Below are 51,722 nucleotides of genomic sequence, written 5' to 3'. Positions count from 1 at the left end.
GTCATTTTCTCGTGAAAAATATATATACAACATCAAATGCACACATTAATTATTGATTTTTTTTAAGACTTGACATGCATGTGCATCCATAAGTCCACAACATCATGTTTTCACTTTTTTTTTTATTTGTTTATTTAATGATTTACATTTATTATAGATGGGTGTGGTTGGATTGGGATACCATGGGCGTTGTTTGTTTTACTTTTTGGTTTGTCACATATCAAATATGATTGATATGAGTGTATGTATGATAATGATATATGATACAATAATACGCCAATACGGTTCTTCTGTTTTTGAATGAATCAAAAATTGAAAATAATTTAAAAAAAAATGAAAATTTGAAAATAGCTTCTCATATAAATATAAATAGGACTGGCAATGTATACCTTACCCGCAGATATCCAATTCAGACCAACTCGTTCGAATAGAGTTATTTACCTGACCCATTACGGGTAGAGTAGGGGGCGGTGCAGATTTATTTGCGGGTAGTACAAATTCAAGGTATACCCTACCTTACTCTATCCGCACTCCTAATATATTATATAATATATATGTAAAAGTTATGTATGTAGTAAAGAAAGTGAATGTTGAAGTCGCAATCTTCCTTTTATAAAAACTTGAAATAACCACTAAATTAGTTGATGATTATATTATTTGTAATTTTATGTTAGATTTCTTTAAGATATATTGTTTTTAATTTGAAATTAGTTTTTTATTTTTTACTTTATTAATATGTATAAAATTTGAAATGGTTGAATTTATATTTGTTTAAAATTTTTTTATTTTTCTGTGGATAGATTCAAGTATGGTAGGATTTAGAACTTTAGGATATGAGTAGGATTAGAGTTGAAAAATTCTCAATCCGCAAATAAAATAAAATAAAATTAAAAAAAATTAATTCACAAGTAGAATTAAGATAGAATCCAAACCCTACTCTACTCTATCCTATCCGTTGTCAGTCCTATCTATAAGGACGCTAGCTATCACAAATTCGCAATACAATAATTAAGAACTGAAATTCAATTTCAAACCCACTACTAGTAGTTATTGTGAGCACTTCATTTTAAATTCACTCTAAGATAAGATTAGATATCTATTTTCTTTCTATTTTGATTTTTTAAAAAAAAGGAAAACTTAAATTTGTTTTCCAATTATTAAAGTATATATCTATTTTCTTTTTATTTTGATTTTGAAAAAAAAAACTTAAATTATTCGTCTTTAATTATTCATGAAAACAAATTAATGACACAAGAAAAATGAAATTCATGAAATATTTAAACGCGTAACGTGGTATTCATTTAATTTTAAAGCAAATAAATATAGTATCCAAATAGATTTAGTTAGATTAGAATCTAATCTTTTGTTAAGATTTAAATTTAAATAACAAAAATGTTATTTTTTCATTAATTATTTAAATTTAAACACTTTTTCGATAATATATCATCTATCTAATCTTAATCAGAATCAGATTCAGATTCAGATTCAAATTCAGATTCAGGTTGCTTTAAAAAGAGTTCGAAAGTAATATTCATGACTGTCTTTTTACTTAAACAATTTCTTATTTTGTTCCATTCTTTTCTAGTTGTTGTTTGATTTTCTTTTCGGTCACATTTGAAGCAAACAATTTTTATCAATCATGGAGGAAGAAAGCAAATTAGCATTAGAGAAGCCAAAGGAAGAACAAAAAATGCTAGTTGCACAAATTTACAGAGAGATTGAAGAATTACAAGATGAACTTGAGATGAATTTTTGGAAGATAAAGAATTTCGACAAGGTACAATCTTCTCCGACTGATCATCGGTTTTTTAGTCACGACAACTTCCTTAAGTATCACATTAGTGAAAAAATTTCTCTAAATTTCATAATTAGGAGAGAATGGGAAGTATTAGATTTAAATCTAATTAACTCTTCCATTTATGTTAGGGTTTATGAGTCAAGACCTTATCTTATGAGAGCTATAATTAAAGGTCCTCCTAATACCATTTATTATAACGCATTATTTTGCTTCGACATATGTTTTACTTGTGATTACCCTAATCAACCTCCTAAACTTTTCTACCATTCTTATGACTATGATTTGAATCCAAATTTGAAAAAGAATGGAAAAGTCAACCTACCACACTCTAAGAGAAAATGTTCTTCTTCAAATCCATTTAGAATATTAGATATACTTGTCACTATTCAAGGGTTTCTCAATGATGAGTTTTCAAGGAATAAAAAAAATGTTCTAATTATTAGAACATGGGAGGCCATGCTTGTGATGTTAGAGTCACCATTGGAGGGTTTTGAAATCTTGGTTAAGGGACATTTTAGAACTCAAGCCCATGAAATTCTTAGAAACTTTAAGAATTATATGGATTCTAAGGATGAAATTATGAACAAGCTCTTCTTGAAGCTCATCAAGGCGTTTGAAGCTAATGGAACTTATTGTAAGCATCATTATAATAATCAAGTTCTTAATCATGATTATGAGGAAGCAAAGTGCAACAACGTCACGAAGAAAAATGGATACTCCAAATTGCCATTGTGTATTATGTAAATAATAGAGATTTTAATTTGTTGCTTTATGTTATTGTTAATGTGCAAATTGGAATTGAGATTAGTTAAAGTTACGATTTTTTCTTTTCTAATATCATAGTGAATGTTTTTGGGTTTATAAAATTTGATAATGAAAAGGAAAAAAATCCATTTTTTTTACTATTTTTAAAGAAAGACCAAAATATGAAGATAGGTTAATGAGAAAATATATCTGTGAATTGCGTAGTTTATAATAAGCAAAAATATTATATAAATACGCGATTAAATGAAAATACTACTTTATATAGAACTATCAAAACCTTGGCTATGGCTTTTCTCTAATATTAACGCAATATTTTCTCAATTCAATTTTTATCTATTTTTATCAACAATCACCTGATTTTAAAAATACAGCTTCTAATTATTCTTGTTGATATTTTTATCAACAATCACCTGATTTTTAGTATTTTTTTTACTAAGTTTTAATTTTTTTTTATCAAATTTTCATTTATTTTATTATAATATAAATATTTTTGTTTGAAACTTTTTCTTTGATGTTCTCTATTAATAGTTATTGGACACTGGACATTCATCTTAACTTGCTATCTAGAATAAAATTACATATCCATTTTCTTTCTATTTTAATTTAAAAAAGATTTCTTTCAAATTTAAGTGCAATTCGAAACAAAATTTATGAATATTCAGATGTGTGATGTGGTAATTATTTAATTTTAAAACAAAGATAGTATACAAATAGATTTGGTTGGATTAGAATCTAATAATTTGTTAACATTTAAATTTAAATAACCTTGTTGTATTTTTATTAATTTTATATTAATTATTTAAACGTTTTTTCGCTAATGTATAATATAACAATTTATCTAATCTTATCGATGTTCATATTCAAGTTTCAACTAGTATTTTATTCCAAAATTACTCATATTTAAAGCAAATGAGTAATAGCTCAAATGACATAAACTTTTCATACTCATTTAAGAGGTTGCGGGTTTGAGTCTTCATAATTTTGGTAAAAAAAAAAAAACAAACGATTTTTATCAACTATGGATGAAGAAAGCAAATTACTATTGAGATTATAGTTTTTATTTAAAATTTGTACTAAAAAGAGGACCGACAAATTACGACAAAAAAAATACTAAATTTCAACACATAAATTTAAGTTTTTTATAAAAAAAATTATAGTCAAAGAATGTTAAAAAATATATGGTTTTAAATGATACAAAATTATAAATTGGTGTCTTTTTTTTTAATAATTTTTATTTAAATATAATTTTAAATAATATAATCCAAACAACATTCATTTTACTATAATTTATCTTAATACAAAATTATCACATATAAATCACGTTAATATTAACTCATTTTTTATTATAATTTAATAAATATTAAAATAATATTTTGTGAAAACCAAAATAAAATTGAACTAAAATTGATAGTTAAAACTGAAAGTATATGCTCTCAACTCTCAAGAATGTCCTTTTCCAAAATGAACATAATAAATTAGATATTTTACCAATATTTTTTATATATTACTTATGTGTATATAGTATATACTTTTGTATTTTTTTATATTAAAACTAAATGATAGAAAGTAAAAAAAATAAGTTTTATTTCCAAAGTGATATAAATATAATTTCTATTGATATTTACATATTTAGTTTTTTTTTTTTAATAAAAATGAGAATTTTCTTTGTTAATTGAGCATGAACAATAAAGTGAAGAACAGAAGAAGTGAAGATAGAAAGGACAAAATAGAGTAGGGGATGATAAGAACCTCAACTTTTCTTCTTCTTCTTCTTCTTCTTCTTCTTCATTGATTCATTCATTTCTGAAGAACTTTGCAGTTTTCAGTGTTAATAATAATAATAATGGGAGCTGTTTCTCTTCCCATAAACATTGTTAGCCTTACAAATTCCAATTCCAACTTCACTTCTCTCTCTTCAACTTCTCACTATGCTTCTCTCTCTTCCTTACAACTCACTCCTTCTCTCACTGCCACCACAACACTCTCTTTGGTATTATTCATTCTTAATCTCCCTCTTTTCTTATTCAAGTTTTGTTTTTTAATTGATGGGTTTGTGGATTTTTCCTTGTTTATGTATGATGTGCCCTTTTTTGTTTGCAGAAGAGTGTTGTTAGAGTTCAAGCTGATAGTGAGGACTATGAATTGAAGCAAATGAGGGACATGGCTGCTGCTAGAAAGAGACGGGAAGCTCTGGTAATAATAATAATTTTATTCAATTTTATGCTTGTAACTATAATTCATAGAGTTGAATTTTCAGTTGTAAATTGTGTTTGTTGTTTGTAATTATCTCAAAGGCCTGAACTTGTGTAGTATTATGATAAAGGTTTTGTTTTTGAAAGGTGCCTTCTTGTCTATGATTGGTTTCTTCTTGAATTTAGAGTTTAGATCATGATGCTGATCATATTGGATCTCTCATTTTGATTTAAGTTAACCCTTTTTCTTTTGTAGATAAGAGATGGAAAGGTTAAAGTTCTTACCCCAAGGGAAGCTGGTTATGCAGTTCAGCTTTCGAACAAGCCCTTTCTTGATGTTCGACCGTCGAACGAGCACAACAAGGTTTCTCTTTTGATGTATTACTTGTTCCTTATGTTTGTCTATATTAGCAAATATATTGAACATGTTGGTTAGCCATTTACTTGAAGTAGGAGTTTAGGAGGTCAAAAGAAAAATAATTCGACTGCGTAAACATGGTGCCGTATGTGTCAAGACATGATGATTATTATTATCATGATGGTCATTGACATTGGTAGCTGTCATTTGTTAAAAAGCATAATTTGCACATCTTTATTCAGTTCTTTTTGCGAATACGTAATCTAAAACTTAGTGTTCATTCTTATGGTCTTTTCCTTATCATTATAATGTTCATTGTCTTTTCCTTTTGCATAATTTTTAGGCATGGGTGAGAGGTTCAACCTGGATTCCGATATTTGATGTTGACAAAAGACTAGATGCTGGAAGCATTCCAAGAAAAGTCACGAATTTCGTTATGGGTATTGAAATGAAAGATCCATGCTGGCTCTTCCATTATTAATTTTTCATTCTAGACTTTCAGAAGTTATGCAGCAATTTTCAACATTTCGGCACAAATCTACTGCATTTGAATTGATGTTGTGTTAAACAGGAGGTTGGTGGAGTGGCTTGCCTACACTGTCTTATGATAGGTATCATGAACCATCATTACTTTTTTTGTATAAATTACACTGAACTCCTCTAAGGTCATGTGAGGTCACATTCGGCACCTTACTGTTATGTTTATACTTTATAGGGAAGGTCAATGTCATATTTTACAAAAATTTCAAGTTATTGAGTTCGGTATCATTCAAAACCTTAGATGAGGTTAGTGTATGGTTTTACAAATCAAGGCCATGTATGTAATATCGACTAGTACGAAGCAAAGACAGTACAATTTCCCCTTTACTTTCATAATTCATGATCTGTGTACAAGAATTTCCGCATTCATTCTTTTCCCTTTTTCCAACAGCCAGTTCTTAGCCAAAGTCGAGGAGAAGTTCCCGAAAGATACAGAATTGATAGTTGCATGCCAGAAGGGACTGAGGTGAGCTTTTGTACGCATAATCGAGTTGTTAGCAGGCTAAATTGCTATTCGTTATTTGTACTAATTTTCCATTCCCTTGCAACACATTCAGTACTAATTTTCTAGCTGTTGCACCAGTTGAATTAGTTTGCATGCATAAAAGAAAATTCTCAGATCATTTCACTGTTGCCGAACACAGTCCTTGAGTAGTTCTGAACCTTATTTTCTGCTCAGATCATTAGCTGCCTGTGAACTGTTGTACAACGCCGGCTATCAAAACCTGTTCTGGGTTCAAGGAGGATTAGAGGCTGCTGATGACGAGGCATGTTTTCCAATTTTACATTTTTTTTGGTATTCTATTGTACTTTGGAAATGAAAATTAGCTTATCTGACGAGTGTTATGCATTCTCGGCTCTCGTTATTACTGCGGAGCAGGATCTCATCGTAGAGGGTCCTATGCCTCTTAAGTTTGCCGGAATTGGTGGCGTTTCAGAATTCCTTGGGTGACTATCTAATCTCAACTATATCTCTCTTAGTGCATGTAATATGATGTGGTTTGCCTTGTCAATTTAAAGCTTTTTCAATTTTATAAAGTATGAATTATTGTATACTGTGTGCATTTTTTTTAATCAAAAGAAGTTCTTGCTATGCTTGACTTTTTTGCTTCTTTTAACAGTTATGAACTTATTAATTGGCTGGAAAAACATGCAAAACTTTTATTGTGGTAATTTTATTGTGATTTTCCTTTTTTAAGATGAAATCAAATAACATTTTGAAAATATTCAAATTGTCATTATAAGCATGTGAGTACATAAATTGCAAAGACAAAGAAGTTTGGAAGATTTCAGCATGAGATACAAATCTTAATAATGTCCTGTCTTTGCTTGTTGATAATACAAAACTGTGTAGCTAGATTTTATGGCTGCATTGCATGATAGAAAAATGATTGGAATATAAAAAGGGGATTTATATATAAAATTGAAACAACATAATCATTATGTGCACCATTTAAATATAGTTTCATTATATTACTACTGGAAATGCAAAATTTATGTTTTCATGATTATCCAGTTGGACTGATCAGCAAAGAGCGGCTGCAGCGAAGGAAGGTTGGGGTTATAGATTAGTGTTCTCGGCACGGCTGGTAATTTGCGAAATCTATATTTCTTTCTGTTAGTCGCAACTCTTGTTTTCTCAATCATGATGTTTTGTATGTTTGATCATTTCCTCACAGCTTGGAGTCTTTCTTGCGGTAGATGCGTTATATCTCGGTGCGCAGCAAATTGGTCGCTATATCCAGGATATCAGGAGTCATTAGGGTTACTATGGTTTGCTTGAACATGAAGTGACTAACCCTTTTTGTTAAACAGTGTTGCTAGTCATGGATGAGCATATAGAGGAAACAGTAGGCTAAGGAAACCAATTTTGTGTTCTGATGACCAACCATTGCAAGAGCCTTATAGCATATCTCTCTTTTAGTGGTTTTCAACTTTTCATAGATCGAGTTTTTCTCATCTTAATTCTAGTATTTTGGTGGCTTGTAAATGCAAGTTTGATTGGGAACTCCTTTTAGTTTTGGGTCTCTTATATGACAAAATGTTGTCATATTAATTTCAGAATCTAATTCAATATGTTATCTCTTAAATCGAGCACAAATTTGCAACAAATTAATCTTTAACTTGCACAAGATACCGTAAAAAAGAGAATACAATACATGCCTCTCAAACTGCACCAAAAGAGGCGATTTAGTACATTGCTCATAAGAAAAGGAAGAACTAAATCTAATTGTTACCAATTTCCATTTTTTTTAAAAATATTAAAGGTCGATTTCCAAGTATTCTCTTTTCCTTTTGTTGAAATTAAGCACAAATACATTGAGTCATGAATTTAAACAGGTAAGAATGATTCAGCTTATAACAATCAGTGTGTTCCTAAGCTCAGCTAAGATCTTTACAAGACCATGTATTTGTTATTTGTTAATACACAAAGGGGGTAGTGCTAAAACAACTAACCAACCTAACCTAAAATCTATATATACAAGTTCATCAAAGTTACATAAATAGTAGGTAGCTCTTGCCTCAACTTTGTTCCTTGTAAGGGGTCCAGATCAATTTGCTAACATCAACCTCAAGACCCCCTCTACCAGCAGCTTTAAGATGGCGATCAAGAACCTTAGGATCTGCACAAATAACATGCTGTCCTTTCCTGTATTGGATCAATTCTAGGCTCTGAAGAGTTGTCAATATATCTTCGGCTTTAATGGCAGTCATATCACTTAGCTCCTGCAGAAACACAACTTTCTTAGTAACAAGATAACACGCGTTCTATGAAATAAAATTATTATACAGATGCTTACCTTGATGGAAATGTTACCCTTGTGCTTTTTCAGAATGTCCAAGAGAACCCTGGTCCAATATCCTCTGTAGCTTAGCAGTCCAAGATCTGAAAGGGGTCTTTCTGGCGTGCCAACTTTGCCCTCCTTCTTGGAAAGTTCATATGCTGTTCAATATTTGAAATTAGAATGGATGAAATCTACAAAAATGTGTGTGTGCATCCGTGTGAGAAGGATAGAGGAGGAGAGAGAGCTTACAGAAGGCTATTAGAAATTTGCCATAACCTTTCCTTTGGTAAGGTGGAAGCGTGAGGATACATGCCAAATTGTAGGATTCCTCGGAATGTTTTTCCTTTATTATAAAAGGTAGTCAATATCAACACCGGTATCATTCATGTAAAGTAAATACGAAGAAATAAGTGCAACAAAACCACAAGGCATAAGTATGGAGGAGAAATAAGATATTTAAATTAAAACAATGTCCAATGTCAAGTTTCACCAATTACAAAGCATCACAGGCTTCTAAGAAGAGATGAAAGAATTGGGCTAGCAAATTAAAAAATATAAATACTGAAATATCTCATGCCAACCTGAAATGATTAGAGCCAAGTGTTATTTACCTTAGAGAAATAGCCAACCATGTGGCATCCTCGATCATCACATTCACACAAAACATAGAACAGAAATAGGTCTACATCATAATAGAGGGTCTTGTGATCAAGAAACAACTTTGCCAAATAACACAGATTCTGGCCATAAACCTTGTTCTTCTTCCCGTCAACCTGTTTAGACATAGAACAATAATTAAAAGTAATCACAATGTTGCAAGAAATAAAGAATTGAGTTTGGATATAAAAAATATCAATCATAGTGGCATAGGATAAAACTTACCATAGGAGGAGAAAAATGAATAGATGATGAACTTATATTAATAATAACAAAAACATTACCGTAAATATACCTCAAACATTGACAGGGTACCACTTCTGTATATTTCATCACCAGGGGGATGCTTAAGATCACATTTTCTCTGCACGAACAGGAACCGATGTTGTTACATGGGCTCAAAAAGGCATTTAAATAATTTGCATTGATTATATAAAACTGTCACCTTTCTTCTATTTTTTGGCTACTCAGAAGATAGAGAAAGAAATACCACAAGCGAATTTCACTAGCTATTTCATAGGATTTGATGATCATTTTTTCCCCCCACAAAAAATGGCATTTTAACCAAGGGGTCATTTCAAATATGTAGCTAGTAAATGAGAAGAATAGTACAAAGAAAATATGATAGATTCTTATCACAAAAGGTAAAATACACATGATTATACATATAAAATTATCGTATGTTGTATCATTATGCAATATATTTGCGAGGAAAAAACCACATATTAGAACTGCACATGGGGAAACAAATATCGCACATATCCACATTAGAACTGCACATGGGGAAACAAATATCGCACATAGGTATACAATTAACTTCTCCAACTGCAAAAAGAGCTAAAATAACACAAGTTACAAAAACACCATTTGTTGCAATCTACAAAATAGTAGAATAAACTGCAAGTAAACATATTAATCTTATGTACAGCGATCTTCCAACAAGAATATACACCAAAAATAGCCAAAACAAAGAGAAGTACGGGGAAAAAGGAACATTTCAAGCACCCCTTACCATATGCCTCTGAAGCTGTTCTTTCCGTTTCATGAAATTGAGGCAAAACTCACAAAAGTACAGCTTCAAACAGTCGTTGTATTCTGGTGGGAAGGGGGAGAAGTACCATGTCTCAATCTCATATCTTCCAAGTTCAATAGTAGCTATATTTTTCACTTTGGTAAATTCTTCGTGTTCTCGCAAACTGGCAGCATCAAGCTCCTCGTGGCCCTATGATGTATCAAGAGAAATGTAGAATATAAGGAACAAAGCTTCAGCTTCAAGCAGGATAGGAATTACAGCAAGAAGCAACCACCAGCTTCACGTTTCAACAGAATAATAATAAAATTACACGTTTTATGTCGCTTCAATTTCATTGAAAATAGTCATTAGCAGCAATAATTTCCAGCAAGATAACATTAATATTAAATTTTCCCTGACAATATCAGAACCGGAGTTACTGCTACTCAAATGTGTGTACTGTTTCCATAGCTAGTTGGCATCACATGTCTCTTATATGTCATTTAAAAGTAGAACTCAAATACTGACTGGAAGTTATTCAATCGGAACATTGTGTGTAGGTATCTGTGCCAGAGTAAAAAATTGTCATTTTATACGATTCTGTGTGTTTTCAGCTCAAGATGCTGGTTAGCAATGGCTGAAGTAGAAACTAAAAAGGTTTAGTCTAGCAGGTTTTACTTTGTCAGACGCGCGCGCGCGTGTGTGTGTATACTCAGCCTATTTCAACATTGTAAATGAAAAGTAACCATTCAATACCTCTACATGTGTCTCATCAATCTTCCTCTTCTGGTGGCGTGTCATCTTCAAGCCTGTTGCCCCCTGAGAAACCAAATGTGTAATTTTCAAAATGTTTAATCATAAAGCACCACTCATTGCATTAAAATCAAGATTAGCAGGAGCAAGTGACTACAGATATAAAATTAATTTTAGGCAACCACTGAAAGGCTGCCAAGAACTTTGAAGATGATATAATCATTACCTTCTCCTCCACTTTCTCATCAACAACAGCCTCTACTGACTCGAGATCAAGCTGCTCGAGCTTCACCCACTCATCAAGCCTTCTATTAACTGCCGAGAGAGAGAACCATAATCATAACTAAAAAGTAGAAAGACTAAAAGAAACAATAAAAACAAGAGACTAAGCGGTTGGCATCTGTGCTCACAATCACAAATTGCAAAAAATTTGACGTCAGCTGATAAACTAGAGGGAACTAAAAAAGTTCAGATACATAAACAGCAATACAAGGGAAACATGGTGACTTGTGAGTAATAAAAACACCAAATGCAAATTTATTTGAAAATATTGCCCTGTTAACTTTATAATACATGAAAGTGTCACTAATTAAGCCATTATATTACTCTTATTTTAACTTCTTTTTTCTTAATAAAACATCATATTACTCATTTTTCCAGGTGGAAAAGCATAGTAATCTATCTCTGTTTCTTCCTCTCCTCCTCAACCAACAACCACCTCATCCCCACAGAAACAAAAAAGAAAACAAAGAAGCTCAACAACTGTTGAAAGCATGATGATGATACATTAAATATCACATTTTCCAAACACCCCCAACAAATAACAAAGAAAAAGCCAAACCTTTTCCAACTAGGTAACCTCTGCTACATGGATAACACTGAAATTAAATCCATCCTATAACAAAATCTGTGGAATTCTAATACATCCGTCAATTGGTACCGATTCTTAACATTCAAAAATCGAAACCCTAAACCCTAATATTCCAGCTAAAAGTTCAATTAATCACAGTTAACTCCAACAAAAAGACGAAGTCAAGTTATTATCAAAGAGAATTGCACACTCCAACTACATTTCCACCTCACAATCAAAACCCTAACTCTTCCAAGATGAGCAATAGCAAGAATTAAAAGAAAAAGAAAGAGAAAGTGAAAGTAATTACACTCTGTGTAATGAACGTAATACTCGTAATCGTTGGGGTCACTGGAAGAAACCTTGCGGCGTTCGATGACCTTGACAGGGTGGTATTTGCCGTCCCTCCACCGGCACATAACCCTCGTCCCGACCTCCAGGGGAAGCACCGACGATCTCCGGCGCTTCGATGAGTCCGAATCCGGCGGCTTCTCCGACGTCATCTCCGGAGGAGGAACGCGTGCAGTGCCGTCCGTGGCCAGAGATTTGCCGTTTCCGGCGGGAGTGGCGGTGGAACCGTTTTCGGTAGTGGTTGGTGCTTCGAGCGAACCCATTGGATGATCTGTGATGTGGAGAATAATTTTGTCTGAATTTTTTTGCTTATATATACTTATCGTAAAACATTAAATAATTTTTTAATTTAAATAAAAACAAAAATATTTATCCACCATAAATCACACTTAAGAATTAAAAAAACCTAGAAAAGTGAATTTTATTTTTTTTAACATTTGGTGAATTTAATTTTATTTCATTATTATTAGTATAAATATTTTTTACATTATTTAATCATGTATATATTATGATATTATTTAAATAATTTGGATTAAAATCATGCCAATTCCAAAATAATAACCTTTGTTATTTTTTATATATTTAATTTGATTTAAACTAGACATTTTTTTGTTGCCCACATTATCCCCTAACCCGATATATATTCATATATATATATATATATAATTTGATTTAAACTAGACATTTTTTTGTTGCCCACATTATCCCCTAATCCGATATATATTCATATATATATATATATATATATATATATGAGGAATGTTAGGGGGCAACAACTTTTGTATTTTCTAATTATCAATTGGTCATCAATAGTGTTTTTAATGGTGTGAGATTACATTCAATAGTAGAAAATTACTCATTTTTTTATGGTTAAATGCTGGCCACAAAACACAAAAATTACTGACCCCTAAACTTTATATATATATATATATATATATATATTGAATGCCTTCCAAGACATACAAAATCAATTTGAGCAAAACCAAAAATATCAACGCTTGAGATAATGGAAAATTCATTGAATTACAAGTTCATTCAATTCCAAACTATAATATTTACAAAAAATCACTTTCTATTTTATATTTCAATGTATGTCTTAATATAAATTTAATTTTAATATATTATTTTTTATATTAATTACGTGAATAATCATCTAAAATAACATATACGAATCAGTTATTCCAATTTAAATTCTTCTTACATATCATACTAATCCCATTAAGCTTTTTAGTTCTTACATAGTAACACTTCTTTTCTAATTGACTTTGCTACCTGACTAGGGAGTCATTGACTTACAAATCACCTTAAGAACTCCTTAACACTAACTAATTACTAATTAACATACTAATTAAACTCTTAAGTGTTATGGAAAATATGGCTTAGCAACAACATGAAGATTTTCTCTCCTATGCATGGAAATTCCAAAGACATCCGTGAGGTCCAAATCTTGAGCTTTAACACCATGAGGAAGCTCCCAATCAAAACTATGTAGCAGCCGAGCCAGACCAAGTTCAATAACTGCGGCCGCGAACGCAATCGCCGGACACCCTCGTCTCCCTGCTCCAAATGGAATCAACTCAAAATCATTCCCTTTATAATCAACATCACTCCCTAAGAACCTCTCTGGTTTAAACTCATTAGGATCTTCCCAACTCTCAGGATCCCTTCCTATAGCCCAAGCATTGACAAAGAATCTTGTTCTTGCCGGGATCTCGAATCCTTCTAGGACTATGTCTTCCATGGATTCTCTCGGGACTAAAACCGGCACCGGAGGGTGTAGCCGGAACACTTCTTTGATTATGGCTTTCATGTAGTGAAATTGGTGAAGATCACTCTCTAGGATAACTTTTCTTTCTCCCATGATGTCTCTTATTTCTTTTTGTGCCCTTTTCATAATTTGTGGGTTCATTACAAGTTCTGTCATTCCCCAATCAAGGGTAATGAATGTTGTATCAGTTCCTGCAGCAAACATGTCCTGCAATCATTGAAAGTAAAAATGTTATCACTTATTTCATCGGTTTTTGCTCTGTTTTATATGTTACTGTCATTTTTTGGTAAATTTTTAAATCAACATATCTTTTTTTGGTTGCCCACGGTATCCTCCAGCCTGACAGGCCAAGGATTAATCCGTCGCGGATCGGAGCTCCATTTAAGGGTCTGCCGCTGGCTAATAGGTTGCTGCATGCACAAGGCGGGATTCGAACCCCCGACACTTGCTTAAGCGGACGAGTGAGCTCGACCAACCCAAGATGGTTTTAAATCAATATATCTAAACATGATTATATAAGGCTTTATCACTAACCAAAATAATTGCTTTGATATTATCAGTGGTGAGAGGCATTTCATGTGAGCCATTCTTCTGAACTTCAAGCAAAACATCAACAAGGTCCTTTTCTTCATCCACCTTATTATTATTACATCCTTTATGTTCATCCAATATCTGATCAAAGAGCTGATCAAATCTTCTAGAAGTTTCTTTAAGCCTCGATTTCGCACCTGTTAAGCCATGTATGAACTCCAATGAAGGAAAGAAGTCACCAACACTGAACCCTCCAAGTAGTTCTTGGTACTCATCAAGCATCTTCTGGAATCCATGTCTTTGGTACTCTCCTTCTACCGAAAAATCTCTTCCAAATGCGACGCGACAGAGAATATCGTTTGCGTACAGTCCAAGCATCCTAGAAAGATTACAAGCTCTTGGATAAGTCTCTGCAACCTATGATGCACAGACACTCTAAAATTAGTAGGATCCTTAATATGTTGGAAACTCAGGTGCAGTCGACTTCAGGTGAAGTTGATAACTGAGAGCCGTAAGATGATTTGACTGATTTGATTAAATTTTCATCTAACGGCTGCTCTCAACTATCAACTTTACGTGAAATCGATTGTACCTGAGTTTTCAGATATATCTCTAATTTTTTAAAATAAATATTTATATTATATTAAAACTTCTAATGTTCAAAGAATTACTCAAAATTAGAAAATTAATTATTTTTTATTATAAATTATAAATCCTAAATTTCTCTCAAAAATTCTAAATTTTATTTTCAAAAAATAAAGATTAAAAAAAATAATTTTATATTAAAAAAATAACTAATATTAACTAATTAAAAGTTAATTCCATATTCTTATTCATGTGAAAATGATTCAAATACCTATCTTACCCTTTGAACTAAACGAGCAACTTCTTGTTCCCTAGCAGAACTATATGATTGTACCCTTTTGGAACTTAGAATCTCAAGTATGCAAATCTTTCTAATATGCCTCCAATAAGCACCATAGGGAGAGAACACAACATTAGTGCAATTGTAGAAAAGGTACTTAGCTGAATATAGTTGTGGACGGCTTGCAAGTGCAAGATCATGTGTTCTAAGCACTTCTTTTGCAACCTTAGATGATGAAACAACCACTGTTGGGACTTCACCTAGTTGAAGGTGAATTATTGGCCCATATTTTTGTGAAAGTGTTTGAAGAGAAATGTGGGGGTTTTTGCCTAGTTGGTGGAGGTTTCCAATTATGGGAAGTTTTGGTGGACTTGGAGGAAGATTTTTTATATTGTTTTTGGATTTTCTTTTTTTCTTGTTTCTTGAATTGTTTGTGAAGAGGAACTTTGTTAATAGAATGAGGAAAATTAGTGTGGAGATGAAGAAAAATGGTGTAGTAAGTCTTTCTTCCTTAAGCCATGTGAGAAGAGACATTTTGTAGAAACAAAGAGGGGAAGAAGAAGTGTGTTCTTTGTATGCAAAGTGCAAGAATGAGCTTAATTATGATCTTGAAGTTTGAGAATTATTAGGGTAAAAAAGTAAAAACAAAAAAAAATTAAAGTGATAATTAAAACAGTTAAAATTAATTTGATTTTTCTATTTTTAGAATTGTTGGCAAGAATGAGATGATAAGGGTGAAGGAAAAAAATAAGAAAAAAATATAATAAAACCGAAAACAGCTCCTGATAATTACTTCGAAAGATAACGAGACCCTTAATAAAAAAAGTCTCAACCCGACCATTAATAATTATCTCAAAAGGACAACAAAGTCTCTGTGTAAAAAAAAAAAGTTAATGTTATTTTTTCTGGCACAGTGACTAATCAATAAAAAAAAGATCAATGATCGGATTGAAATTTTTTTTTCTTGAAAGTCTCGTCGTCCTTTTGAAATAACAGGGGTCGGATGGGATATTCACTTAAAAAAAACTAAAGTGATCACTAAAAAAAATTAAAATTAATTTGGAATTTTATTTATCTTTTTAATTGTTGGCAAAGCTTATTAGGGAATAATAAATATATATTAATAGCTTGAAATCTATTTATAAATAATTAAAAATAATATAAGTAGCATATGTTTATCACACACACCTAATATAAGACAATATAGTTAATGTTCATTACAAGGAGATAAATATATTTTAATAGATCAATAATTTACCATCTTTTCCCTCTTTGATTTGTTAATGAAGTACCTCAAATAAAGAATTTATACTAGTGGCTGTTACTCATTTGTCTTATTGAGAAAAACGTGAATGCCTTATCCCTTAATTTAACTACTGGGATTCACCAAAAACGGGACAACTATATTTTATTTTATAGAAGGGAAATCACATTTGAACTCTACAAAAATAGAAATGGTATCTATCACATATCTACACACTTGTTAACAGGTTGGGCCGGTTTTTTCAATTTTTAAGTTTTGATATTATTTAGTAAATTATTAAATTAAAATATTAAAATTATTATTAATATAAATTATTTTTTGTTATTTAGTCTTTAGTGAAATTAGTAACATGAATTGGTTTATTATATGTAAAGCAATTATTAAAAAAAAATTGACATGTGAAGAGAAAAATGATTCTAAGAATATTATTTTTCTTTTTTTTTTGGTGACTAAGAATATTATTATTTTTTTTTTTCTTTGGTAAAATTATAGTAATTTACATATTTATTTATTGAAGGTTATTGCATTCCTCTTAGGAAAAAAAAATCTTTTATATTGGTTGTAATTAATGCAAGCAAAACACTTATTTTAGTTTTTACTTTTCTTCTTCTTTTCCATTTTTTTTCTAAAAGACAAATCACTATCATCATCACTCCAAATAGTTAAAATATTTAATTAACATAATCACAAAACTTCTAATTGCAAGAAACATGATTCAAAAACTTTAATTTCTAAATCAAAACAAGCAACAACTAGTACGTCAACTACTATCATTAGGTTTCTTCATCACTCTAGCTCTAGGCACTTAGTACTAATGACAAAAAGGATTAATAAGGACACAAAATAAAGAAAAAAACCATATAAAACAAACTAATTAAACATGATTCATCATGACCAAGTGATTAATCATCCATGAGAAGCTTGTGACCAATCTTATAAGAAGCATGGGCATCAATGCATGCATACTCAACTTGCTCAATGCTCAAAACCCTAGCTTCCCAATTACTCATACTCACATGCTTAGGCTTCTTCATACTCAAACCAACCACATCCTTAGCCAGATCCTTCAACCCCAGCCGGCGAAACCGGCCGGGCCATTTTTCCATTGCAAGCTCTCTAATATCGGCATGTACACCACAATTGAGATCATACTCATTTCTAATCTTAGAAATATCATCACCAACGTCAACTCCCACAAAAATGAAATTAGGGTTCATGAGGAAGTTCTTGAGAGAAAGTGTCAAATTGTCAAATTGTTGTTGTCCATGTAACGAGAATAATTTGGCCTCCATTCAACATCTAAACCAACTACTACGGTTGATTTTCCAGCATAAAGAACATTGATTTCTTCAATCCATTGATCTACAATGATGGCTTTGTTTGTAACTGTTGTTTCAATTGCTTTTCCACCAAAGTTGATTGTGTATTTGGAAGCACCACTATTACTATTACTACTACTATTGCCAAATCTATGGATCCTTGATGATGTTCTATACATTTTTCTTAGGTAAAAAGAAAATGATGAGACAAACTTTGGTGGATCAAACTAGGTAGGATGAATGTGAAGAGATTTGGTAAAAATGTGATGTATTTATGGACCGATCAAATAAGAATTTAACGTTTTTCCTTCTTGTTTTGTTCTAATTAATAGTGAGCATATCAATGGTCAGTCAATAAGTGATGATGCTTTTTTTTAGGATGGACTTTTAGTGTTCCCAATTTCGTTGTTATGCCCAATGAAAGTGCATTTGTTGCTTAAGTAATGAGATGATATGGAGTACTATCTATCCTTTTTTTTTTATTACAAGTAAATGGTTAAATTCGTCTTTAGGTCGTGTTTGTTTACATGACACTAAGACAAAAACACATATAAATTAAAAGATATAAAATTGTGTTTGATAGATAAGACATAAATAAAAATATTGTGTTTAGAAATATTGAATTAGTGTATTTTGTGTCTATTCTAACAGGAAGGACACAAAGATACTAATAAATAACATAATTTATTTTTAAAATTTTTTTATTATTTTTGTTAATTTTTTATAATTATATTTTTTGTTATTATATTTTTTTCTCAAATGTTATGAACGAAAAAAATGAGAATAAATTAAATTTTTATAATTTATTTTATTTTATCACAAAACAAAATACAAGAATACTAAATTTTGTGTCTTTGGCCTTTGTTTATTGTTCTCAGTGTCTTATCTTATCCTATTCTTAGAAATAAATGCAGCCTAAAAAATTACTCGTTTTTCAAGTTAGTTCTTGAAAGTTTTTTTAATTAAATTTGTTTTTCAAATATTTTAAATTAATCATATTAGTCTTTTTGCCACTTTTATTGTTGACAGTATCAAAATTTATTGTTGCAACATATTAAGTAACAGCATAATATACATCTAATAGTTTTAATTGACTACTAATATAATAAATTTATGAAATTAGATTAATTTTAAATTAATGTAATTTAATTTCATAAAATTACTATATTAGCAGTTAATTAGAACCGTCAAATATGTATTGTGGTCAGTATGATATGACTTAATATGACATATTAATAAATTCTGATGCCATTAGTAATTAAAGTGATGAAAATATTAATATGATCAACTTGAAATTCCGTTGATTCAGACTCTGATGCCTAGAACATTTCATCTCGTCTATACATTTGATTTTTTTTTTTTAACTCTTTTTGTTTTATTTGGATGACTGTAACCCATAACTACCTTACTGCTTGATAACTTTTTGGATCGCCACTAACAAAATTTTTTGCAGGATCTTTTTCCACCTTGATGACAAAAGGGGGAGAAAAGAAAGATGGTATGTTAGCATTGGCTTAGTTTAAGGACAATGATGCTTGATTCTTATTACTATGCTTAACTTTAATTTGCCCTGTGCTGTTTGTCATGGTTGGTGTTAATTGCTTTGTGATTAGAAGTCATTGTTACTGTAATATATTACTTGAAAAAGTTGGTCTTGGCTGTTTTAAGCTTTATCCATTTGAAGATGTAAGCCATGATTAAGGGGGAGAGAACTGCTAACATTGAGGGGGAGTACTACACATTTCAAATGGTCAGCAAAGAGAAGTGTTCTCAACTCATTTAAATTACTGTTTAATTTCAATTATCCTCTTTTATCATATTTGTCATCAAGGGAGAGATTGTTGAGTTTAGTTTGATTTTGGGCAAACAAATGATGACAAACATTGGTTGGGTTAAAATCTCAATATTGTTTAATGTGTGTTTTATTGTTGCAGGCCTATTACTCATTTCACAGCCAAACAATGTAGCTGGTTTATTCCAATTCCCTTGGTGCTTCAAGCTAATGCACAAGTCCAAAGCATTTTAAAATAGCACCGTTCAGTAAAATAAAAGGCTATACATTTGATAAGAGAAAAAGGACAGCTGTCTACATCATGAGCAAAGCAGGATAGCTGAAAGAAAAAGAAATAAACAACACAACAAGGACAGCTGGGACACTCCCAATACTCCAAGGACATCAGTAAAGCAAAAATTCAGAATATGGGAGAACAAAACACAAACTTGCAAGAATGCAGAAGTAGTGGAGCAGCTCCTCGTATAGCAGAAAAAATGGAGCAAAAGAAAATGGTAATGCATGCCAAGAAAGAAAGCAAAGCCAAGGACAACAAAGATGGTGGACGGGTTCCTCAACTAGCAGAGAAAGTGGAGCAGAATGGAGCAAGGACTGCATGTCAGCTGAGACAGCTCCAACGGGTACTGGGACAAGGAAATGGAAGAGGCAAATTAGAGAGCAAACTAAAGATATATATCCAACCTCATTCCAACGTTTGAAGACAAGAAAAAGAGAGCAAATTCAGAGCATCATCTATTCACACTTGAGCTGAATTCTTTTTCTTCTACTAGTGCTTAATTTCTGATTTTTTGTTATGGCTATCTTGTGTCATCTTGTGTATTGAGAAAAGGCTGAAGATGTGAGTGAAAAAGCCAAGAGAAAAAAGGTAAGAGTGATGCATGTAAAAGCCACTGAAGTTTTGTGTATTTGGGTTGATGAAATAGGATTAGTTTCCCTTGCCAAGTTGGTTAGCACTTGGTGAGTTTGAATCTGTGTAGATTTCCCTTCCAAGTTGGGACAGCACTTTGGGTTGCTAAGCTTTGGTAAAGAAAGCTTAGGGGTAGATACTAGTTGAATTAGGGAGTAATTCAATAGTATTGGTGAATGTAATCAGTGGATTATAGTGAAAATTCCACCATGGTTTGTGGTAGAGACTAGACATAGGATTCATTGCACTTAGAATCCGAACCAGGATACATGCTGGTCTCTTTCTCTTCTTCCCTTCTCTTTTTCTGTTCTGCACATGAGACAAGACGAAAAAATCTTTTCTCAAATTTATTTTTATTTTTATTATTTTTTAAATTTACAATTTATTTTTTAAAATTTTTATTATTTTTATTAATTTTTTATAATTATATTTTTTGTTATTATATTCTCTTCTCAAATTTTATGAATGAAAAAAATGAGAATAAATTAGATTTTTATAATTTATTTTATTTTATCACCAAACAAAATATAAGAATACTAAATTTTATGTCTCTGGCCTTTGTTTATTGTTTTTAGTGTCTTATCATGTTCTCAAAAATAAATGCAGCCTAAAAAGTCACTCGTTTTTCAAGTTAGTTCTTGAAAGCTTTTTTAATTAAATTCGCTTTTCAAATATTTTAAATTAATTATATTAGTCTTTTTGTCACTTTTATTGTTGACAATATCGAAATTTATTGTTGCATCATATTAAGTAACAGCACAATATACATCTAATAGTTTTAATTGACTGCTAATATAATAAATTTATGAAATTAGATTTGTCACTTTTATTGTTGATAATATCGAAATTTATTGTTGCATCATATTAAGTAACAGCACAATATACATCTAATAGTTTTAATTGACTGCTAATATAATAAATTTATGAAATTAGATTAATTTTAAATTAATGTAATTTAATTTCATAAAATTATTATATTAGTAGTCAATTAGAACTGTCAAATATATATTGTGGTCAATATAATATGACTTAATATGAATATCAATAAATTCTGATGCCATTAATAATTAAAATGATAAAAATATTAATGTGATTAACTTAAAATTTTTTAAAGACGAATTTAATTAAAATAAATTTTTTGGAATCAATTTAAAAAGTGGATAATCTATGTGGACCATTTACTCCTTCTATTATTAATAATATATATGTTACTTTTAAAAAGAGTATTTTTCAATGTGTTATAATTATTAATATAGATTAGCTATTCTTCCCTGTCATCATATTTGTGTTTTTATAAAGAGAATGATGTTCAATGTGTAATTATTATTATTGAACAAAGAGATGGTGAAAAAGATCAATTAGTATCATCTTAATAAAGTATTATTTTTATTTATAAAGATAATTAAAAATGTCATTGATAAAACTATCATAAAAAAATCAATTCATCTTATATCTATAAAAAATAAAATTTGTTTAATAAAAATATTCAAACATCAAATTTACGTTAATTTTCTTAGAAAATTATGTTAAATAATTTCTAAATTCTCCTTTCATAAGTTTCGACACCCTCTTTAAAACTCTCACTCAAACACTATGCAAAAATTATTCAACCATAATTTTACTTTGACTCATAGACTAAGGAAATGACTTTAGGTAAGTTAAACTAATTGCATAAAATTATTCTTACAAAATATAATTGAAAATTAAATAATATTTTTGTCAATTAGATAATGACATGTGACATGATATAATAATAGAAGAGATTAATGTCATATTTTATAAAATAATAATATATAGAAGCGAAATTAAATTTTATTTGGACAATGTAAACCTATGATTTCTTTAAAAATTTTGTAAAAAAATTTAGCTCATTTAGGTAAATTAATGATATACTCCCAACTCACCTACCTATGTTCAACCACTACAATACTACTGCCATATAACGGCGGTTCTGGAGTCATATTGTAGCAGCTAAATACTCGTTGGAAGATAAGTTGCGGACAAACAATTTGCGGTGGTTTAAGCTAACCGCTGATGTTAAGCTTAGTTTGATTTTGGGCAAACAAATTATGATAAACATTAGTTAAGTTAAAAGTTCAATATTGTTTAATGTGTGTTTTATTGTTGCAGGTCCATTACTCATTTCATAGCCAAACAATGTAGCTGATTTATTCCAATTCCCTTAGTGCTTCAAGCTACTGCACAAGCCCAAAGCATTTTAACATAGCACCGTTCAAGTAAAATAAAAGGCTATACATTTGATAAGAGAAAAAGGACAGCTGTCTACATCATGAGCAAAGCAGGACAGCTGAAAGAAAAAGAAATAAACAACACAACAAGGACATCTGGGACACTCCCACTACTCTAAGGACATCAGTAAAGCAAAAATTCAGAATATGAAAGAGCAAAACACAAACTTGCAAGAATGCAGAAGTAGTGGAGCAGCTCCTCGTATAGCAGAGGAAATGGAGCAGAAGAAAAAGGTAATGCATGCCAAGGAAGAAAGCAAAGCCAAGGACAGCAGAGGTGGTGGACGGGTTCCTCAACCAGCAGAAAAAGTGGAGCAGAATGGAGCAAGGACTGCATGCCAGCTGAGATAGCTCCAATGGGTAGCTGGGACAAGGAAATGGAAGAGGCAAATTAGAGAGCAAGCTGAAGATATATATCCAACCTCATTCCAACATTTGAAGACAAGAAAAAGAGAGCAAATTTAGAGTATCATCTATTCACACTTGACCTGAATTCTTTTTCTTCTACTAGTGCTTAATTTCTGTTTTTTTGTTATGGCTATTTTGTGTCATTTTGTGTATTGAGAAAAGGCTGAAGATGTGAGTGAAAAAGCCAAGAGAGAAAAGGCAAGAGTGATGCATGTAAAAGCCACTGAAGTTCTGTGTATTTGGGTTGATGAACTAGGATTAGTTCCCCTTGCCAAATTGGGTTAACACTTGGTGAGTTCGATTCTGTGTAGATTCCCCTTCCAAGTTGGGACAGCACTTTGGGTTGCTAAGCTTTGGTAAAGAAAACTTAGGGGTAGATACTAGTTGAATTAGAGAGTAATTCAATAGTATTGGTGAATGTAATCAGTGGATTATAGTGAAAATTCCACCATGATTTGTGGTGGAGACTGGACGTAGGATTCATTGCACTTAGAATCCGAACCAAGATACATGATTGTCTCTTTCTCTTCTTCCCTTCTCTTTTTTCTATTCTGCACATGAAACAAAACGAAAAAATCTCCTGCAATTTCCGTTTCCGCGAAAACAGAGCTTGAAAAGCTAAATTTGTGCAAACTTGATTCAACCCCCCATTCTCAAGTTCAATCAATACCATCAGCTGGAATAATCGCCGCGAATTAAGAAATAGTTTTGCAGCGGTGTTTACCCACGGCCATAGGGGTTTCACAAAATGTATATCAATTTTGCGGCGGTTTGCGAACTACCACTAAATAGCAGCGAAATGAAAACGATGGCTGTTTTGCAGCGGTTAAAAACCGCCGCCAAATTCTGGATTCCCATTAAAGTTTTAGTTTTTTTTTTATTATTTTGCCCCTTTTATAGCTGTCTATTTATTCAACTTTTATTTGTTAGTTACTGATTAATTTAAAAAACTTCCAACCAAATAAAACAACAAAATAGCATAACAAACCAAATTATATATATGCAAACAAAACATATATAATGAGATTGTCATAAGTGCATCATTCAATATAAAGAGTAGAATTCGATAATTTCAAGAAAATAAACTTAAAACATTAAAACAATTTAAATTCAATAGTATCTAATTACATTGACTGAAAGTCATTATTTTTGTTGCAGATCATAATTGCCAAAAGAAAATGGCCTTGCGTGCCATGAGGCCGGTGTACTGCCCAAATAATCCAGCTCTGCAGCAATGTCAGCGGGCAAGTTGTCTCCTTGCTGTCGTATTAAATATCCTAAAAGTTTTTCTATTGACTGTCTTTTCGCCTTCTCTTCTGCTATCTCAGCCTTTAATTCTGCAATCGTCCTCTGATACTCTTCAGTTGGCATACCAAAACCCGATGGTTGTGCAGCAGCATTACCAAAAACTTGGTTGGGACATGGTCCAGCACCTAATGTATGAACTCGTCCTGGATGCTCATTTCCAAAAACTTGTACTAGCGAATCATTTTGTAAAACGTGCTTAGAGAATTCATCTTGCTTCTCAATATTCGCAATTACTTCCTACAGATATACAAAAAATTGGGTTATCATAATTTAAAATTAGCACAATATATACAATAAGCTAAGTTTAAAATTTTCAAATATTACTTACACCAATAACACGCGCATCGGAATGGATATAAGAGCCATTTTTTTATGAGTGATGATTCACAACTCTCCTCTACCAACGGGCATTCCTCGTACTTTCTCCTATAACATTGATATCGACACAATTATATAAATAACAACACCATATTCAGGAAAATTAAGCAAAAACTCATAATAAAACGTTTAGGACGATTCTAAATAGAAAATTACATCAAGGACGATTTCGATTCTGACCCTCAACGTTAGGGACCAAAACAATACTTATCCCTAATAATTTATTACTACTTCGTCTTTTGTTCTTGCCAATGTTTTGGAGTCCCCAGTATGTGTATAAAGTTGCTTACTCGGATTTAAAGCGTTTTGTCTACACTTTTTTCTATGAACAAATAACACAAATACAAATGAGAATGAGATGTTGAGTATAAAATGTAAGGAGTCTATTATGTACATATGCATGTTTTGGTGGAAATAATAAAAAATACCAAGGGTTACCTTTATTTCTGCGATATTCAAGAAACCATTTCCAGTTATTTTTTTCTATTCTTGATGGGCGATGCTTAACATTTTCCTCAAAAGTCCTTGTTCCTTTGTAAAACTTATGATATAAGTTGTGTCTTGTATCCTTCCAGTTCTATATATCCTATCCTTTGCAACATGAGTTAACATATATAACTTATTTAACTTGTAAATTTTTTTACGTAAAACGAATATAAAAATAGTATTACGAGTTTAAGTAACAATGATTTAAATATATGTAGTTTAAAAAAATAGTGTTAACTAAACTAGATTATACCCATATGGTTATTACTAAAAAAAATATTGAAATATGTAGTTAAACGCAATTTGCAGTGGTTGAAAGAAAATCGCCGTAAGATGTAAAATAATAATTCACCCTAAGTATATATCGCGGCAGTTCTAGAAAAACTACCGCTAAATACAAGGTTGATTGCAGCCCATTATTAACTGTCACGATGTGTACCATAATTATTCATTTAGTAGCGGTTTTATGATTTTATAAAATCGCTACAAAATTTTCACTGCTATCTGCAAAAATTATTATAGTCATCCTAACCATTTCTATCCATACATAATCACAATTCACTTTTGGTAGACATCAATTTAAAAGGTAAATATTGTCAAAGATAAAATTAGTTTTTTTAAGTTATTTTTTTCAAAATCAGTTTTTAGATAAAAACATTCAATTTTAAATAAAAAATAGGTTTTTCTTTTTTATGTGCAAAAACCATTTGTCCGTAAAAAATCGATTAATTTTTGAAAAACAATTTTTATTTTTTAAATTAATTTATTAATTTTATAACCGGTTAATAACCCATTTTATTATTTAAAACTAGTTTAATTTATTAATGAAAATCAGGTTTAGTTTCTCTGTTAATTTTATGTGCAAATTTATATATTAATAACAAATTTAAAAAGTAATTATATTTTAAATTTTGTTTTAATATAAATATTATTATATTTTAAAATTTTTTATTATTCCAAATTTTTTTTTAAATTTTGCCACCACCGATATAACATGATGACATAACAATTATTTTGTAACATGTAATATTGATGTGTTATGTCATTATGTCACGTAATATGTTATCATCTATATAAAAAAAATAATTTGAGCTACAATTATATATTTTATCGTTAATGTGATTAGGTGAAAACTCAGGTGTAATCGACTTCACGTGAAGTTGATAGTTGAGAGCCGTTAGATGAAAATTTAGTCAAATTAGGCAAATCATCTAACGGCTCTCAGTTATCAACGTAACTTCACATGAAGTCGACTGTACCTGAGTTTCCATCATGTGATTAACAAAAGTTTTGAAGGGAGTGGATCATTTCCAGTAAAAAAAAAACTAGATGCTATAAAGTGTTTAATCTAACCTTTTATTATTTTCTCTCTCCTATTTAATTTTGGTCTCATTTATAAAATTAAAGGCAAGAGATTACACTTTATTCTCTCAAGTATTTTTTTTCACTTGAGAGAATCCATTTCCAATTTTGAAAGACTAATCTGAAAACGAGGTTATGTTTAAAGAACGAATTTGAATATTTATCCAAATAAAATTTGAATGATTATTCCAATAGTACTCTCGTTGCATTGGGTTTGCCAAATAAACTCAGAAGCCTAAGAGTCCATCCTAGAAAAATACGTGATCACTTAAATGAATATACATGCATGCATTTTCAGTCATTAAAACGAAAAGAAGAAAGGTTAGGGTTACATTATATTCTTTCTTAGGTCTATAAATACATCCCAAGTTACCAAGTTATTTTCATTCTTAATCACCCTAGAAAATGTCAGGATCGTCATCAGTATCACCATCAATCAAAAGTTATAGAGGAATTAGCGGTGCCTCAACCATTGAACTCAACCCTAACACTTCCAAATACACCATCGAACTTCGTGGAGCTGAAATTGAGACCACAGTCACTGACAAATCAACCGTTGTAGATCAATGGGTTCAAGACATGAACGCTCTATATGCAACAAATTCATCCATTGTTGTTGGCATAGATATTGAACGGTGTGCAATAAGAAACAAATCCGCAACATTGAATCTTTGCATTGGTAACAAGTGCCTTATCGTGCAGCTCTTCTACATTGACAATTTGCCTGATTCTCTCAAGAACTTTCTCATGAACCCTAATTTCTTTTTTGCGGGTTTCGAGTTTGCTAATGATATTCCTAATATTAATCGAGAGTATGGTCTCAATTTCTGTGTGCATGCCGATATTAAGAAGCTTGCCTTGGAAAAATGTCGAAACCCGTGGTCTGATCCGCCGGGTTTGAAGGATATAGCTGAGCGTCTGGTTCGTTTGGAAATTAAGAAGCCTAAGCTTGTGAGTTTGAGTAATTGGGGAGCTAGGGTTTTGAGCATTGAACAAGTTGAGTATGGATGCATTGATGCCTATGTTTGTTGTAAGATTGGTCACATTCTCCTCAGGGATGATTGATCACTTGATCTTGATGATGCATGTTTAATTATTTTGTGTCATTAATGATAATAGTATTCACTAGTGGAGTGATTAAGAAAAAAATGGTGGTTGATTTTGCTTATGTTCTTAATCTTTGATTAGGTTGTTTTGGTTCTTAGTACAAGTCTTTGTTTTGTTCAGAGATGGTGAAAAAGATCAATTAGAATCATCTTACTTTTGGAAGTGAATGTTTAAACATATCCTTTTTATAATTGTATATGGGTTTAGCTTATATATATTTTAAGTATTATTGTAAGCAAATACTTTTTAATTTTTATTCTAATAAATATAAAATAAATGCAACTTTAAAATTTGTATGTTTTTTATAAAGAAAATACTGGAGAGTGATCAGGATTTAATATTTTATTATTTTTTATTTGAAAGTATAAGTTAAAATATTTAACTAAAAAAATTGACTTAATTAAAAGGTGATGACTAAAAATAATAAATAATAAAGTTTTTTTAATATATATATATATATATTAACTAATTAATAACTTTAATCTGTCTTTGAGAAAAAATAAATATAAGTTTGGATATATTTATTATATATCTGTAGATCAGACGAGATTATATATGATAAACACAAATCAAGTAGTGATATACTTTGCTAGACCCAAAATAGTTACTCTAAAAAATAAAATGAAATTACACTTATTCTACTCTATCTCTTTGCATTGGGTTTGTCAAAGAAACTTGGAACAATAAGAGTCCAACCTAGAAAAATACATCACTCTCGGTCATAAAAACAAGAAGAAAAGATAGGGTTAAGGTTACATTACATTCTTTCTTAAGTCTATAAATATATCCCAAGTTACCAAATTATTTTCATCCCTAACCACCAATCTCCCTGGATATCTTCTAATTGTCTCTTGTTTTTCATTTTCATAACAAAATGTTTGGATCATCATCATCATCAACAATCCCTAAACTTGGAATTAGTGGTGCCTCCACCGTTTTATTCAACCATGACACTTCCAAGTACACCATCAACTTTGATGGAAAAGCAATTGAGACCACAGTCACTGACAAAGCCACCATTGTAGATCAATGGGTTCAAGAAATCGACATTCTATACGCAGGAAAATCGTCCGTTGTCGTCGGCTTAGACGTTGAATGGAGACCACATGCGATTTCATATTTGAGCAACAAATCCGCAACATTGCAACTTTGCATTGATGACAAGTGCCTTATCTTGCAACTCTTCTACATTGATAATTTGCCTTTTTCTATAAAAAACTTCCTCCTGAACCCTAATTTCACTTTTGTGGGAATTGAGGTTGGTGATGATATTTTGAAGCTTAGAAATGAGTATGGTCTCAATTGTGGTCGGCATGCGGATATTAGAGAGCTTGCAATGCAGAAATGGCCCGGTCGGTTTCGCCGGCCGGGGTTGAAGGATCTAGCTAAGGATTTGGTTGGTTTGAATATGAGGAAGCCTAAGCATGTGAGTATGAGCAATTGGGAAGTTAGGGTTTTGAGCATTGAGCAAGTTGAGTATGGTTGCATTGATGCCTATGCTTCTTACAAGATTGGCCACAATCTTCTCAACAAGCGTTGGTGATGATGCATGTTTATAGTGTGTGGTGTTATTAGGTTATTAGTGCTTGTATATTTAGTTATTATTTTATGTGGTTTTTAATGTTTTTAGTTATTAGTTATTAGTAGTAAAGTAGTACTTATTAGTAGTGGAGTAGTAGTGATCAAGAAAAGTAGTTTTTAATTTTGTTTTTATTTTTAATCTTAATTAGCTTGTTTAGGTTCTTAGTAAAAGTCTTGGAATGTTTTGAGAGTTATTATTATGATCCTATTTATAATAAACTATTTGGAGTAATATTATTTTAGGAGTTTTTATTTGTTATTATTAGATATTTGTTTAACTATATATGCATATCAACATTTCCTCCCATATGGGATACATAGGTTGGTCAGCAGAGAAAAATATATAAGGTTTAAATTGAATTAAAAAATAATCTATCATTGAGCAAGTTGAGTATGGATGCATTGATGACTATGTTTCTTGCAAGATTGGTCACAAGCTTCTCAGGGATGGTTGATCATGATGCATGTTTATAGCTTATGTATGGTGTTATTGGGTAACTAGATCTTGTTTATTTAATTTATGTGGTTTTCAATCTTTATAGATATTGTTATATATATATTTGTTATAGTTATTAATTAGTTATTACTAGTAAAGTAGTGTACTTATTAATAATAATGGATTGATGAAGAAAAATGGTTTTTGATTTTGTTTGTTTTTAATCTTACATAAGGTTGGTCTTGTTCCTTCTATATGTTACTTAAGGGTTCTAATATTTTCAAGGTATAGTACTAGTTACAATTAATTATTTGGAGTAATATTACTTTTGGAGTTTTTTTTTGGTTAGATAAATTAACTTTGCATATCATCATTTCCATCCTTTATTTATAGCTTTTTAATTTTGGTGTTTTCTTTCTAATTAGTGTATTTTTTTATGTGAAGACCATAAATCAGGGAATTAGATTTGTGCTTTTCAATTTTTTTTAAAAAAAATATGTAATTCTAACTTTCTAAGGGTTAAATTTGTTTTTAATTTTAAATTTTTTTAAACATACAAATTTGATCTTTAGCTTTATATTTATTGAAAAAAATTAAAATAATAAAAATGAGGGTTCAATTTGGTATTTAAAATAAAAAAATCATATAAAAAGTACACTAATTAACCAGTTACATACAATAAAATATACAATCTTCTTCCATTTCTAAAAAAATTAGCCTCTATTTATTCGATCAATTTTTGTTTTATTTCATTTGTTACTATCACTTTTTGATAAATTTTTAAATCAATATATTTAAGTGTATATATATACTACTTAAATTGTAAATTTTAATCATCAATATCATTTATTAATTTAAAATATTAAAATTACTACTAATTTAAATTTTTTTTTTAACCAAAGATAGGAGACTCGAACCCGCAACCTCTTAATTGAGTATAGGGAGACTATGCCATTTGAGCTATTACTCATTGACTAATTTAAATTATTTTTATTATTTAGCATTTAGTAAAATCATACTTTTAATTATTTTATGGGTTTAATTAATATGTATTTTAAGGACATATATTAATATTAATATTAATATAAATAAAAATTTTTGAATATTTTACTTTAACAAATACAAATAATGCTTTAAAATTTTAAAATTGGTATATTTTTTATAAAAGCTTTTTCTATTAAGTAACCTTAATATGTACTTTTAAGATGCATTTTAGATAAAAGATAGATTTAGATCTATTTTGCTCCGGGTCAGATCAGAATAAATAGACCACCTAATCTATTTCTATTTTAATTCGATCCTAATAATTCTGAGTTAATTAAAGATATTTTAATAAATGATTTTAGAATGAAGTCACTCAATGTTAACATTATTTCTTATAAGATGTTACTTTTCATTCTTATAAAGGAGTAAATTATTATTTTTATTCATAAAAAATAATTAAAAATGACATTGACAAAACTATCATAAAAAATCGATTCATCTTATACCTATCAAAAAATTTTGTTTGATAAAAATATTCTCACATTAATTAAATTTATGTTAATACATAATTTTTGAATTATCCTTTCATGATTTTCTACACCCCTGTAAAACTCACAATAACTCTGACATTATGAAAAAATTATTCAAGCCCAATTCCACTTGGACCCATAAACTAAAAAGATAGATTTTAAGTAAGTTAAACTAATTGCCAATGAACCTTAGCTTGAGTGGCATAATTTTCCTTTCTTTCTGACTAAGAGATCTCAAGTTTTAGCCTCATTTGTTTTATCTTTATTATTACTCGTATTAGTCTTTATAAAATATAATAATTATAAGTTAAATTAAATTTTTTATTAATTAAATGATAGCATATCATCATATAAAATAATGAGATAATAGATTAATACCATTTGTAATAAAATAATTAATTGATATATTTTGCTACATTAAGATATGAATAATTATTTGATATATTAATAATCTGTTATGTAATTATATTATTATGTCATGTGACATGCCGTTATCTATAACGAAAAAAATTAATTTAAGTTACGACTGTATTTTTCATTACTTATGTAATTAACAACATTTTTGAAAGACCAATTCAAAGATTCGGTTATCCTTGAGCAATGAATTTAAATATTAACCTAAATAAAATTGCATTAATTCTACTGTCATTACATTGGATTTGCCAAACTAAAATATTTATCTTATTTAATATTTATTAATTATTAAAATATTTGTCACCCTAGATTATCCGAATAGATTGGGATCGAAATGCTAAGAGTCTATCCTTGAAAAATACATAATCACTTAAATGAAGATACATACATGCATTAAATAATTATAATAACTTGGTGAGTTTTTCTTTGACTTTTTTCTGACATATAGGAACTCTAACTATTGGAGGAAAGAAGGAGTGAGTTCCCGTACAAGGATCAAGGTAAGGGAGTCCCTCTAAGCAGGGACTCAAATTAACCAATAATAACTTGCCATTTGGCAAGTTATTATAAAAAAATAATAATATAAAATCTGAAATAATTAAATAATTAAATAATAATTAAATTAATAATAATTATAATAAAAATTATATTAAATAATTATATTTTTATTTAATTAATAATTTATATTAATTATTTAAATAATAATTAATTAATTAATTAGATTAAATAATTAAGTTTTTATTTAATTAATAATTTATATTAATTATTTATATTATAATTAATATTGAATATTATTTATATTATTATATTAAATTATAATTAATTAAATTTAATTATATTAAAAAATAAATTTAATTTTTATACCTTATAAAATAATTTTTAGTTGAGTTGGTTATTTTTATTTTTAAAATTTAAAATGCTAATGATATTATTAAAATTAGCAGTTGTAAACACAAAACTATAAATTAGTATAATCTCGAATTATATATTGTGTATTATTATTATATATGAATTTATTTAATATTAATATCTTTTAATAATGAATTATTTTTAAATTTATAAATTTAAATAATATTATTGAAAAAAATTAATTATATTAATTTTAAGTATTTTAATTAATTAATTAAGTGGGACCACAATAGGGACTAAAGTTAGTTCCTCCTAATGGAGAAGAGAGAGATGCTTTGAGTTCCTATTTATTGTTTATGACGCAAAAGCTTATGTGGAGTTACTTACTATGCTCGTCTTCGCGCCCTTAGTTCTCTTTGGGCCTCCAGGACCCTCATCAACCATCACGATAACTCAACCATGGACTTGCAAACCCTTCAACCTTCTCCGCAAAATCATCTCTCTAATTTCTGAACAAATATTTGTAATTGCAAACCAATCATTTTAGCTAAGTGTGTCTCCATCTGTTATTGTAAATAAAATTCGAGTTTTATGTGCATTAAGAGGAACCTCACTTTAGCTTACAAGATATATGCAGATAAGTTTTATTTGCTTTTGTAATTGACACAATTAAATTAATTAATTAAGTGCATCTATATATGTTTCGGGGTGCAAACTTAGTCAAATCAATCATTTCATATAACGATTCTCAACTATTAATTTCACGTAAAGTCCACTGCACCTGAGTTTTCACCGTATTTCGGAGTCTCAGGCTTGCACGTAAACGACACAACAATGACTTTATATATATATTAGCTATACTTCTTCTTCTATATATAAAGGTAAGTTTATTATTAGTTTCATTGAAGAAAGATATATTTTACATTTCTTAAATGACGATTATTGTTAGTTATTACTTATTATTAGAAGCAGAAAAGTGTCCATGGATGATATACCTAATATGCATACGTCAGCTTTCGGTCAAAGCCGCATCATCAGCATAAGGGGAACATATATATATCTTAAAAAATTTAATCTTATATTTTCTAATCCTAAAAATTTATTTATACAAAATCACTTTTCAAACACACACATGCAATGGACTACAAGGCTCTACTACAATATTTCCTATGACTCTACAACTACAATAATGTATACATCAATCTTAACGCCGTATTGCCACACATTGACATGGAATGCTCTTATTACTTGATAGTTTTTTTGTTTTTAATTAAGTAGCTAGTGAGGTTACAAATAAAAGTTAAGTGGAAGCTTTAGTTTTTCTATGTTTTGAGCGAGACACTTCTTTAGATGCAATCGTATATATATGATCGCAGTCATTCATAACCATGCACATTCATATTGCAACAGAAAATTATGCAATATTCACTATACAAGGTATAAATAGTAGTCCTATTAATTAGTTAGAGACAAAAAATTTGTATGCCTTCAATATAGCACAATAATACTATGGTTATTTTTATTTTTAAAATTTAAAATGCTAATGATATTATTAAAATTAGCAGTTGTAAACACAAAACTATAAATTAGTATAATCTCGAATTATATATTGTGTATTATTATTATATATGAATTTATTTAATATTAATATCTTTTAATAATGAATTATTTTTAAATTTATAAATTTAAATAATATTATTGAAAAAAATTAATTATATTAATTTTAAGTATTTTAATTAATTAATTAAGTGGGACCACAATAGGGACTAAAGTTAGTTCCTCCTAATGGAGAAGAGAGAGATGCTTTGAGTTCCTATTTATTGTTTATGACGCAAAAGCTTATGTGGAGTTACTTTTTATGACAGGTAGGCCATAAACAGGAACTGGGATGAGTTCCCTACTGGAGATGGTCTTAGTCCTCAGTGATAAATACATAAAGGATAAGAAAAGGTAGAATTACATAATTACATTATATTCTTTCTTAAGTCTATAAATAGTTAAATACATCTCAAATTACCAAGTTATTTTCATTCTTAATCACTTTATACCCGAGGAAAATGTCTGGATCATCATCATCAATCCGTAAGTATAATGGAATTAGCGGTGCGTCAACCGTTTTATTCAACTCTGACACTTCCAAATACACAATCAAATTTGATGGAAAAAAAATTGAAACCACAGACAAAGCCACCATTGTAGATCAATGGGTTCAAGACATTAATGTTCTATATCCAGCAAATTCATCCGTTATCGTTGCCTTAGATATTGAATGGAAACCGAATACGCTTCAATATTTGCAGTACAGATCCGCAACACTACATCTTTGCATTGATGACAAGTGCCTTATCTTGCAACTCTTCCACATTGACAAATTGCCTCCTTCTCTCAACAACTTTCTCAAGAACCCTAATTTCTTTTTTGTGGGGATTGAGGTTTCTAAAAAAACTTCTAAGATTAATGACGGGTATGGTCTCATTTTCAATGGTGTGCGTGCTGATATTAAGGAGCTTGCCATGAAAAAATGGCCTGGACAATTTCAGTTCTCGGATTTGAAGGATCTCGCTAAGCAACTGGTTGGTTTGAGTATAAAGAAGCCTAAGCTTGTGAGTTTGAGCGATTGGAAAGTTAGGGTTTTGAGCATTGAGCAAGTTGAGTATGCATGCATTGTTGCCTATGTTTCTTACAAGATCGGTCACAAGCTTCTCATGATGGATGATTGATTAACTGATCTTGATGATCGATGCATGTTTAATTAGTTTTTGTTATTGCATATATATATATATATATATATATATATATATATATATATATATATATATATATATATATATATATATATATTTGTAAGAGCAATTGGAAATCTAGTGTTTTGAGCATTGAACAAGTTGAGGATGCCTATGGTTCTTAAAAGATTGGTCCCAAGCTTCTCAAGAATGGTTGATTCATGATGTCCTTGTGTTAGTTTGTGGTGTTGTTGGGTTAGTTCTTGTTTAGGTAGTTCATGTTGCTCTTAATCTTAGTTATTAATTATTAGTGGAGTGATGAAGAAAAATGGTGGTTGGTTTTGTTTGTTGAATAAATTACCATTTGTATCCATGAAAAATACAAACGTTGGCAAATTTATTCATATAAGAATAAAACGATAATTATATTCACGAAAGATAGTTTCCGATCCGTGTGCCAAGAATATTCTAACGGATCAATTGTATAACCAACGTCTGGAAACTCTTGGCACACGAAAGTCATCTTCCATGGTTATAATTGTCGTTTTATTTTTATATAGGTATATTTGTCAGCATCTATATCTTTTATGGATAAAAACGATCATTTATTCTTATTTGTTATTTTAGTTAGCTTGTTAATTTGTATCTTAGTACGTATAGTTCTAGCTTCTAACTAGCTAGGTTAATTAAGGGCTTAATACTTTAATGTTCTGAGAGTAATTATGGTACTAATTATAATTAAGTATACTTGGACGAGTAATATATAATTTTGGAGATGTTTTCCGTTATATATTATATATTTAACTTTGCAAATACTGATCAGCAGATAAAAATAATTTATTAGCTATGACTAAAGTAAATTTAAAACATAATCCTAAATGAATGTGTGAATCCTATATCTAATGATACAAAAAAGTCTAAAATATTGTAATTGCTTCAACACAACTACGAAGAAGATCATGTAATCCATGAATGAAAGACAAGCTCAATTGTTGTTTCATATTTTTGCCCTAAATCATACACCAACTTGATTGCCATATATACTTCAACGTCCAATGCCAATTAAATTGAGCTATAACAGCAAACAATTGAGATCATGTGCACCACAATTGAGATCATACTCATTTCTAATCTTAGAAATATCATCAGCAACCTCAACCCCCCACAAAAGTGAAATTAGGGTTCATGAGGAAGTTCTTGAGAGAAAGTGTCAAATTGTCAATGTAGAAGAGTTGCAAGATAAGACACTTTTCATCAATGCAAAGTTGCGGATTTTTTGTTGTTCATGTAGCGAGAATAATTTGGCCTCCATTAAACATCTAATCCAACAACTACGGTTGATTTTCCAGCATATAAAGAACATTGATTTCTTCAATCCATTGATCTACAACAATAATAGCTTTGTTTGTAACCGTTGTTTCAATTGCTTTTCCACCAAAGTTGATTGTGTATTTGGAAGCACCACTATTATTATTACTACTACTACTATTGCCAAATAATCTATGGATCCTTGATGATGATCTATACATTTTTCTTATGTAAAAGAAAATGATGAGACAGAGTTTGGTAGATCAAACTAGCTAGAATGAATGTGATTTAATTTGCAACCGAGGAGTATTCATCAACTCCAAAGTCCAATGAATAATCTCTCAAATACTGTAGAAGCACAGTATTTATGGACTTATCAAATAAGAATTTATCATTTTGGATCCCGCTAGGGAGACAATGTACTATTTGTATAATATATACAATGGGCTATTGAGTTACAAAATGAACATCCTCCGTACTATCTAGAATAATCATCCGAGTACTAGGGATAATAAACATCTTCTCAAAAGATTAAACTGATTTTGGGATTTACAAAGATCGAACTCTTGACCTTTCGGATCTAGCGCTCTAATACTATGTCATGATACCACTCATCCGCTGATAAGAAAAAGTAACACTAATGGTTATATCCCTAATACTCCATAAACCTCCATTGTACACATTGTACAAATATTTCATTGGCTCCTCATTCTTTCCATATCGTTTTTTGTCTTGTTTTGGTCTAATAATTAATAGTGAGTATATATAGATGGTCATTTAATAAGTGATGATACATTTTTTTTAGGATGGACTTTTAGAGCACCTCCAATGGTGAGTTCCTCTTTGACTTTTTTCTAACATATAGGAACTCTAACCATTGGAGGAGAAAAGGAGTGAGTTCCTGCACAAGGATCAAAGTAAGGGAGTCCCTCTAAGCAGGGACTTAAATTAATCAATAATAACTTGCCATTTGGCAAATTATTATAAAAAAATAATAATATAAAATCTGAAATAATTAAATAATTAAATAATAATTAAATTAGTAATAATTATAATAAAAATTATATTAAATAATTATATTTTTATTAAATTAAATAATTAAGTTTTTATTTAATTAATAATTTATATTATAATTAATATTAAATATTATTTATATTATTATATTAAATTATAATTAATTAAATTTACTTACATTAAAAAATAAATTTAATTTTTATATCTTATAAAATAATTTTTAGTTGAGTTGGTTATTTTTATTTTTAAAATTTAAAATGCTAATGATATTATTAAAATTAGCCGTTGTAAACACAAAACTATAAATTAGTATAATCTCGAATTATATATTGTGTATTATTATTATATATGAATTTATTTAATATTAATATATTTTAATAATGAATTATTTTTAAATTTATAAATTTAAATAATATTATTAAAAAAATTAATTATATTAATTTTAAGTATTTTAATTAATTAATTAAGTGGGACCACAACAGGGACTAAAGTTAGTTCCTCCTAATGGAGAAGAGAAAGATGCTTTGAGTTCCTATTTATTGTTTATAACGCAAAAGCTGATGTGGAGTTACTTTTGATGACAGGTGGACCATAAACAGGAATTGGGATGAGTTCCCTACTGAAGATGGTCTTAGTGTTCTCAATTATTGTAAAATAAATAAAGAAGAGGTAATAAAATAAAGTATAAATAATGTTAGAGAATTATTAGAATTTTTGTACTAACTGATCTAAAATGATTTTAATGGTTCTCTCTCTTACGTGGCTTTCTTTACATGTAAAATTTTTGTATTAATTTTTTTATATTTTCCCATAAACTAATTTATGTTGATACTACTTTTACTAAATACTAAATAATAAAAAATAATTTAAATTAATAGCAATTTTAATTTATTAAATGATATTGACAACTAAAAATTACAATTTAAGTAGTATATATACACTTACATATATTGCTTTAAAAATGCACAAAAAAGTAAGAGCAACAAGTGAAACAAGACAAAAAAAACCGTAGAATAAATAGAGGGTGGAAATGACAATATGCAAAGTTAATATATGTAACAAAAAACTCCAAAAATAATATTACTCCAAATAATTACTCTCAAAATATTAAAACAAACCCTTAATAATAAGTAACATACAGAAGGAACAAGACCAACCTACTAATAAAATATTCAAAGACTTGTACTAACAACCTAAACTAGGTTCTATAAAAAAAAAAAAAAACCCAAAACTAGGTAAGTAAGATTAAAAACAGAAATTAAATAAACAAGAACTAATAACCCAATAACACCATAAACCATAAACATGCATCATCATGATCAACAATCCCTGAGAAGCTTGTGACCAACCTTCCAAGAAACATAGGCATCAATGCATGCATACTCAACTTGCTCAACGCTCAAAACTCTTAAACATCCCAATTACTCAAACTCACAAGCTTAGGCTTCTTCATACTCAAACCAAGTAGATCGCTGCATAGATCCTCCAAACCCAGCTGATTCCACCGGTCGGGCCATTTTTGCATGGCAAGTTCCTTAATATCGGCATGAACACTACCCAAACTGACACCACCATACTCATCATGAATCCTAGAAATATTTTTAGCAACCAAAATACCCACAAAAAAGTAATTAGGTTTGATGAAAAAGTTCTTGAGAGAAAGAGGCAATTCGCCAATGTAGAAAAGTTGAACGATAAGACACTTCGAATCAACGCAAAGATGCAATGTTACGGTTCTGTTCTTCCTTCCACACCGTTCAACATTTAAGCCAACGATAACGGATTCATTTGCTGGATATAGATCATTGATGTCTTTAACCCATTGATCTACAATTCTGGCTTTGTCAGTGACTACTGTGGTTTCAATTTGATTATAATCAAAGTTGACAGTGTATTTCGCAGTGTCAGGGCTGAAAGAAACGATTGAAGCACCGCTGATTCCATTATAATAACGGATTGGTTTTAACACGACCATTTTTCTTATGTAAAAGAAAAACTAGAGAAAACAAGAAGATATAAGAGGAGTTTAATTATTTGGTGGGGATTAAACAGCGAAAATAATTTGGCAACCAACTTGGGAAGCATTTATATAGACTTAAAATAAAGAATATAGAGCCCGTTTGGATAGGTTTATAAGTGACTTTTTTTTAACTTTTAACTTTTAAAAAGGTGTAGTATTAATGTTTGGTACAATTTTTAAAATAAAATTATAATTTTTTAAAAAGTTATTTTGGTGCTTAAAGAGAAGTTAAAAAAATGACTTTTCTCATAATGAAAAGTTTTTTATCACTTTTTTCTTAAAATAAGTACTTTTAGAACTAAAAAACTAAATACAAAATAACTTATTTATAAGTTACTTTTAATATAAATATTTATTATTTAAGTTATTTCTTTAAAAGTAACTTAATTAAGTTATTTATACCTAGCCTTTCTTCTTGTTTTCTGTTTTTAACTTTTTATGACTGAGAATGAATGTATCTTCATTTAAGTGATGGTGTATTTTTCTACGATGGACTCTTACTGTTCCGAGTTTTTTGGCAAACCCAATGCAACTTTATATCATCTTGAAAAATGTTAGGTGGTATTAGAATTTATTGTTTTTTATTTTCACTTGATCATTAATTTAAGAAGAAGTGTAGGGAGCTAATAAAATATTTATATAATATATACAATGGGATATAGGGATGTTTGATTCAATAGGATATCATATGTTTATTTCTGGTATTCGGATGGTTATTTTGGATAGTATAAGTGTATTGTGTTTGAGAAATTAGTAGTATTTTATCTTGAATGTTCATTTTTTAACTCATATTAGACCAAATAAATAGACCATTGTACACATTATACAAATACTCTATTGACTCTCTAGCAGGATTCTTAATTTAATTATTTTAATTTGATTCTTTTAATTTAATAATTTAACAATATATTTTATTTTATATTTTTAAAGATTTATGAATAATTAATAACTAAAAATAATAAATTCTAATAATAGTATTTCTCTTTTATTTTATATTAAAGTATCTATTTGGATCTTGCAAAAGTATATTTGATTTTATTATTTACTATTGCAAAAGTATCTATTTGAAAAAAGGGTGTTGAGATTAGAATTAGAAAAAAATAATTTAGAATTTTTAAGTAATTTTTCAGTATTTGAATAATTTTATCGTATAGAATCATTTTTTGTGGATAGAAAATTATCTGATAGTTTTTTTTTATAGATAGATTTATCAGCATCTAAAATTTTTACGAATAAAAATGATAAACACTCAAAATAGTAAATAGTAAAAAAAAAAAAACTCAAATAATTACTTTAAAAAAATAAAATAAAATTTCATTGATTCAACTCTCACTATGCATTGGGTTTACCAAAGAGTTCATCCTTGAAAAATACATCATCACTTTACATCCATGCACGCTCATTCATAAATTCAACAAGAAGAAGAAAGGGTAGGGTTAATTGTGTCAATAAAAGAAAGAAGTTATAGGGTTAGGGTTACATTACATTCTTTCTTTAAGTCTATAAATACATCCCAAGTTACCAAATTACTTCTCATCCCTAACCACCAAACTCTTTAGATATCTTCTTGTTTTCTTTCTCATAAGAATCATGTTTAGGTCATCATCATCACCAATCTATAAACATGGAATTAGTGGTGCCACAACCGTTTCATTCAACCCTGATGACACTTCCAAATACACTATCAACTTTGATGGAAAAGCAATTGAAACCACAGTCACTAACAAATCCACCATTGTAGATCAATGGGTTCGAGAAATCAACATTCTATACGCAGGAAAATCATTCGTCGTCGTCGGCTTAGATGTTGAATGGAGACCAACTGGGATTCCAAATTTGAGCAACAAATCCGCCACATTGCAACTTTGCATTGATGACAAGTGCCTTATCTTGCAACTCTTCTACATTGACAATTTGCCTCTTTCTCTCAAGAACTTCCTCATGAACCCTAATTTCATTTTTGTGGGAGTTGAGGTTGTTGATGATATTTCTAAGATTAGAAATGAGTATGGTCTTAAATGTCGTTCTCATGCTGATATTAGAGAGCTTTCAAATAAGAAATGGCCACTTAGGTATTATAGGAAGCCAGGGTTGAAGATACTTGCTTGTGATTTGGTTGGTTTGAACATGTTGAAGCCTTTGCATATTTGTCAAAGCAATTGGGAATCTAGGGTTTTGAGCATTGAACAAGTTGAGTATGGTTGTATTGATGCCTATGCTTCTTACAAGATTGGCCACAAGCTTCTCAAGAATGGTTGATCATCATGATTTATGTCTATAGTGTGTGGTGTTATGTCTATAGTGTGTGCTTCTCAAGAATGGTTAGTTCTTGTTTAGTTTAAGTTATGTTGTTTTTAATGTTTATAGTTATTATTAGTTATTACTAGTAAAGTAGTGCTTATTAGTGGAGTGATGAAGGAAAATAGCTGCTGATTTTGTTTCTGTTTTTAATCTTAATTAGATTGTTTTGGTTCTTATTACAGATCTTTGAATGTTTTGTTTTTAGGTTGATCTTGATCCTTCAATGTTACTTGCTTGATGGTTTTTAATATTTTAATGTTTTGAGAGTGATTATGATATAATTAAGGATTTTGAGTAATATTATTTTTGGAGATTTTTTGTTACTAGATATATGTTTTAACTTTGAATATGTGAATACAAAAGGATTAAATTAAATTAAAAAAAAAAATCTATCATTGAATATCTTAATATCATAAGATACAAAAAGAAAGTCTAAAAATATTGAAACTAATGAAAGACAAGGTCAAATATTGTTACATCTTCTTTTTAACCTAAACCATCTACCAACTTTGATTGCCAAACTTCATTCAACGTCCAATACCAATCATCTTGAGCTATACATATAGAAATTTTAATAATTAGAAGATGATAATAATATCAACACATGAACAATATAGAATTTCCAACAAACAATTTTCCAAGTATTTAATGCCATAGCAAATAATAATAATAATAATTCATTAGTGCATTCTTAAAAGGGAGAGAGGGAAAAGATTATGCAATTAAAACATGTAAGACAACTAACAATAAAGTTTAACTACTCTGGACTAAATTCTTTTCGGGGACTGATTAGTCTTCTATGTGAAAAGAAAAATAACTGACTTAAAAAAAAATAATATTGACTTTTTCTAGCATAGACTAATAATATTAACTTAAAAGTAAATCTCTTATGTTGGTATTTAAAATTGCACTCTCATTTTAAGGTTAATGAACTTTTAATATACTCAATTTAGTCTTCTAAAATTGATATTCACATGATTTATGTTAGTCCATCGATTATTTTTTATATACCCACGATGTGTTGACGAAAATTGTTACTATTACATGTCTTAATATAGTTCAATTACATATAATGAGATGGTTACATGTCACATGTCAGTAAGTGATACATCATCAGCTAATTACACATGATTGAAGCATGTTCTGACACAACGTTAACAATTTATGTTAGAATGTTACCATCATAAAGTCACTTATTTTAAAAGTTTAAATTAATAAGAGAAAGTAACATTAATGGTTATATTTCTATCACTTTTTTGTAAACAAAGACTTCTTTTAAATTTACTTAATTTTTGCATAGGTATTTTTTTCTTTTCTTTTTTTTTATTTGTCTTATGTTATTTTTTCATTTTTAGGATTAACTAAGAACCAAACTTTTAACTTTTTGGACATAAAACTTTAATATTATGTCGTGAAACACTCATTTTAAAAGTTCAAGTTAATAAAAAATAATAACATTAATGATTATATCTCTAAGAACTATATCAACACGCCGTTAACAAAAAATAAAAGAGAAACTAACATGTATCATGGATATTAGAGGGAGCATGATGACTACCTCGAATCCGACAGAAGCAGTGCTTTTCTCGAAGAGGAGAATTTGATATAGGATCTGAAGGTTTGAGGATGAGAGAATGATTGAGGGTACAACCATTTTCAGTACGGAACTCATCCCAATCCTTATTTATGTTTCATCTGTCATAAAAAGTAATTTTACATAAGATTTTGCGTCATAAACAATAAATAAGAACTCAAAACATCTCTCTCTTCTCCATTAGAAGGAACTAACTTTAGTCCTTATTATAGTCCCACTTAATTAATTAATTAAAATAATTAAAATTATTGTTACAATAATATTATTAAAATTTATAAATTCAAAAATAATTCACTATTAAAAATATTAAAATTAAAAAAAAATTAATAATTTCATATATAATAATAGTACAACAACTATTTAATCGCTAGTATTGCAACATCTAATTTTGTAATGTAGTTAGTATTTTAAATTTTATAAATAAAAATAAATAATCTAACAAAAATTTATTTTATAATGGGTAAAAATTAAATTTATTTTTTTATGTAAATAAAGTTAATTAATTATAATTTAATATAAAAATATAAATAATATTTAATATTAATTTTTTATAATTATTTATATTAATTATAATTTAAATAACTAATATAAATAATTAATATGTTTAATTAATATAAATTATTAATTAAATAAAAATATAATAATTTAATATAATTAATTACTATAATTATTAATAAATTAATTATAATATAATTATTTAATTAATTATAATTTAATTATTTAACAAATTCCTATATGTGAAATTACAAAATTATTTAATATAAACATATATGTAATGTAATATATATATTTTTTAAAATTCTTTTAGTAATTTGTCACATGATAAAAAATTATTGGTTAGTGAAAATTCCTTTTTAGAGGGACTCTTGATCTCGGTCTTAATGAAGAGATTCTCTTCACTTTTTATTTTAATGGCCTTTTTTTTCTATGTGTTAGAATAGAGCTTTTTTTTACTATCATTAGAGTTGCTGTTAAGATTAAATTTGATTTGTCTTGAGAAAAAAATGAAAAAAAATCTTTTAAAATAACAATGTTTGTAAAATAGTAAAATAATGTTTTAATCATTTTTGAATTTGTTAACATTTATTATTTGTGAATCCTATTATCTTAATCTAATAATGATTAATAGTATATTTTTTTTTCTAAAATGATAATACAACTTTAGTGGGGTTGGATCTAAAGAAAATATATATAATAAGATGGAGAGAGAGAGAAAGATAGGGAGTGTTTAAAGTAGATTAACAACTTTGACCAGATTTACTGCTATAAATGTTACAAAATTGAGAGATAGCCGTGGCTTGACCAACCACCACTAAATAATCACTGTTATCTACCACCTCTTTTCTAGTGTTAGTAAAATAGTAAATAGTAAAAATAAATTAGAAATGTTTGGTAACTAAAGAAAATCAACTAAAAATAGTCATAACTTGTAATAATTAATGAATATTAAATAAGACAAGTTCTGACTATTTTTTCTTTGTCTACCTAATATTATCCAAAATAAATATACCTTTTGCAAGATCCAAATAGTTATTTTAAAAAAAAATAAAATGAAATTACATTTATTCTACTCTATCTGTTTACATTGGGTTTGCCAAAGAAACTCGGAACACTAAGAGTCCAACCCAGAAAAATACATGATCCCTTAAATGAACATATATGCACTCTCAGTCATAAAAACAAGAAGAAGAAAAAGGTAGGGTTAATTGTGTCAATAAAAGAAAATTGTAGATTTAGGATTACATTATATTATTTCTTAACTCTATAAATACATCCCAAGTTAACAAACTCCATAGATATCTTTTCGTGTTGTCTCTCATTTTTCATTTACATATGAAAATGCTTCGATCATCAAGCCCTAAACAAGGAATTAGTGGTGCCTCAACCGTTTCATTAAACTATGTCCCTTCTAATAAATACATTATGCACTTATATCAAACAAAAAAATACACCATCAACTTTGATGGAAAAGCAATTGAAACCACAGTCGCTAACACATACACCATTGTAGATCGTTGGGTTCAAGAAATCATCACTTTGTATGCAGGAACAAATTATTCTCGCTACAAGAACAACAAAACCGCAACATTGCAACTTTGTATTGATGACAAGTGCCTTATCTTGCAACTCTTCCACGTTTTCAAGCTGCCACTTTTACTCAAGAACTTCCTCATGAACCCTACTTTCACTTTTGTGGGTGATGAGGTTGCTGATGATATTTCTAAGATTAGAAATGAGTATGGTCTTAATTGTGGTTCTCATGCTGATATTAGAGAGCTTTCAAGTAAGAAGTGGCCAAATAGGTATTATGATGGGAACTCATGGCTAGGGCTGAAGAAACTTGCTTTGGATTTGGTTGGTTTGAACATGTTGAAGCCTTTGCATATTTTTGAAAGCAATTGGGAATCTAGGTTTTTGAGCATTGAACAAGTTGAGTATGCTTGCATTGATGCCTACGCTTGTTACAAGATTGGCCACAAGCTTCTCAAGAATGGTCGATCATGATGCATGCATGTCTATATTTCGTGGTGGGTGGAAACTCGAATGCACAATCTTGTTAAATATGTCAGATCATCAAATAGTTATCGACTATCAACTTTATATGACTGCATCATTTGATCGGTCTTTACCTATTTGGTGTTATTAGGCCACTAATTAGTTTTTGTTTAGTTATTTTTATAGTTATTAATCATTACAAGTAGTACTTATTAGTGGAGTGATCGATGAAGAAAAATAGTTGTTGATTTTGTTTCTGTTTTTAATCTTAATTAGTTTGTTTTGGTTAGTAGTACAAGTCTTTGGAAATGGATTCTTTCTATTTTTTTGAACACTTGAGAGAATAAAATATAATCTTTCACGACCAAAAATAAATAAATAAAAAAAGAGAGCAATAAAGGATGAGATTAAATACTGAACATTATCTAATTTTTTTTTTACTGGAGAGAATCCACTCCCCAAATCTTTAAATGTTTTGTTTTAAGGTTGGTCTTGTTCCTTCTAAGTTAATGGTTTAATATTTTAATGTTTTGAGAGTGATTATGATACTAGTTATAATTAACTATTTGGAGTAATATTATGTTTGATTTTTTTTTTGTTATTAGATATATGTTTAACTTTGCATTTCATCATTTCCTCCCCTATCTTTCACTTGTGGGATTCATATGCTGATCAGCAGAGAAAAATATATGAAAGGATTAAATTAGATTTAAAAAAGTAATCTGTCATTGAATATGTGAATACTATCTATCTTATGATACAAAAAAAATCTAAAAATACTTAAACTGATTTACACAACCATGAAGATGAAGTCATCCAATGAAAGAGAAGGTCAAATATTGTTACATCTTCTTTTTGACCTAAACCATCCACCAACTTTGATTGCCATACTTCATTCAACGTCCAATACCAATCAACTTGAACTATAACATATAGAAGTTTTAATTATTAGATGATAATGATATCAACACATGAACAATACAGAATTTCCAACAATTTTCTAAGTTTTTAATGCCATAATAATAATAATAATAATAATAATAATAATAATAAATAAATAAATAAATAAATAAATTCCAAATTACTAAATTGGAAAGGGAAGCAAGAATATTACAATGTTATTGCGAGGTTCTCCCCAATAAAATCCTTGGAGCACAACAGGAATGAGGTTGCAAGTGGCAATTATGTAAATCAATAGTGCATTCTTACCCATCCATTCTAGAAAACTAATCTTGTATCTATATCCACAAACATCAACCTACAACAGAGTAAAAAAAATATATTTATTTTATACTTTAAGAACACATGTTAGGTTTATAAATTAAATTAAAAATAAAAGAATTAAAAAAATTTCACTAATAATAACTAAAATTTAGAACACACATGTTAACTAAATCTTTAAAATAACGGGACAAATATAATTTGTATTTACAAAATAAAAACCTTTAACACATTGTTAGTGAGATCAAACTCAACCAAAGTAATAATAAGAGCAAATTATATATATGTGTATATACTTAAGCTTTCGTTAATTACGTTTACTTAATTTTCAATTGTCCCTGCTAAGTATGTACACGTAATCGATTATATTATATAAGGAATTTTTAATAAAATATTTATAGTTAAATTTATAATTAAGTTTGTATATTGTACCCATATCCATCAATTAGGTTTCGATCTTATTATACTATTGGAGGATAATTTTATAGAATATTGACCACAAAAATTAAATTATATAGTCTTAATTTTTTTTAAAAAATGTACAATATATATATATATATATATATTTGGTTGACAACTTTTATATAATACTTTAAGTTCCTAACTAAAAATCTTCTAAATGTTACACCGATACTTAAACACGTGTTCTCCAATCCGGAATAATGATATATAAAGATAATATACAAAAATAATTAGATATGTATATTCATTATTAATACTTGAATTTTGAAACAAGGAATCAATGTCAAACCATATAATATATTCCGGCTAAGAGGATACCAGCAGCTCCAGCAGTCACACACATATAACTAAGTGTGTAAAGAGGTTTGTTTATGTGCATTCCTGCAAGGCAAGACTTATAAGATTAATTATAGATACAAATTAAACAGAGACAAATTTAAAGTGTCGTATATATTTAAATTAAGAGAAAATTCCTTTCCCCTCTCCGTGAGATGCTAAAATAACACTCCCCTCCTCTCTATTTTATAAATGTACATTTTTCTCCCTTCTAACTTTTAAAAAACCTCATCTTTAATCCATTTTAAATTTTTTGTGTTAACTAATATTAATTTTATCCATTTCTTAAAAAAAAATAAATTATTTTTTGAAAAAATACCCATTAACAAAAATTTTATTTTTTATCATTAAATTTTGCTTACTAAAATATCCTTTAATAAATTATTTTTTATTGATTAAATTGTATTTTTACTAAAATACTTTTAAAAAAATTAATAATCAAATTATTTTTTTCTAAGATACCTACCTTTTAATAATTTTTAATTATTAAATTATGATTTTACCAAAATTTTTGTTAACAATTATTTTTATATTTTACTATTAATTTTTCGATATCAATATATATTATTTTAACATTAAATAAAAAAAATCTTACCACTATTAATATGTATAACAATTAATATATATTGATATTAAAAAATAATCTTACTAAAATTTTTTATTCAATGTTAAAATAATATATATAGATATTAAAAAATTAATAGTAAATATAAAAAAATTATTAATGAAAATTTTGGCAAAATTATAATTTAATAATTAAAAAAGTATTGAAGGGTATTTTACAAAAAAATAGTATAATTATTAATTTTTTTAAAAGTATTTTAGTAAAAATATAATTTAATCAATAAAAGAATAATTTATTAAATGGTATTTTGATAAGCAAAATTTAATAATAAAAAATAATTTTTTTGTTAATGGGTATTTTGTTAAAAAATAATTTATTTTTCTTAAAAAATGGATAAAGTTAACATTAATTAACACAAAAAGTTTAAAATAGATTAAAGAGGAGGTTTTTTAAAAGTTAGAATGGAGAGAAATGTACATTTATAAAATAGAGGGGAGGGGAGTGTCATTTTAGCATTTCGCAGGAGAGAGGAGTAAAATTTTCTCTTAAATTAAATATATTCGCTATAAAAATGGTCTTCCTAACTTTTTATCCTTTTTAAAGATAAACTTTTTTATTTGAATAAATTATTATATTAATTTTCAATATTTAGATCAAATTTTAATTTCGTTCTTAATTTTTTTAACATTTTATGTTTATTTCAAAAAAGTTTAAACGAGTTTAATATTGTATAATTATTAAATTTGGCACAAATAGTTAATAGAATTAGTGATATGAATTAATTTAGTTCTTAACTTTCTCTTTTCATTTTTGTTTTTAACCATCAATCATCAGAGCTCTAGAATTAAAGGAAAAACTTTTATATATATTAGTGATTATTAGTATAATGATTTTACTTATGTATAAAATCGAAGAAATGTTATTGATTCTTCGATATATTTATTATTTGTGTCAAATTTAATGATATGATAACATTAAATATGTTTAAATTTTTTTGAGATTGAAATATAACATTTAAATATTAAAGAATAAGACCAAATTAAAATTGAGTCAAATGTTGATCAAAATAGTACTTTATATCTTTCTTATTTTTATGCCACCTCATTTAAAAAAAATATCGTAAATAAACCTAAATACAACTAAGTAAAAGAATAATATGCTTACCAATTATGTCCAATATTAGCCCCAAAATTACAAGAAAACAAGTTAGGGACATCCACTGAAAAATTCTCACTCTATGGTCCTACATTTAGCATTATGGAGATAAAACAAATATTAATTAGAAGCTTAATAATGCATATGAATTAAAGATAAAGATATAATAATATATGTGTACATGAAATTAAAGAAGTGAGTTTTACCTTAAAATGAATTATAATATGCCCATAATGGAGGCCAACAAAGCAGGTTACAACAGCCATCAGAGAACTATAATTTCATAACACACTAGTCAATAAGGCTTTAATTAGCATACCCTTATATTTTTTTTAATTTTCTATAAATACTTAACCAAATAACATATTAGCATTTTTTTTAAGGGCATCAATGCTTTTCAAAGAAAGTAGTTAGCATTCTTGACAATCAATGGTTATGTTAATAATTTTTGAAAAATTGAAAAGCATTTTTAATAGTAACTAATGATGCAAGATGCTTGTTTATACTTTTATTGAAACTTATTTTTTGTTGTTAAAATTACCGAACAATAACTGCTAAAGTATTGTCAAAAATTTTTTATTTTTTCACCATTATTCATATCAAAAATATTATTTATACACTAAATTAACTACTAAAATCAATCACAGTATATTTGTGTATTATATTACACGACATAGTAATGAATATTTAGTGGTGGTTTTGTAAACCGTCGCTATATGTAGGAGTTGCGGCAGTTTTGGAAGTGAGTAGCTAAATGATTTTTTCTTTAAAAATGAATAATGATTTTTTAAAATAAATAACCATAGAAAATGTTTATTTCAGTTGTAGTGTATTATAATTTTGAAATTGTATATAAAATCAACTATATATATGGTTTACTACTAACCTCAAAAATCCTTCAGGATCAAAAGGGGCTTGACACCAAGAAGGAGCATTAGGAGGCAATGGTCCATAATTAGGAGAATTAATACTACATTCCTATAGAAAGATAGAAATAATTAACTAAGATAATTATTTATCAAAGAATAAGAATAACAAAAAATAAAAAAGTAAAAAAGCTAGGTTTATCAAAGAAAGAATATCCATACATGCTTCCTTGCATATATTGGTTTCTTGTACAAATGTTGTATACCTAAAATCTTTCGATCAATCATTCCAACAGCATTACAAGCTGGTCCTGTGTCACCCCTTACACCACATTTGACCTAGTAATAATTAAAAATAATGTTTTTATAATATTTTTTTATTTATAATATTTAGATAAATAATAACTTAATATTAGTTATATCAATTAAAATGTGTTTTTGTTTGAAAGTAATTTAATGTACACATATAATTTAGTTATATCAATTAATAATGTCTTTTTTTTTCTAATTTATATTATTTATTTTAAGAGTCATATTAAAAAAATAAAAGAAACAACGTTTTCCCCTAAAACCTTGAACTCTCTAAATTTATAATGAGAAAAACAAAAGAAATTTGTAGAATTGCACTTACTAAATATGTCTTTGGAGGTACATTTGGAATTTGAAACTCCCAATCAGGAACATATAACCCATAGAGTAAGCAAAGATAAAAGATACTAAGAAAGAACACCACAGCCCTGCCAAAATAATAATAATAATAATAATAATAATAATAATAATAATAATAATAATAATAATAATAATAATAATAATAATAATAATAATAATAGATAATTATGAGATATGCATTATTCTTATTCATAAACGTTTAGTATTATAATTTCTGTGCCAGTTGAAAAAACGGTAGAAACTCAAGTGCGACACGTAAAGTTGATAATTGATAATCGTTAGATAAAAATTTAGTCAAATTATTCAAATCATTTAACGACTCCCAACTATCAACTTCACGTGAATTGAAGTTGATTGCACTTGAATTTTTACCTGAAAAAGCAAGCAAGTGA

The 51,722-nt window shown here is 28.7% G+C and overlaps 11 protein-coding genes across 11 annotated transcripts; 6 read left to right on the top strand and 5 right to left on the bottom strand.

The window, feature by feature from the left end:
• The first annotated feature begins 4,196 nt into the window (after window positions 1-4,196).
• LOC112736322 (rhodanese-like domain-containing protein 11, chloroplastic) lies at window positions 4,197-7,743 on the top strand. Its single transcript, XM_025785715.2, has 10 exons — window positions 4,197-4,553; window positions 4,664-4,756; window positions 5,012-5,119; window positions 5,457-5,553; window positions 5,685-5,724; window positions 6,045-6,119; window positions 6,333-6,420; window positions 6,534-6,601; window positions 7,170-7,242; window positions 7,333-7,743. The coding sequence occupies exons 1-10, from the start codon at window positions 4,407-4,409 to the stop codon at window positions 7,414-7,416; spliced, it is 873 nt and encodes a 290-aa protein (XP_025641500.1). The 5' UTR covers window positions 4,197-4,406; the 3' UTR covers window positions 7,417-7,743.
• A 182-nt stretch (window positions 7,744-7,925) lies between these two features.
• LOC112736321 (histone acetyltransferase of the MYST family 1) lies at window positions 7,926-12,383 on the bottom strand. Its single transcript, XM_025785714.3, has 9 exons — window positions 12,022-12,383; window positions 11,088-11,176; window positions 10,865-10,927; window positions 10,109-10,318; window positions 9,392-9,460; window positions 9,051-9,212; window positions 8,689-8,782; window positions 8,455-8,597; window positions 7,926-8,380 (listed from the first exon to the last, which is right to left on the bottom strand). Exons 1-9 carry the CDS (start codon window positions 12,323-12,325, stop codon window positions 8,177-8,179), a joined length of 1,338 nt encoding a protein of 445 aa, XP_025641499.1. The 5' UTR covers window positions 12,326-12,383; the 3' UTR covers window positions 7,926-8,176.
• An 855-nt stretch (window positions 12,384-13,238) lies between these two features.
• Window positions 13,239-15,942, bottom strand: LOC112736320 (cytochrome P450 71AP13). The gene is made up of 3 exons (XM_025785713.3): window positions 15,227-15,942; window positions 14,365-14,778; window positions 13,239-14,037 (listed from the first exon to the last, which is right to left on the bottom strand). The coding sequence occupies exons 1-3, from the start codon at window positions 15,758-15,760 to the stop codon at window positions 13,426-13,428; spliced, it is 1,560 nt and encodes a 519-aa protein (XP_025641498.1). The 5' UTR covers window positions 15,761-15,942; the 3' UTR covers window positions 13,239-13,425.
• Window positions 15,943-17,392: 1,450 nt separating this feature from the next.
• LOC112736140 (3'-5' exonuclease-like) lies at window positions 17,393-17,707 on the bottom strand. Its single transcript, XM_025785477.1, has one exon. The coding sequence runs from the start codon at window positions 17,705-17,707 to the stop codon at window positions 17,393-17,395; it is 315 nt and encodes a 104-aa protein (XP_025641262.1).
• A 9,397-nt stretch (window positions 17,708-27,104) lies between these two features.
• Window positions 27,105-27,764, top strand: LOC112736139 (3'-5' exonuclease-like). Its single transcript, XM_025785476.1, has one exon. The coding sequence runs from the start codon at window positions 27,105-27,107 to the stop codon at window positions 27,762-27,764; it is 660 nt and encodes a 219-aa protein (XP_025641261.1).
• A 916-nt stretch (window positions 27,765-28,680) lies between these two features.
• LOC112736138 (3'-5' exonuclease-like) lies at window positions 28,681-29,349 on the top strand. Its single transcript, XM_025785475.1, has one exon. It carries the CDS (start codon window positions 28,681-28,683, stop codon window positions 29,347-29,349), a length of 669 nt encoding a protein of 222 aa, XP_025641260.1.
• A 5,308-nt stretch (window positions 29,350-34,657) lies between these two features.
• LOC112736137 (3'-5' exonuclease-like) lies at window positions 34,658-35,320 on the top strand. The gene has a single exon (XM_025785474.1). The coding sequence runs from the start codon at window positions 34,658-34,660 to the stop codon at window positions 35,318-35,320; it is 663 nt and encodes a 220-aa protein (XP_025641259.1).
• Window positions 35,321-39,053: 3,733 nt separating this feature from the next.
• On the bottom strand, window positions 39,054-39,620 carry LOC112736136 (uncharacterized). Its single transcript, XM_025785472.1, has one exon. It carries the CDS (start codon window positions 39,618-39,620, stop codon window positions 39,054-39,056), a length of 567 nt encoding a protein of 188 aa, XP_025641257.1.
• A 1,635-nt stretch (window positions 39,621-41,255) lies between these two features.
• On the top strand, window positions 41,256-41,924 carry LOC112736135 (3'-5' exonuclease-like). The gene has a single exon (XM_025785471.1). The coding sequence runs from the start codon at window positions 41,256-41,258 to the stop codon at window positions 41,922-41,924; it is 669 nt and encodes a 222-aa protein (XP_025641256.1).
• A 3,475-nt stretch (window positions 41,925-45,399) lies between these two features.
• On the top strand, window positions 45,400-46,065 carry LOC112736134 (3'-5' exonuclease-like). Its single transcript, XM_025785470.1, has one exon. The coding sequence runs from the start codon at window positions 45,400-45,402 to the stop codon at window positions 46,063-46,065; it is 666 nt and encodes a 221-aa protein (XP_025641255.1).
• A 699-nt stretch (window positions 46,066-46,764) lies between these two features.
• Window positions 46,765-51,399, bottom strand: LOC112736132 (uncharacterized). Its single transcript, XM_072213017.1, has 7 exons — window positions 51,293-51,399; window positions 50,682-51,000; window positions 50,002-50,068; window positions 49,805-49,883; window positions 48,029-48,120; window positions 47,171-47,314; window positions 46,765-46,979 (listed from the first exon to the last, which is right to left on the bottom strand). The coding sequence occupies exons 3-7, from the start codon at window positions 50,059-50,061 to the stop codon at window positions 46,953-46,955; spliced, it is 402 nt and encodes a 133-aa protein (XP_072069118.1). The 5' UTR covers window positions 50,062-50,068; window positions 50,682-51,000; window positions 51,293-51,399; the 3' UTR covers window positions 46,765-46,952.
• Window positions 51,400-51,722: the final 323 nt, after the last annotated feature.

The sequence above is a fragment of the Arachis hypogaea genome, chromosome 13 (assembly GCF_003086295.3).
Source record: "Arachis hypogaea cultivar Tifrunner chromosome 13, arahy.Tifrunner.gnm2.J5K5, whole genome shotgun sequence".
Taxonomy (NCBI): domain Eukaryota; kingdom Viridiplantae; phylum Streptophyta; class Magnoliopsida; order Fabales; family Fabaceae; genus Arachis; species Arachis hypogaea.
This window is presented reverse-complemented; position numbering and strand designations above follow the sequence as displayed.

Bases quoted from the DNA above. Each gene is read 5' to 3' on its own strand.
- LOC112736322 (XM_025785715.2), top strand. From the start codon at position 4,407: ATGGGAGCTGTTTCTCTTCCCATAAACATTGTTAGCCTTACAAATTCC. The intron at 4,757-5,011 runs GTAATAATAATA...TTTCTTTTGTAG, and splicing joins GAAAGAGACGGGAAGCTCTG to ATAAGAGATGGAAAGGTTAA. The intron at 5,554-5,684 runs GTATTGAAATGA...TGTGTTAAACAG, and splicing joins AGTCACGAATTTCGTTATGG to GAGGTTGGTGGAGTGGCTTG.
- LOC112736321 (XM_025785714.3), bottom strand. From the start codon at position 12,325: ATGGGTTCGCTCGAAGCACCAACCACTACCGAAAACGGTTCCACCGCC. The intron at 10,319-10,864 runs GTATTGAATGGT...GATACATCATAG, and splicing joins TTGATGAGACACATGTAGAG to GGCCACGAGGAGCTTGATGC. The intron at 9,213-9,391 runs GTATATTTACGG...ATGTCTAAACAG, and splicing joins GTACCCTGTCAATGTTTGAG to GTTGACGGGAAGAAGAACAA.
- LOC112736320 (XM_025785713.3), bottom strand. From the start codon at position 15,760: ATGTCTCTTCTCACATGGCTTAAGGAAGAAAGACTTACTACACCATTT. The intron at 14,779-15,226 runs GTAAGATAGGTA...TGTGCATCATAG, and splicing joins TTGCTCGTTTAGTTCAAAGG to GTTGCAGAGACTTATCCAAG. The intron at 14,038-14,364 runs GTTAGTGATAAA...CAATGATTGCAG, and splicing joins ATATCAAAGCAATTATTTTG to GACATGTTTGCTGCAGGAAC.
- LOC112736140 (XM_025785477.1), bottom strand. From the start codon at position 17,707: ATGAACCCTAATTTCATTTTTGTGGGAGTTGACGTTGGTGATGATATT.
- LOC112736139 (XM_025785476.1), top strand. From the start codon at position 27,105: ATGTCAGGATCGTCATCAGTATCACCATCAATCAAAAGTTATAGAGGA.
- LOC112736138 (XM_025785475.1), top strand. From the start codon at position 28,681: ATGTTTGGATCATCATCATCATCAACAATCCCTAAACTTGGAATTAGT.
- LOC112736137 (XM_025785474.1), top strand. From the start codon at position 34,658: ATGTCTGGATCATCATCATCAATCCGTAAGTATAATGGAATTAGCGGT.
- LOC112736136 (XM_025785472.1), bottom strand. From the start codon at position 39,620: ATGGTCGTGTTAAAACCAATCCGTTATTATAATGGAATCAGCGGTGCT.
- LOC112736135 (XM_025785471.1), top strand. From the start codon at position 41,256: ATGTTTAGGTCATCATCATCACCAATCTATAAACATGGAATTAGTGGT.
- LOC112736134 (XM_025785470.1), top strand. From the start codon at position 45,400: ATGCTTCGATCATCAAGCCCTAAACAAGGAATTAGTGGTGCCTCAACC.
- LOC112736132 (XM_072213017.1), bottom strand. From the start codon at position 50,061: ATGGCTGTTGTAACCTGCTTTGTTGGCCTCCATTATGGGCATATTATA. The intron at 49,884-50,001 runs GTAAAACTCACT...TGCTAAATGTAG, and splicing joins ATATTATAATTCATTTTAAG to GACCATAGAGTGAGAATTTT. The intron at 47,315-48,028 runs GTTTGACATTGA...ACTCTGTTGTAG, and splicing joins TAGCCGGAATATATTATATG to GTTGATGTTTGTGGATATAG.